This window comes from Condylura cristata, unplaced genomic scaffold (assembly GCF_000260355.1).
Source record: "Condylura cristata isolate star-nosed mole 26May11 unplaced genomic scaffold, ConCri1.0 scaffold00004, whole genome shotgun sequence".
Lineage (NCBI taxonomy): Eukaryota > Metazoa > Chordata > Mammalia > Eulipotyphla > Talpidae > Condylura > Condylura cristata.
The window spans coordinates 58,954,631-59,025,750 of NW_004567105.1; the positions used below are offsets into that span (position 1 = coordinate 58,954,631).

A 71,120-nucleotide genomic window follows, 5' to 3' on the forward strand; every position below is an offset into this window, starting at 1 on the left:
AAAGAAAGTCTTCTTACATAAGCAGCAATTCACCAGCAGGCCACTCCCCAAGACACACTTCATCACATATCAGGGTGGACCCAGGATAAGGGGAGGTTCCAGGTTCCCTGCCCCACCCAGAAGGAGGGTGGAGCTGAACAGAGTCTGAAGAAGGAAGCTGGATGGAGAGCCAGAAGGTGACCTGAGGGAGGCACAGGGAACAGAGAGACATGTGAAGAAACTGCTTCTTTCTTCTTGCTCCTGGACTGGTTGCAGCAAATGTGGGTGAGAGACCCATGGGGAGGTTGGCTATGGCAGCGTTTATCTTGATTTTGATTTTGCTCTTTTCCTCCCAGACTTGTCTGGCCATTTCTGACCCTTTTCTGTGGGTCCCAGCCAGAAGGTTCTTTACACATGTGACGGGCTTTCAGGCCTTGCTTTGGGCCAGTCCCTTTTGCGTGAACTTTACCCACGAGGGGACGGGTAACTTTGGGTGTTTGATTTAGAAACTATATTCTTTGTCTTTTCTGTATTGCACACAAATTTAATGTAGTAAATTTCCTTTCCATTAAAGGTCTTATGTTTTGTCTTGATGTGGCGGGTAGCAGAACATATTTAGAGCAGGCAGGTTTGGGGGTTCAATGGTGCCCCTCTCTCCATGATCTATAACAATCAGGGCCGCATCCCTCAATGAACAACAGAATTACCAATTTCAGAAAATACCACACCCTCCAAAAAAATTAACTGTGCCTCAGTTCACATCATAAATCAGTACACCAATTTGCACATGACCTGTTTTTATGTTCCCTTCTATGACTTCAGATGTGAATATTCAATAAAGATGTTTTTCACGTATTTTCTTGGGATTATGTGGGACAGCTGGCCAGAATTTAACAAAAACTTTCTATCCTCATGTTTATCTTACATTCAGGAAGTTTCCCTCTCCACACACAAAAGACTAGGAATACCACCACCTAATTCAGAACTGGATGAGCCTCTTTATCTGTGTGAGAGCCTATGTATGAGCAAGCCAGGACCTTTGCACATGCTGAGCCCAGCTTCCCCAGCATGAGGGGCACAGGGGCCTGACGTTTAGACCCCAACAGGAAATTCATGTTAGCTGGTCTAGGAATCCATACCTCAGCATCCAGCTCATCTCTCCACCACCCTCAGAGTCCCAAACTCCCTTTGCAGGAGGCAAAGGCCCATATGGAGAAGCCTGTGCCCACCCCTATGGGGAGAGTGGGCTCATGGACCAAAGACCCTAAACTAAAGGTGCCTTCAACTAGGAAGACAGCACCAAAACTGCAAGATGCTGGGTCAAGGGGAAAGCTTTCAGGCGGTTACCCCATGCGACTGGACAGAACTCTCAAAGGCTCCTGGGCCCATTGAATTTCACTTCCTAAATAATCCCAAATGTGCCACCTTCTGCTGTCATCCTGCTCCAGAACTCCAGTATTTGTGCCCTGACAGGGCAACAGACCTCCAGCTGCTTCTTGACCTCTACTAGTCCTGCCCCTGGCTCCTCACATAGCAGAAGAGCCCTCTATAACAGCACTCTCCTGTTCAAACACCTCTTTGCCTCTCCCATGACTCCTGGCTGAGGCCCTGAATGACATTTTTTCCTCCTTCAGCCTCACTTGACACCATTCCTCTCCAGGCCCTAGTCAGTCTCAGCTTCTCTCGGTTCCTCCATGGTCTTTCCCACTTCTTCCCCTGCTTCCTACCCTCCCCAGCCTGAGTTGATACCTGGATTGAAAACACAGGTCAGTTTAGAAATAGAAGGATAAAAGGGACCAAAGGGAAGGAAAAGAAAGTTTGGGGATAAAGGGGGAGATCAATCAGAATAGACTTCTGGGAGAGGTGGGTTCTAGGCCAAGCCTTCAGGTGTATCGATTTTCAACTTAGAGTAAACTGTGTGTGCGTGGGGGTAGGCAGGGCCTTCCAGGAGTGGGGCACCACCTATTTGGGCAACGGTAAACATCTAGTATGACAAGAAGGTCCAGAGTACAGCAGTGGTGGTGATAATGGTGGTGGAACAACCTAGCCATGATTGCTAACTTCATGAATTTAGGTTCCAAAGGTGCCTGAAAAGACTTCCAATTTTACTTTTGCAGGAAAAGAATTTTTTTAAATCCTTCTCCAACCAATATTTAATTGAATGCTTTCCACCATCCAGTTCCTGTGCTAAAAAGAAACCAAAGGTGAACCAGCCCTAATTCATGCTTTCCACACCAGTGATTTCGCAAACCTGGCTGGGAACAGAATGGGAGAAGGCCCCAAACAGCATTTTCCAGTAACTTTCCTTAGCAAAAACAGTTTAAATTATTGAAGGAAAAAAAGGGTTTACTACACCAAGAAAAAAACCCTCAGTACTTGATATATAAACCTCCCAAACTGAACTGTCTGTTCATTTCTCCCCCTACATCAAAAAATCTACACACAAGCCCAAAATACAATCATAATTTGCAAGACCACTTGCGCTTTGGAGATAATTAAATTACATAAGTAGATGGTGAATTCTATCTTCTCCCTCCATGTTGCTGCTTCACCATCTATTTCCTTGTTCCCTTTCTCCAGTTTTCAGGCACAGCTGGAGAAATGAAGAAGAAATTATAATATTTTACCCAGAAGTTGCCAACAGACAATAAGATGCAGCCTTTCTTAACTAAATGTTTCTCGGTGCTTTGGAGGGTTACCTAGGAAATGGCCTTAGCTCTCTGGTTAGGAGAAACCTCTCCCTTCCTCCTCTGTATTTTTTCACTTTCATAAGGCAATGGTCTTTACTAACTTCTATTATGGCAATTTGTTCTAGATTGTGAAATCCTTAAAACTGGGCCATTTTCTGGCATCTCTGTTTTCACCACACAGCCAGGGCCAGTGTTTATTTTCATAGAAGGTAATGTCACACAGATGTCTGTTCAACAAAATAGGTAAACTGAGAAATGAGTAGCAGATAATAATTTATTAGTCTTCATGGATCATATTCAGCTTCGTTATGGTGGCTGAGAAAGTTCCATGCATAGATGCCTTGCAGATGATTTTCTGCATTTTCAACCATGTGACCTTTGCATGTAATTTGCCTGCCTCTGTAACTGCAGATAACAGGTCACTGATGCTTTGTTACTTTATTAGTAGCCACTCATGAAGTCACTATTTCCAGGCTTCTTTGTTCTTTTGTGTAGATTGGCATTTCCTTCTGGAGTAACTTTCCTTTTGCCTGTAGGACTCTTCGACATTGTCTAGAGATTCTGGAAATGAGTCGTTTCGTCTTTGGATATCTAAAAAATTCTTTATGACACTCTCACTTTGAAAGATATGTTTATTGGTCATAGAACTCTGGGTTCACTGTCCTTTTTTTTCCTGTCAGTATTTTAAAACTTTGCCCCGTTATTTCCAAAGAGAAATTTGTTGTCATTTTTTTCCTCTGTAATTACTTTTTTCATTGGCTGATTTTAAGAAGTTCTCTTTATTACTGACTTTTAACAATTTAATTATGGTGTGAAGTCTATTGTGGTTCAGGTTCATTGAGCTTTTTGGATTCCTGAGTTTAAAAGTTTTCATTTTGGAAAATTTTCTGCCATCATGTCTTCCATTATTCTCCCTGCTCCTATAGATCCTTCTCTGTCAGAGGTTTCATTTACAGATATATTAGATTGTTTAAAATTATACCACAACTCATGGGTTTGTTGTTTTTTTCCTTTTAACTGTTTTCTCCTCTGTATTCCATTTTGGATACTTGCTGTTGCTACTAATCTTTCTATCTGCAATATCTAATCTGCTGTTAATCTCATCCAATTTATATTTCCTCTCATATATCAACATTTTTATCTCTAGGCCTTTTAAAAAATATTGTTCATGTTTCCATTTAACTTTTCTTTTTTTAAAAAAAAAAACTTCTATTTTCTAGAGTACTTTTAGATTCACAGCAAAATTGAGTAGAAGAGTTCACATTTATCCCCTCCATCACACAGGCAAAGCCTCCCCTACTAAAATGGTATAGGAATTGCAACTGATGAACTTCTTGTGATTGACTATAAACAGTTGACACAGGATTATCACCACATAGTTCATATTAGAGTTAATTCTTGGTGTTGTATATTCCATGGGTTTGTACAAATGTATAATGACATGCAGGCACCATTATGGTTCAGCTGCCCTAAAAATCCTATGCTTTGCCTAGTCTCTAGTAACTTCTTTTATGCCTTTGGAATAGTTATTTTTAATGTTCTTGTCTTCTAATTCTAATATTTGTGTTGCTTCTGGGTTAGTTACAATGGATTAGTATTTCTCATTTCTTCTCATGCTTGGTTATTAGTTTTTTTTCCCGCCCCTGCCCCCGGCCACTAGCATCTACGATCAAACACCTGTGGTCTTACAAGTGTGCCTGGTGGCCGCACCTGGAGTATAGTGTGGGTGATGAAGTGGGCACCCTTGAGCGAGAACTGAGCAAATAGGTGTGCCAGCAGAGATACCCTTCAGAAGACCTGGGGCAGAGTGCAGTGAAGAGCCATAGAGAGCATCAGAGAAGGGCTGAGAGAGAAAGAGCCTATAGGGATAGGGGGCCCAAGTTGCTGACTCTCTGCTGGCTTGTTTCCCCTGAGTACTATTTAAAACCTGTGGCGATGATGTGAAGGACTCCAAGTTTCGCTTTCAAGCTGCCTGAACCAACTGTGAACCTACCCGGCCTGGGATGATTTCGAGAACAGTACTTGACACAATGACCCCGAGTCCTGAGGCTTTCCAGCCTGGCTGCTGGAGTAGGCTCTGTTCCCAAACCTTCCTGAGCTCTGAGGAATGTTCCCTCTAATCCGTCCTGGCAGTTCTTTCCCCAGGCGTGGGTGGTCCCTCATGTGCACGCATTGATGTATTCAGCTGGAGGCAGCCCTTCTGCAGATCCCCAGGCTCAGCTCTCATCTCCAGCCGGCTGCATTGAACTCTAGCTACCCTGGCCTGCCCATTCTTTCAGCTGAATTTCCTCAACTTGGTTCCCGCTCCCTGTGCCTCAGCCTGGACACAAGCTCCAGGCAGTAAAGCCCGGCAATCACTGGGTTCTCCTTTGTTTCCCACCTCTAGTGCTGCCCTTCATTCCCTGAGGCTTACTATCTTGAGAACTGTTACACTTCATCAGTTTTACCTTGTTTTTATTTTTTTTAATGCAGAATGGCATAGACCTTTTTATACCATTCCAGCTTAAGGTAAAATTCTTCACTTATTTGGATAAATAAATCATACTAAGTTTACATGATGGAATATACAAGCATGAAGAGGAATGCTGACTAGTCACAAGACTTCCTATTGTATGATTACATTTATATAAAATATTCTAAATGACTATAGGTTCAATTTACTAAATTCCACAGAGTTGTTAACTTAGGGGGCTGAGTTGTTGGCATATGAATTATATTTCAATAAAGCTCTTACCAAAAAAGGGAATAAAATGCACTTAAGCTACAGAGCTTGGCAAAGATTGATTTCAGAAGCATGTGTTGGGTAAAAGAGTTAATCAGGCTTTTTATGCAACTAGCCTCTGTGGCTATCACCTGTGGCCCTGATCGTGTTAATGCAGAAGGTGCTTGTGAGTGTGGGCGCGGGACACCCGTGCCTGATTGTGGACACCTGGAGTATGGTAGGCACGCATGCGTAAATGTTCACACTGACGCCTAGAAGCTGGGATGAAAGCAGTGGCAGCAGAGAAGAGGACCGAGCAGAGTGACTACAAGAAAAGGCGAGACCACCAGACGACCTGAGAGAGGGAGTGAAAGTACCAGAGGAAGCCCAGAGAAAAAGCATAAAGAATCGTGGAGGGGCTTAGCAGCTGGGATGCCTGCCTCCCAGCCACACCCGGCCTCCCTGCCTGGTGAGCCTGTGTACCTGGTTCCCTGAGAGCATTAAAGCCTGAAAACTGCACTGAGGGTTCGGGACTCTCTTCTACTGTGAAATCGATAGTGAACCTGCCTGTTCATGTTGGCAATAGAACACACCAGGGGAAGCTGGCACCTCAGAGCCAGAAGGCTCAGAAGGCTTCTCAGAGCAGATACTGTTTATGAAACTTAAGTGGGAGAGGCCCTCCCTGGTGGCGCACCAGGTTAAATCACAGCCACTGTGGGAGTTCAATCTCAGCCCCTGAGCCCTGGAGCTGACCCACATGGCTCAATGCAGACCTCTCCCACCACCCACGGCTCCCCTCAGCAGTGTGTTTCAGTCAGTCTGCCTGTGTAGCTCCCCACGTTGGCTCTGGTGAAGCCTCTCACCTCTTGCACCTCTGGCCTGTACCCCAGTTCTGTATGTATAAATAAATAAATCTTAAAAAAAAAAAGTGGGAAAGAATTTTCTAGATGAGGAAGGCCTCTAGCCTATGTTGCAGAGAAACCTCTACACACCAAAAGTGAGCCCTGCAAGAAAGCAAGAGAAACAAGGGGCGCAGGGGGTGGCGGTTTTGTTTCATTTCTTAGTCTGGGGCAGAAGCTGTGTCTGTACTTTTCATGTCAGCGTTCTGAATAAGATGACTTGTCAGAAAATCCTGGGGCATATCCCTGAGGTCTGACGCCCCCTTTCCCTGTGTGGGCATGTAACAGGGTTGACCCTAGGAAAAGGGGAAGTTCCAGGTTCCTTGCCCCACCCAGTGACAGGCACAGAACCCACAAAGAAAGAGCATAGCCTTGGGTGGGCTTCCCCATGGGGAAGCAGAAAGATCAAGGAGGATTTAAGAGGCAACCTTTTCCTCTTGAAGCTTGTTTTCTACTTCCCTCAGAAAACCCGCAACTTTACCGTTACCCTTGACTAAGCTGGGTCTCCCCCACCTCTGGAAAAAGGTTACCTGGGAAAAGGGCCGCAATGCCGGCACCTGGGGGCTCAGGAAGGCAGCGCCTCCACCTCTACTTGGGGCTGCGTGATCTGCCACACGCTCCCTACTTAGCACAACACCGCCTGCCCGCCCCGCAGGAACAGTCAGGATCCCCACCTGGGTGGCCCTGCGACCCCAGTCGTGAGGGCACTCAACCCACCCTCTTTTCTCCCTCCCCCACCATCTTCCCCCACCCCTTTGCTCCCTTTCTGCTCAGCTGTCTACGGGCTGCCCACCAGGAACAGTCAGGATCCCCACCTGGGTGGCCCTGCGACCCCAGTCGTGAGGGCACTCAACCCACCCTCCCCCCTCCCCCACCATCTTCCCCCACCCCTTTGCTCCCTTTCTGCTCAGCTGTCTACAGGCTGCTGCGGACTGAAGCTGGCCCGCCACCTTCTCTTGTGCGGGATGGGCTGTGTGCGTGGGGGGTTGGGGGGGGTGGAGGTGGGGTGAGCAGGGAGCAGGGCTGGGCTGAAGGGACTGGCGTCCTAGGGCTTCGGCGCCCAGGCCCTTGCTTCTAGGGCTCTGCTGCCCGGACTGCTTCCCTGAACCCAACTTCCAGCCTACTCTGCCTTTAACTCTCATGAGCTGAGAGGAATGTTGCCTCCTTAGAAGTGGTAGCTTGGGTAACTCGCAGTCAGGGCAAGAGCCAGAGACCCTACTTTTTGGAAAGGTTTTCCACACAAAGCTAAACGCAGGGTAACTCAAGCCTCCTCAGACCCTGTGAGCCAGTGTGGCCTGCGGGCGAGGCTGACTCCTTCCCACCGAGGGCTAAGCAGCCGGGCGTTGGGAAAAGCCATGGCGGTTTCCCCCCAGTGCCTGAGTTGCTGCCTGTGAGTAGCGCCCACTCAGGCACCAGCTGGGTTTGAGTGTGAAGCCTGAGGGTGCCTCCCAGAGCTCAAATGTCAGCGGCAGGGAGGGAGGGACTGGGCAGCCTAGTCTCCACCAAGCTCTTCAGCTTTTCCTCTTTCTGTAGAGGTCACTACTGGGTACAGCTTTCTCGACAGGAGGCCAGGAACAGAGCACCCAGAGCGCAGCCTGCCCTGTCTTCTTATACCTCCTTTCAGGGTCCCGCCCACCACCCCAGTGATACCTGCTTGATTGGACTATCTTCCATTCTACGTCACTGATTGGATCATTTTAGGGCCAATCAGTCCATTTGGCGCTGAATAATTAACGAGCTGATGATCACGGAGGGGGCGGAGGCCGGTGTTCAGTTAGCTCGCACCTCATTGGTCCATTCTATTTAGGCGCCAAATGTGAAAGGCAGGGGTCCACCTGCCATCCAGCCCCACCGCACTGAGGGGCTCTGCACTCCGGGCAGCCAGTAGGAAACTAGCTCTGCACTTCTGGCAGCCAGCAGGAAAATCTTGCCGGCCAGGGCTTCAGCCCAAACCCAGCTGCGGCCTGGGGATGGCGCTGGCAGGGAAACCACCACTTTTCCAAAAGCTTTGGCTTCCCGTGATTTCACCCCCACCAAGCTTGCTGAAATGCTAATGGTTTTCCTTACAAGTTTCAGATTTTTCTCTTGATCTAACCTCCAGTTGAGGGTGTTCAGGTTGTTCCCAGCTTTGCACTATACAAACAGTGGGGCAGTGAATGTTCTCAATGTCAACACCAAGACTTTCTCTGGTCTTGAAAACCTTAGGCCTCAGCACTCCCACAGGGTGTCAAATTGCGCCTCAGGGGGTGCTCTTCTGACTATAGGGTCTACTTATTTTTTGCATCTCAGGATTAGATGTTTCCTCTTCCAGGAAGCCTTTCCCTGTCCCTGCTGCCCTCCAAAGCATGCCTTCCCATGCCTTGTGCCCCCATAGTCCTGGTGGGTGCCTTCCCATCCCAACACCTTTGTACCGTAATTGTCTGCTGCCTCCCCCACAAGTCCAGAAGACTGGTTCCTTGTTTGCACCAATATTCTACCATCCTGCAATGTCCCTAACCTGCAGACAGTACTCACTAAATGCTCAGAGTGGCCTGATGAGGTGTCATTTCAGGATCATGACCATAAATGTACTAGAACAGTCCACCACCAAAATGTTTAAGAAACCCCAATGCAACCTATACATCCACCCCCAGATGCTACCAGCAGGAGATACATCTGGAGGCCTAGGGAAGTTATCCAGCTCTGCCCATGGAACTCTGGGGTGAGGGAGAGTTCAACGTGGACTGTAAGACCAAAGGAGAGGGGCAGAAAAGGGGCCGCACATCAGGAATTGGCTGCTTTCAGTTGCTGAGAAATTCTCAGCAGAATATCGTGGCAGTGATAATTACTGCCTTTCAGATCATGTGATTTTAATCTATGCCAAGAACTGGGGCATCTGACATGCAAATTTTCTTTTCCATAATTTAAAACCACATGAGACCCACTTCCATTCATGATCAGCCACATATTTTTCCTGCTATCAGCTGGTAATAGTGCAAATCCCAGAAAAAAGTATAGGAGCCTTCTTCTGGGTCTGGAACCTACTCCTGGCTCAGCATCCAGGGATCTTCATCCCAGGAAAATGGTGGGACTGTTTCTATAGGATACCTGGATGATACTAGCCTGGGTCCAGCCCTGTTTCATATTTATGTCACTACTAAGAGGCACACTTGCATAAAGAAAGACATGCAAAATGGCCATGGCATTAAGAATAAGAATCGGGCCCTCCCTGGTGGCGCAGCGGGTTAAAGCACAGCACTGAGAATCTGAAGCCACTTCCGCATGAGTTCGATTCCCACCTGCCACCTGCCCCGGAGGAGACTACATGGCGAGCCAGACCTCTCCTGACACGCCCGCTGCTCCCCTCAGCAGTGTACTTCGTCGATCTGCCTGTTCTGCTCCCCACTCTGTCTCTGGTGAAGCCTCTCACCGCCCCTGAGCCTCTGGCCTGTACCCCAGTTCTGTATGCACAAATAAATAAATCTTTAAAAAAAAAAAAAAAAGAATAAGAATCGTAGGTGACCCAAGCAGTGTGTGCCCAGCTGCACTGAGTTTTCCATGCATCAGCCTCCTAACAACCCTATTATATACAAGCTTCAGGTGAGAAAACTGAGGCTCAGTGAGGCAAGCAGCAGCTGGGGATGAGGCCAGCAGATACAGACCCAAATTTGAAACCACACCTGTGCCCTGTGGTATGACCGCCAATAACTCCTGGTGTGCTATGCTGTCCATGAGTCTCGGGCCAACAGAAACAAGGGCATTCGGGATCAGGCGATTGCAAACCCAAGTCAGGGTTTGAAGATAAAACTTATCTTATTTCCAAACAAGGCATTCAAGAACAATTATACCAAAAAGATCCATTTTTATTTCAATGCATGCTTTTTGTTAAGTGCTTTATTTTTAACTTATTATTGATGCAAGTGTGTCTAATTGACTCAACTGTTTTTGAACTCGTGATTTAAAACCCAGGAAGTAGCTCACAGAAGCCTTGCCAATACTACTCTTGGCAGGTTTCTCACAGGCTGTGGCCTGCTGAAGCTGCTTTGTTCTGGAATGGGGTCCCAGCCCTCAGCTTTGTTCTGGAATGGGGTCCCAGCCCTCCCCTGCTCCCCAACTGGAGGACATCTACTTCTGAGGTCCATGGGCGGTGGCTACCTGCCACTGCCACATGGCAAGACTGGCAGCTTCCCCCACTCCCCAGCTTTAGCTCATATTTACCCTTGCCTCTGCCCCATGCCAGAGGGAGGAAGGGGAGATGAGAGTGAGGGGCAGCACTGTGCTGGGGGTGTAGTAAGCACTCACCCCTCCCATTGACTGTGCTCCTTCCTCAATATGTACTCACCGCCCACTGTGTGCTGAGCTCAGGGAGCCTGCAATGGGCAAAAGGAGGGAACAGGCTTCTGTCCTACAGGAGGAAGAATGTTGGAGACACTTCTGTCTGTTCCCTCTGAGGGTCTCCCTTTAACCCTACCTTCCTTTGTGACCTTGGTCCAGTTCCTTACCCTCTCTGGCCTCCATTTCTCACTGTGACTCCATGGAGGTTCCCACTGGAGATTTATGATGGCTCACCCTCCCCATGTAGGGGCCTCCGACCACCAGGAAAAGCGACCATAACTCCTGATCAAGCCCAGGAGACTTCTGGTGTCTGCTGGAAACATTACTATGGAACCAAATTAATCCATAGCGAGGGAGTCCTTAACTCAGTCATTGAGTCAACCTATCTGCAACCAGGCCAGGTAGGTTCATTATTAATTCAGGTAGATGAGAAGAGAATTTTGGAGCTCTTAATAGATATGACAGGTCTTTAATGCTGAAACAGGGAACTGGACACAGCCAAACCAGCAAGCAGGGAGGCAGCAACTGCACCCAACATCTCCCATGTAACTCCCCTTTATCCCTTGATCTCTGGCATTCTTGCTTGGTCTCCTTCTCACATAATGATCCCAGCCTCTCTTTATTCCCCACCAGGTGTCCGCATTTATCGGTATGCCTGTCCCTTGCTTTTTGGCTTCTTCTCCCAAGTATCAATAACCAAAGGCACACATGCCCCATGCTCACGCCTCTGGGCCCCAGATGTCTGTGTGTGCCCCATGCTCATGCTCCCAAGCACTTTTTGCACCAACACAATGTCACGTGGGAGTAATGCAACCTGGGAGGAAAACAAGGCCGCAGCTGGTGGCTGTAAAGGCTGGAGGCAGGAAGGTGGAAAATAGCCTGGGCCATTCCATTTTCCTTATACTCTTTAAGCACTCAGTGCATCTGCTTGCTGATTTGTAAAGTGGGGAGAACAATAGTCATTTCCTCATGGGGTTATTGTAAGGATTAATTATTGTTGATAATGCAGGGGAAACATCAAGCACAGGACTGGACCAGAGTATCACTGTCATGAGCTCTTGAGCCCCACATGGTTGAGTGCAAGGATAGCACTTGTGGGGTGGCATCAACATGATGCCCATAGAGCTCTTGCACAAGCTGGCACCTGCTCCATGAAGAAACACACAATTCCCATCACTGCTGCCCCACCCATGGCACAAGCATCTACCCCCACAGGTGAGATCTACAGACAGCTCAACACCCCTCTCAGAAGAAGAAAATGAAACCCGTCCAGGTTTGGGGCTTAGTACAAGGTATAATGTGGCTGAATAGCACACGTCAGGCCCTTCACAGCAGGGAAAGAGAAGAAGTCAGGGGTCTTCTAAGGGCACTTAAGAAGCTGAATTTGAGGCTGGGCATCACAATTCAATGGAGTATCCCCCTTCCCCCAGTGATGCACTTCCCCCGTTGCTGCTACTCAAAACGTATGGATACAAGAACCTCCCAACTCATATAGGTAATTCACACCTGAAAAAGGAGTAAATTGGAGAAATGTGACCATAACATTAGGATGGATGTCATGAATGGAGTTGAGATTTGAGGCAACCCAGAGACCTTCTTAATGCTAGGGGAGCTGTTTAGATGTTTAACTTCTGTGTCCCTAAGTCTATGAAAAATGTCCCGCCAGTGTCTCCTTACTGGAATATTTCCAGGGGATGAGTGCCACAGTGTGGGTTAAGAACCCAGCACTACACCTGGGCACAGTGTGTCCTTCCTGGAATGTGGGGGGTCACAGCTTTGGTCAGCCACCAGAGGGCGATGTAGCGAAAACACCCATATTTGGCTGTGGTGGAAACTCCTGTTCCTGTCCTTGCTGGGGTTGGGGACAGAGGGTAGAAGGTAGGGTGACCCTCCCACACACTGGGAGGTATGGTGGTATGGCTGGTGATTAAGAGTTCCAGGGTGTGGCTTGCTCTGAAATAGATCACTCACTGGTTGTCAATATTTCCGCACTTTGGACCCCACTATGGGTTTTTAAAATGAGAGGAGGCCAGGCCCTCCCTGGTGGCTCAGCGGGTTAAAGCACTGCACTAAGAAGCTTAAGCCAATTCCTCATGAGTTCGATCCCCGCCTGCCCCAGAGGAGTCCACATGGTGTGGCAGACCTCTCCTGGCCTGCCCGCTGCTCCCCTCAGCAGTGTGCTTCGATGATCTGCCTGTTCTGCTCCCCACTCTGTTCCTGGTGAATCCTCTCACCCTCCGCATCTCTGGCCTGTACCCCAGTTCTGTATGAATAAATAAATAAATCTTTAAAAAAAAAAAAAATGAGAGGAGGCCTCCCTAGTGGAACAAGGAGTTAAAGTGCAGCATGATGAAGCTATCTGCAGCCACTACAGCAGTTCAATCCCTGGCCAGGGAGGTGACCCACATGGTGCAGCAGACCTCTTCTGTCTCCCTGCTGCTCCCCTCAGCAGTATACTTCAGTCAATCTGCCTATTCTGCTCCGCACTCTATCTCTGGTGGATCCACTCACCCCCTGCACCTCTGGCCTGTACCCCAATTATTGCATGCAAAAAAGAAAATCTTAAAGAAAAAATGAGAGACAAAGACAGAAAGAAATAGGGGTGCTCCAGAGATCACCATTTAATTACACCCAGGCAGCCTGAGCATCATGCTCCAATGTAACCAGCAATGTTGATACCTGCTGGTTACAACCTAGCAGACTGGATATGTTATCAGCACTGATTTTGAGAGCCACAGCCTTAAAGGGTCTAGTGGTCTAACTCCATCCCTTCACTCATTCATTTATCCTTCATCTTGTAGCTTCACCCTGTGTCCCCTAGATCTTTGGGTACCTTATTAGCAAGCACATGGCACACAGAGATCACTCTGAACCTTTGGTTCTCTAACTTGCTCTTGGATCTCTTGGCCCTAGACCACCTTCTACATCGTTAGAGTACTTAGCCAGCTCTCTGAAGTTTGCTTGCTTTCAGCTTTTCCCCTGGGCCCATGGGCAGTTCTGCCTTCAGGGTATCCTAGGGTCTTGGGACGGGAGCATTTTAGATTTTAATGCCAACTACAATCCTGCTGTCCCGTCAGAAGGCTCCAGGATTCCAACCGACAGGCCTGCTGTCCTTAGTATATTCCATCCATCCCATTGGAGGGATGGGGTCCCAGTGGCTGCTGTTAACTAAACATCTACTGTGTCCTGAGCCATGGGTTGTGCTTACCGACACCATCCTAGCCCACAAACAACAGCACAATTCTTCCCATTTTACTATGAAGGAAACAAGCTCTAGGAGGTTGTTCCTCACTGAGGGACAAGAAGGATTTGAACCCAGTGCCATGGACAGCAGAGCTCCTCCCCCAAGGCCCTTCTGCATCCTTGCAATCCTGCCCGACACTCAGTATGAAGCTGGCATGCATTTCAGGAGCAGAACATTACTGCAGCCAGTCCTAGCATTGAGGGCCAGATCACTGCTTTTTGCACACCTACTCGGCAGGTATTTGTGTGGGGAAGAGAGCAGTCTGCCTACTTCCAGACCCCCAGATCTTAGCGAAAGTGTGGCTCTGGGCCCAGCCACAAGAGGTATTTCCTGAGGCCGCTGGGTCAAGCCTGGCGCCTACCCAGCTCTGGGAACAGGCCCCGGAGTCGCACAGCCTCCAGGCAGTTTGGCAGTGTCCCCAGCAGCTGCTTCCGGCCCAGACTGCTGGAGGTGGGCCTCCCAGGGCCTGCCTCTGTCCTTTCCCAGCATAAAAGGGTACCCAGCATTGGTCCTTAAGGGGTTCCCAGAGCCAGTAGTTTCACAAAGTAGAAGGGATTAATGATCCACTTTACAGATGAGGGCTCTGAGGCCAGATAAAGAAAGTTGTGATGCTCAGGGGCACATATACTAAAATTAGACTAGCATGGCTGACATGCAAATTTGTGGAGGCTTCCCATATTTTAACCTGCAACTTTCAAAGATGCAATGTAAAGGTCATATAAACAATTGTTTTAGTTGAAAAATGCATAGTTAAAAAAAGAGCAACTCATGTGGGTTATGCACAAGTCTACCGGTGAACTCAAAGCCCTAGCTCCCAATTCTGGATGCCTTGTTCTTCCCACCACCTGCAGCTGCCTCTGGCTGATAAACTTCCTCCCCCATCCTCCTTCACACAGGACACTAAGTGGGTGGGTGCAAGATTCTGCCTCAGAGTTGCAACAGGATGGCGAGGCTTTGGATTCCAACACCAGCCATATTTTTGTTCTAAGCCCACTTCTGGACAGGCCCAGGGGACTTCTTGGGGCCAGTGAATGCTGTGGCAGAAGGAGGAACAGGGGTCCCCAGGCACCTCCCCTGGATCTCTTCAGCTCTATCTAGAGCCCCCAAGCACAGTCTAATGTATGTCCCTCACCTGGAAGCCAGGACAAAACACCACCTCTGTGGCTTCTCCCTGCTATACTCTGAGCAGGAATTCAACTGTTTCCTGAGAGCAGAGGGAGGGAGGAAGGGGACATTTGGTCTCTCTGGGGAGTTTGGTCTCCCCATCCTTGTCTCCCTTTCCCCTGAGGCCAGCCCCAGTCCCACCTCATCACCCTCCTTCCCCCTGCTGTGGAAACTTGTGCCTCAGCCCAGAAAAAAGAGCTTGCAGGAAGCCAGCTGCTTGGCCCAAAGGACCAGGGCTAACCAATCAGCGCTGGGGGTGCCTTGGCCCACCTCTAGGGACAGAGGTGTAAGGGGGGGAAAAAGGGGAGTGGCTGAAACAGAGGGGCCTGAGAGAGGCCCCAAGCTGGAAGTCTGGGCCTGAGAGGAATGGGGATGGGGAGAGAGAAGAGATGAAGAAATGGGAAGGAAAAAGAACAGCACCGTTGAGATTCTAGAACTCAGACAGACTTCTCTGTGGCAAAGACAGGGATAAACAGTACTGAGATGTGGAATTACATCTAGCATGGCCCTACCTTGTCCCATTTCAGATGAGTAAACAGAAGGGCTAACACCTAGGGGTATACCCATACCTTCCGCTACTCTGAGATCTGAATCCAGGTCTTCCCTAACCTGAGCTGTACTTCCTTCCTCCACCTTGTGCTCTTCCCCCATCTGGACTAGCCTCTAAGCTGTCACTCATGCCTCCCACTAGGACCTGTTTTGTTCTCCCAAGAAAGGTCCTTCAGCCTCCTGTTACAGACTGATGGTCCCACCCCCTCCCATCATCCCCTGCACACATCTGGGGCTCCCTTTAGCCACCCAGAAAAGCCTTCTGGTTTAGGCCTTAGAGCCAGAGGAAACATAAACACAGACACACTGTTGTAAAAGCCCAGAGGTCTGTCTGAAGCTAACAGCTCAGAGAGCTTCCATGAAAGAAGTGCCAGAGGGGGAGCAGCAGCTACCAGTTCCCTAGGACAAATGTGTCCCAACAGCCAGGTCGGTACCATATGGTGTTTATTTAGACACACAAATAAAAGAACCTGCTGATTCAAACAGCTTATGCTCTTTTTTTTTTTTTTGGATATACATATATATATATATATATATGTTTGTGTGTGTGTGTGTGTGTGTGTGTGTGTGTGTATATATATATATATATATATATATAATTTTTTAAAAAGGTCAACACATCACCAGCACCCCCCATGTTTTTTGAGTAATATATACAGCCTATTACATATGTGTGTGTATATATATATATATATACATGCACATATATATATATATACATATATTTTTTTCAATAGATAACTACATTCAAGTAATGAAACACAGAATGTACAATTTCTCTCTGAGGGCAGAGGAAAAGCAACACAGTTCACACACAGTTCACAGAGAAGTACCATAAAAGCCCAGCCAGACAAGTTGAGAGTCCTCTGGGGGCAAAGGAAGGGGCAGCAGCAGAAATCACGACAGTCACACAAGTTGCTTATCGTTGGGGGTGAGCAGGTGTCGATGAAGGGGGAGCCCAGCCTGCTCTGCCCCAGGTAGGTGGGCAGGTCATGTCCATACTGGCTGGCCCAAGCTCTCTGGTTAGCATACCTCACTTTTCCAGGAGCCCCTCAAATTTGGGGTTCACAAAGGAGAAGCCTTTAAATGCTGCTTGGTCCATGGAGTCGATGAGGTTCTTGTCACTGTAGGAAAGGCGTGGCTTCTCATTCAGGAAGTCCTGGTCGAAGTTGCTGTAGTCTCCAGGGGACTTCTGTGGGTGGAGGGCAGGGGTAGGTGAGTGAATTCAAGGGGTGGCCTTCCTGAGAAGGCTCCTGCGTTTTCCAGGGATCTTCCCCCAGAGACAGAATGCCTGTTGGGCTGGGCAGGGTCAGAACCTTCCTTAGTAAGTAAGAGCAGAAAGTGGAGTTTCTCCCTACAGACTGAGAACAGCCCCAGCTAGAAGCACAATGCTATTTCCCCAAGGAGGTGAAGGAAGAGAGCAGGACTTGAAAGGAAAATCGGGCATCTTCCTGAGGGGTTCTGGCATCCACAGCTCATGGGCCAAAGCCTACTGGCTACCTGGTTTTTGTAGATCCCAATAGCTAAGAATGAATTTCACTTTTCTATTTCATTTTTCTGAGACTTAAAATTAAGACTTTTACATATTTAATGTTTAAGAAAAGAGAGAATATTTCATAATATTAAAAATTAAATGAAATTTTAATGTATCCCTGCATGAAGTTTTATTAGTACACAGCCTGACACATTCATTGACACATCATGTAGCAAGCACTATTTCGAGGCAGCTTGGCTTGCAAACCCCAAAATATTTACTATTGGGTTATTCAAAGAAAAAGTCTTTTAAGGATACAATGACATGGTAACAGAGAGAGGCCTCAAGCTGGTAGCCTGAGGGTCAAACTAGGCTCACAGGTATAATTATTTGGACTAGCACATGGATCTTGAGGCTGTCTTTAAAAATTAGGTAATATGACATAAAAATAAAGATTTCTGGGGCCTCCCTGGTGATGCAAGGGGTTGAGTCTCAGTAGTATCAAGCTATCTCCAGCCACTGCAGCATTAAGTTCAATCCCGGCCAGGGAGGTGACCCACATAGTGCAGCAGACTTCTCCTGACTCACCTGTTGCTCCCCTCAGCAGTGTATTTCAGTCTGCCTGTTCTATTTCCCCACTTTGTCTCTGGAGAATCCTCTCATACCACCAACCCCTACCTCCAGCCTACACCCCAAATCTTGTGTGCCTAAATAAATAAAATAACTCTGTCCCTCTTTGTGTCAAACGCCAGAGACTGGAAATATGACATACCCAGCCCAGGTTTTCGATCCCTGGTGTAGGGAAGCGCGACTGCCTCAAGGCATAAATGTGGAGCCCTGAGAACAGGGTGTGCTGACAGAGGAGGGGAAGCAAAGAACAGGAGTGGGAGTGAAGAACTGTTGTCAGAAAAGACACGCAGTCCAGCCTGCTTCTGCTCTCCTGATGGCCCCTCCGTGGTCTCTGCAATTCTGGGCCATTGTGTTATCCCTCCTCTATCTGGAGAGCCTCCCGGTTGCCCTCTGCCTGCCCTGATTTCCTTGACCACATGCCACTTCTAAGACCCACCCTCCAGGCTCCTGCAGACTGATCTTCCCAAGGCTAACGGATCATGTTGGCCTTGTGACATCTCTCACACTGCTGTCTTATAACGTATAAGTGACCATCAGAGGGCAAGCCTCTTACCTTCCCAACTATCTGAGGCTCCTCCAGCTCTGGAGCCCTGCACAGTGCTCTGCACATACAGGGATTCAGCAATTCCCACATTCACTGAAAAGTGGAGTGGGTGGATAGATGGAGCAAGGGAATGAGGCCCTAACTCTGATACCTGAAGCAACCCTTTGCGTAAAACAGGCAATGTGTATGTGAAAGAATGGCTGGGTCCATAGTCAACAATGTTTTTTGCTTGACTAAAGGAGAGAAATGGTGAGCACACAAGGCAGTCTGTGACTGAATGCGCTAATAGGTCAGGGAATCAGGTGTGCTAGGAGAAGGATGAAAGGAAAGTATATAAATGACATGGGGAGAGGCATGCCAGAGGACAGTGGGGGATAGCAGACAGTGGGTAGCCCCCAGAGGAACAGGCTCACGTACCACTTTGGGTTTGAAGGGTGGCTCCACTGCACATTTCTCCAGCAGAGTCCAGTTAATGGTCTTGAAGAAGGGGTGGGCTTTGATTCTGCCTATCACTCCCAGCCTCTTGGATGGATCCCTTTCAAGCAGCTGCAAGCCAACAGGGGCCCCAATTAGCACCCGAGGGCTGTGGGAAATCAGAGCTTCAGCAAGCCCCAAGCAGGCCCAAAGTGTCAAGGCAAGTCAAGGTCAGTCTAGTGGCACAGCTAAGGGCATCCTCGCATGCTTGCTGTGCTCCCATGTCCCCTGAGATAAAAGGTCACAGCACAGGGCTGCCTGGACTCTGCCTATGGGCCTAGGGAATAAGTTCACAGCTGGCCATTTATATAGTGTTTGCTTTCTGTTTGGCACAGACCTGAGTGTCACACTTATGTTTTCTTCCCACCAGCTCTATGAGGCAAGTTCTCACATAACCTCCATTTTGCAGACAAGGAGACAGACTCAGAATTATCCTCAGATCTGCCTGTCTCCTCATCCTTTTACCATGCCATGCTGGTGTAGGATACTGAGAGAGTACCTTGTTCTTGCTCCTGGAAATGAGGCAAGAAAGCAATGCCCCCAATATGTTAGGGCTGGAGCATCAGTGAGGCTGTTATTTCAGGGACAGGGAACTCCTGGCATTCCCGAGACCCAATGTCTGTTGTCCCTGCCCCAGCAGTCACCCCTGGGTCTCCCACCTTCTCCAGAATGTCCTTGGATTCCTTGGTGATCCAGCGGGGGTAATGTGGTGTGTCCACACGGATGGACTCGAAGAGTTCATCCTCGTCATCCCCATGGAACGGGGACTGGCCAATAAGCATCTCGTAGAGGAGGACTCCGAAGGACCACCAGTCCACAGAGAACGAGTACTTCAGACCCTGCAGGATCTAGGGTAGGAGAAGGGGTGTAGAATTGAGAGGGGCAAGCATGAGCCCTGGGCAGGCCTCCTGGTCCTCCTGGCTTTGGCTTGGACATCACTGTCCTTATAAAGCCTCCCTGGCCTCTTCTTGTCTAGACAAGGTGACCGAACCGGCTGGTAGATGGGGGATACCTGCTCACCTCAGGGGCTATGTAGTCAGGGGTGCCACAGAAGGTGCTGGCCTGATTATCCCCAATTATGTTCTCTTTGCACATCCCAAAGTCAGCGATCTTGATGTGGCCATTCCGGTCCAGCATCACATTATCCAGCTTGAGATCCCTGAGGGGAGGGGATTGGAAAAGGAGTCATCAGGGGTCAACCCCGTCATTTCCTCCACCTCCATGGCCCCATTTTCAATTCTATATGCGTAGAACTCTCCCCAAGAGGTCACAAACATGAAGAAAAGGATGGGAAAGAGGTGTTGAAACCAAGCCCAGTAAGGTACATGCTATGTGCTTCATGCTGGACACACCATCCTACTTCCTGAATCCCAAGTGATGCTCAGAGTGGTTAAATGTGTTCAGGGTGAGCCAGCTGGCCAGTGGGCCAAATGGCCCCAGGGCTCAGATTTGCTTGATTCCACAAGGGCAAGGACCATGTCGGCTTTCATGTAGTTACATATGTCTGGCTTGATAATTTAAACACTTGGAATAAATACTAAAAAGATAAATAGTGCAAAGTCCATATTTCATGATCTCAGTGGCCCTGGCGTGATTCTAGGCATGGACAAGCACATTACAATGCGCATCACATCCTGAACCTGAATGCTCATATTCAGTATGCACTGTCCCATGGATTGGTTTTTCACTCGGCAACGTCCCACCTCAGTAACAAGAGTGTGGCCCAATTTTTTAATGGATGCATAGTAATCCACTGTGGAAAGGGACGATCATTTATTGGATGAGAATTTGTGGAAACAGGGGACACCACTGCCCTAGGGGTGTGAGCAGAAGATTAGATGCTCAGATGGCTTCAAGGAAGGCAGACACTGTACCAGTCAGCGGGAACCAGTCAGTTCCTGCCAATGGCACTGAGTATGAGCAGCAAGTTCCTAGCCTTGGAGCTGTGCCAGCCTCAGCTGAGGGACTACAAGGAATTCTAGCAATGGAGTAGGAGGTTTAGGCAAGTTCCCAACTAAAGGCTGACTCCAAGGCGAGATGAGGCCACAGCTTGGCGGGCCAGGCCTCACTCAGAGCATTGTGGAGGATATACAGGGTTGGGGCTTCCCCTTCTAAATCCCCAGCTCCCAGCCCCCACACCTGTAAATTATCCCTTTGCTGTGTAGAAACTGCAGTCCACAGACTATTTCGGCCGCATAAAACCTGGATAAAAGAGAGACAAAGCATTCTGGGATTTCTGCTCACCAGTCCCTGCTTCTCCCTGGGCCCTCACCCCCACCCCAGGGGTAGGAAATACTGTAAATAACTCCACGGACAACCTGGTTCTGATCAAGCATATCTTGCGTCAGGCAAGTGGGGATCGGCAGCCAAGCCAGAGAAGGCAATCAGGAAAGAAAAGCTCCAAAGAGACATAAGTATATATGCAGACACACACATGCACATTCACACACCCAGCAGGGGTGCACACCAGGCTCCTATGTCTGTCATGCAGGATTACCACCTGGGTGTCTGCCCTGGCTGGGGCCCAAGAAGGGCACAGGACCGGGCATGTCAGTACCATGCTCCCAGTCAGAGCCCACCACCCCATTTGGTGGGGATGGCCTAGGCAACCTTGAATCTTCCCATCCCCAGGTGCAGCCCAGGGAGAGAGAAGAAAGGAAAAGGCAGACTGACAGGGCCTCACGTACGTGGCACGGTACAACTCAAAGCGGCCTTTGTCTTGGATGTGGAACATCAGGTCCCCGCCGTTGAGAAACTCCATCACAAAGAACAGATGTTCCTGGGGTGGGAGCAGAGGCAAAAGGATGACCACCAGGGACAAGCCCCAATAGGAAGCAGGGACATCTCTGTCCTGGGGATGAGGAAGGAGAATGACTCTGCCCCGTAATGACTGAGGAGGGGGACACAGCCTTGCCTTAAATGGTTTGAGGAGGGAGACCATGCACTCCCTAGGGAGCCTAAATAGGAGATGTGGCCCTGCCTGGGGAACTGAGGGCAATTACTGTGGAAGGCTGGGCACCTTGGTCTGGAAAGTGCAGAAGAGGTGGGTGAGAAAGGGATTCTCCCAGGCGAGTGCCAGCACCCGCTTCTCCACCATGGTGCATTCCACATCATCATCGATCAGAACCACATCCTTCTTGAGGGCTTTGATAGCGAAGAACTCCTTTTTGTTCTTGAGCTCTGCCAGTAGCACCTGCCAGCAGATGAGAACGCTAAGCAAAGGAGGGCCAGCCAAAGGTCAGGGTACCACAGACCCACCACCTGACTCCCAGCCTCTGCACCCAAACAGGAAGAAGCCAGGTAAGTTGGGAGGCAAAGGCCCCTGGGTTTCCTGGGCCTATCCCAGGGCCAGGCACCCCCTCACCTTTCCAAAGCTGCCTTTGCCCAGGACCTTGTGGAAAATGAAGTTGTCGATGGTACACTTGGTGCTGCCCTCCCAGATCTTGCCGTAGGTTGTGCTGTCTGCAGAGATGGTGCTTAGGGCTTAGGGCTCAGGACTCTGTCTGCCAATTCCCTTCTCTTGAGGCCCAAAGGAGTTGGGCTAGGGAGGCTGAGAGAGAAGCGGCCCCCTTCTCGAGGAGAGGTGTATTCTCTTAGGTCTCACTCAACAGCAGAGGGAGGCGAGAGCCCCACCCTGGACCTTGGTGGGGAGTAGGGACTTTCCTGGGAAAAAATGGGCCCAGCTTTACCTGGGCCATCATCTCCAGAGATTCCTGGTTTCTTCTCAAAATTCTGGTAGACTCCAACAGGCTCTGACTCTGATTCCTTTCGGAAGGATTTCTGGAGGAGGTTGGGGTAGAAGACAGTTGGTCATATCACTGTCAGAACTCCCAGACCTGGAGGATTCTCACCTCCATAATTCTACCCCAACACCCATGGGGGACAGTCTGGGACACCTCCCACTCCCAAGCAGTGTACATGCATACACACACTTCCAGGAGTACAGGACACTTGGTGATCTCGAAGGCACTGATTTGAAAGGGAAGTTTCATAAATTGAATATCAACTTCCCTACCATTTAATCAAAAGACTTTTATTTATATTACCTTCATTTGTGATTGACTCTAAGCTTAGTGGCATCCCTCAAGCCCCCCCCCCTCCCACATACTTTTAGTCCCAAGGTTCTAAGCTTGTGGTTCTCAGGTTCACCCTCAAGTAAAGAATGACTTGAATATCCCATTTCTCATGAGAGTAAGTTGCTACCTCATTCTTGAACTAGATTTTCCAGAAGAGGGGTCTTAGATCTAAATGTCCCCCACTGTGGATTCCCTGGTATGGTTTCACACCAGGAGGGGTGTGAGCCCTGACAGACACCTCCCACCCCAACCCTGCTGTCCTCCATTTGGGGCTCCCACATGCCTGCACACCTGGCTGACTTGGGTCAAAGCCTCAGCCAAGAGCTTCTGGTTGATGCCACAGAGGTTAGCCACCTTCTTCTGGCACTTGTGATGCACATTCATGCCGCAGTCTGGGGTGAAGAAGAGGCAGGCCATCAGGGCCCCATCCAGCAAGGCCAGCTGGGCAGCCAGCATGCTCCAAGGGCAGGGAGGGTTTTACAGAGCAAAAGAAAAAAAAGGCTTTGGTGGATCTACTGAGTTTCCCTTGTTTTAAGAAAAAAAAAAAAAAAAAAAAAAAAGAATCTGTGGATTCACAGACATCAAGAGCTTCTCCAAACCTTTCATTATTTAAGAAGAAAAGGAAAGTAGAACATAAGCGGCCTAATTCTAAGCCCTTTGAAGACCGCCTAGGACAACCCAGACAAGTGACTTTCCCTTGGGGCATCTCTTGTTTCTCATCTATTAGTGAAGCATGGGGCCAAGAGACAGGTCAGTGAGGGAGGCTTTGCCTGCTAGCCTGTGGCAGGCCTTGGCTACACACCTTCTGCTCCCAGGCCCCTCAGAGAGTTTGGGTCCTACTTTACTTTTTTTTTTTTTTTTTAAATTGTTGCATGGAAGAACTGGGGTGCAGACTAGAGGTGCAGGAGGTGGTAAGAGGATTCACCAGACAGAGTAGGGAGCAGAACAGGCAGATCCACTGAAATATACTGCTTAAGGGAGCAACAGGCAAGACAAGAGGGGTCTGCTGTACCATATGTGGGTCAGCTCTGTGGACAGGAATCGAACTCAGGCTGTGGTGGTGATAGCGCTTATACTTAACCCTAGGCTACCAAGGAGGCCCTGGTCCTAGTTTAACTCTTATCCCATTTTACACTGAGGACACTGTGCTCACACTGAGGTGGGACCACCTGCCCAGTGGTTACAGAGCAGGTAAATGGTAGTGCCAGTCATGCCAGTGAGGACAGCCACCCCAACTTCACCCATGTGAAAAGCCCAAGCAAGAGGGCAAAGGCAGCACTAGCTACTTGGAGCACCACTGGTGAGGGCCCTCCCACCCTCACAACTACCCCAAGCTGGGGGCACGCACCTTCACACTTTAATCCCTGCTTCACCAGCCCCCAGAGCAGGCTGCCACAGTGGTCACAGAAGGTGGGGCTCATGTAGTTGTAAACCTTGAAGCGGTGCGGCATGTCGATGTTGAAGCGTTCTTTCTGGAACTGAGGGGGTGGGAAGGAGGGTTACAAATCAAAGGTCACATGCCAGCTTTCTCAACCTCTGATTCTCTACAAGATGCCCAAGACAGCTTCACTAGAAGCTGGAAAACCCAGGGGCCTAAGGAGCCAAGCCAGAGGACAAAACTAAGAAAATCAGGAAGGGTAAGCCCTCCCAGGAAGGGGGTGAGGAGAGCCCAAATCCCCCCCACCTGACCAAGCCCCCCGACCCCCAGGGCCCAGGGCCTCACTATGGTGTCCCGGCTGTTGGTAGCTGTGCCGGTGCACCGGCCGATGATCTTGTCGATGCATTTCTTATGGATGGCAGCGTTGCATTCTTGAGGAGGCAAAGGCAGGAGGGGGATGGGAAGACAACGGGAGGGGCAGAGGCTGTGAGTTGGCGCTCGCTGGCCCAGTCCAGCCTTCTATACAAAGCCACAGTTCTCCCTGACCGCCCACAGCCTTGCCCCACAAAGGCCTTGGGCCCAGAGCTTTCATTTTCTCTCATTGGACCAGACCTAGCAGGCGGAGCCTGGAAAGGATGGGGCAGGGAAGACAGGCCAATCTGGAAGGTAGCAGAGACTAGGGAAAGCCCAAGGAGTCCTTTGGAGAGTGAGGGAGAAGTGTTGGGTATGTGACAACTAGAAGCAGGGAGGCCCTCTTTCCTTCTTCCATGCCCAGGACAGCAAATAGACCCTGAGTTCTCTGTCACACACATGCACACATGTACACAGACACAGCCCAACACTGTGACACCTAGACATACATACACAGCACATGAGATAATGACAACAGCCTTTCTAAATAGAACGCCAACCACGTGCCTACAACACATCAGCTTTGCATATTTTATACCATTTGATCTTCCCCGTGACTATTATCCTTATTTTATAGATGAGTAAACTGAAGCACAGAGGCTCCAAGGCCCTACAGCTGGGATTCAAATCCAAGTAACCTGGCTCCAGAGCTTGAGCTCACAACCACCTTCGCACACCCCCTCACACATGCACCACAGCGAGGAAAGTATGTCACATGTGTGCACCCCGATGTACCTCCTCTGAACAGAAGCACATGTGCAGTGTGGGGGAAGAGCACCGGCTGATCTCTGTGTAAAGGCCCCCTGTGGCCTATTTTAGGCTACCAAAGCGATGTCACTGAAGGTGAAGAATCGGGAAGAGATATGCAAACTGGCGTTCATGAGCCAGAGCAAGCCGCCCCAGTGCGCACTGCTCAGAGTACTGTTGACACGGGAGCACAGAGCCCTGCACCCAGACAAAAGGGGCACGGGCCTTCCTGTGAGTGAGCTCGGGCACCAGGGGCACATGCGCGCACATGTATGTGCAGGAATTGACCGGTGGGGATACTTACGCCTGCATTTGTAGCCTTGCTTGTTGAGACCCCTGAAAGGCAAATCCCAGAGAGGGTAAGCTTAGGGAGGGAGGGGTAAACCTTGCATGTGAGGGCACCACTCCCAACACTGCCCCCCAGCACCACGTCAGTGGGTACAACCAGATCTCACCAAACAAAATCTTTGCAGACAGAACAGAAGGTGGGCTGCCCGAAGAAGGTGGCAATAAACTCGTGGTTCTTGATGTAGTGGATTTTAGCCTGTTTGATAGCTCCCCGGCGGTTCATTGTTGGAAACTTGGCCTCCTCTTCACCCCGAATTGACTGCTTGCAATCTGGGGCCATGGAGTGGCGAACTCAGTCCCAACTCCAGGGTCTGGGAGGGCAGTCCCCCTGCAACCCCTCTCAGGGTGGCTCCCTAAACTCCCATCCTGGCTCCGGTCTCTAAGTGTACATCCCAATCCAGGCAGGAAGGGTCTTACCTATGTCTTCCAGGAAATACTGCACAGACATCAACACCTTGGCCTGGGGTTGCAAGTCCAGCTATAGGGGTGTGGAGGTAGGGGTCAATGAGGGCGGGCCCAGGCCAAGGCCCCCTGGGAACCCGCCCCCATGGTTGGTCCCCTAAGGCCAAGGGAGTCCTGGTAGTCTAGCCAGACAACTGTCTACCCAGAGTGAGCAGGGACCCGCCCGTGAGCCCCGCCCCCCACCCAGGGGTATTATTACATTTGGGGAAGTGAAAGGATCCAGCCCACACCCAACCTGGCCATATGGCCTGGGAACAGTGTGGGAAGGGAAACTCCCCACCCCTACCCCTGGCTGCCCCCTTAACAGATCTCTTAGAATGACGCCTCCAGCTCCCTTCACACACACAGAGACACAGCTACACAGACACTGACACATCCTGCTGACCTCTTGGCTGTGTCAGGGACTAAGCTCATCTAGTTTCCTCACATCCCCAGGACCCAGACCTGGTGACAGACATTGTCCCTTTGGAGACTGGATAGTGAGCACAGCAAGTGCTCTGCTTGACTAGCTAGGGGTCAATATCGTCCTCAGTCAGCTTCTCCCCAGGTCCAGCCCCGCAACCCTTACTGGAGGCTGACCAGAGTTTTGGCTGGCTACGGAACCTTTTCCAGGGAGAACATCTCGGCTGAAGGAGGCACAGATAACCCTGGGGTGTTCTCTGTCCTAGGGTCATACTGCCACAGGCATGTTCAGAGTCAGTATGTGAATGGGTGGGCCTCAGTCTTGACCTCCTCCTACTCCTTGCTGATGAAGATCTGTTAACTGTTGCTTCCCAATGCCAGCCTGGGCCTGGAATATTTGAAGTTTCCAGAAAGAACTGGCAACTAAGTGTGCCTCTGAGGGGGGACATGGTGCCTCATGTTGGGCTGAGACAGACCCTTATATACTCTAAAAGGCTGGGCTTTTATTCACTGTAGAGCTGGGATTCGAAGCTAGGCTGTACCAGTGCCTAGAGCAGGACTGGTGGCCCAAAGCAGTGCTCATCCCCTGTGCTGCTGCATACACAGTCACGTATGCATGCACACCCAAACAGAACTGCAGCTCGAGCACCCCTCACCCAGAATTCAGCCTTGCCGTTGTTCTTCTTGCAGCGCTCAGCCAGCACAGACACACCCACTGTGACCTCGGACACTGGCTCCTCAGCTGCCCGCATCAGCACAATCTGGATGACCCGGCCCTCGTAGATGTGGGCATCGAAGGTCGACTTCCACTCAGGATACATGGTGGGCTTCTTCTGCACCAGAGTCTTCCCACGCTCTGCAATGGGGCCAGGCAGCAAGGTTGGGTGAGGGCCTCCTGTCCCTCCCTCTCTGGGCTTCCCACATCAGCCTGAAAGAATCTGCCCATCTCTCCCCTCCTGAGGGCCCACTGTGGCTCCCCAGTGTCCTTGAGACCAAGTCTCCATTCTGCAGCCTTCCTAACTGTGCTGCTCCCCAGCTCACCTCACTCCAGAACATACAACTGCCAGAGCTCCTCTAGAGCACCTTGCTAGGTCCCAGCTCCAGGCTTAGCTCCTGCTGTTCCCTCTTCCTGTGACCCTCTTCCTCTAGCCCCACTTCCTTTTTACCACCTTCCTTTACACATTCACTCAGCAAACACAAGCTGAGAGCTCCCACGGCCAGCCACGGGATTGGAGGAGAGGAACATGGTAAAAAGAGAACTTAAGCCTGGTGCCTGTCCTCTTAGAGACAAGAACTAATTTAGCCCTTAAACAAACATTAAATCACAGCTATGAGGCCCTCCCTGGTGGCGCAGTGGGTTAAAGCACTGCACTGAGAAGCTAAAGCCACTTCCGCATGAGTTCGATTCCCGCCTGCCCCGGAGGAGACCACATGGCGTGGCAGACCTCTCCTGACCCGCCCGCTGCTCCCCTCAGCAGTGTACTTTGTCGATCTGCCTGTTCTGCTTCCCACTCTGTCTCTGGTGAAGCCTCTCCCCACCCCTGCACCTCTGGCCTGTACCCCAGTTCTGTATGCATAAATAAATAAATCTTTAAAAAAAAAAAATCACGGCTATGATGAGACTGAAGAGGCCAGTGGCTCTACACCCACCAGGGTTGGGTGGCTTGCCCCAGCCTGAGGATCAGGGAGGACTTCCTGAAGGAAAAGACAGCTCAGATGGGACCTACCCAGGTAAGCAGATAAGCTAAAAAGAATGGCATGAAATGTCTGCCTCTTCCAGGAAGATCTTTCTGACTCCGGTCTGAGACAGCTTCCTAAAGGCTTCTCTATCACATAACTCGTTGTCAGGCTCCCCCACCTCAATAGTGAACCCCATAACGATAAAAACCAAATCAGCTCAGGAGCTGGCAATGTCCTCAGTACTAACACAGGGCCTGGCATGGATGGGCACATCGAAATTACTGGGGAAAGTGGCCAGTGCAGAAGTCCTATAGGCACTTGGTAGCTTCTGCTGTCCTGTACCCACAGCTGTGCTGGGCAGAGACAAGCATGAGGAAAGATCCCTCAGGTGTTCTGGCCCCCTCCACTGCTTCCCCCTACGCCCAGATTCTCATGGTTGCTGCTGGCTCACCAGGGCCCAATCTCAGCTCTACCTGTACTGAGCGCCTCCTTCATCTTCACAGCACAGAACGGCTGGCTGGTATCATCTGCAGGTTTTAGGGAGCCCATCTCATAGGAGTTGAAGGCGATGCGCAGGAAGGGCGCCATGCTGGATTCTGTAGCGGGGCTGTTTAGACAGAGGATTGAAGCTGGTCAGTATGACAGGACTAATCATGAAAGATGCCAGAGTACCTACTTCCCCTGAGGCTCTCACAGCATTGAGTTTGGCCAATGGGGTATTTGAAATGCACTAGTTCTAGCTGTAAATGTTTGGATTTGTGTCAACCCACAAATGGCTGGCTGGCACTGGGATGGCTGCCCATTTTGTCAGGCAATCCTGACAGTCTACTCAAGGCCAGAGGCCCCCTCGCCACTCTTCAAAACCTACATGGGCCCTGAAAAGTATGAGTCTGTGACCCCCAAGTCATTCATTTGGGAAGTCATTCAACACCACCTTTAATATCCAATTTGCTGCACACTTCCTATATACTGAGCACCTATTATATGCAGGGTTCCAGCACCTCACTGCCGGCCAGATGGGCAGGATAATACCTTCTCCTGCCCTTGCAGCCCTTCTGAGTTGGTTTTCACTCTACCCAGACTGACAAGTAGGATTAAGATGAATACCCCCACTTTAAAGATGAAGGAGCTCAGATCCTAAAGCTGGGATTCCACTAATGAAGCACTATTGTGTCCAGAATCCAGGGCAGTGAAAATGCTCCCCACCCTCATTGCCAGGTCAGTGCATCTGACCTCTGAATCCAGGTCCCTTGAAATCAGATGCCTCTCATCACCTAAAAGGTTGCCTACCTTTGCACACTAGCTCTTTGTTATTACAGGCAAAAAGTGATTTTATGATTAACATCATACCGAATGTGCTTTTTTTTAAAAAAAAGATTTGTGCATCCAGAACTGGGGTACAGGCCAGAGGTCCAGGGGCAGTGAGAGGATTCACCAGACAGAATGGGGAGCAGAACAGGCAGATCAACAAAGTACACTGCTGAGGGGAGCAGCAGGTGAGAGAGGAAAGGTCTTGCCTCCGGGGCTGGGGATTGAACTCACACTAAGCTGTGGCCAGTTTGCAGTGCTGCGTTCCAACCCATTGCACCACCAAAGAGGGCCCTGCTGAACGTGCTTTTTAAACCACACGGGTCAGTCACACACTTCATCGATCTTCAAAGTTCCTCAAATCAAGGATCACTACAGATGACCATGAAGGTCTTTCAGGTTGTCTGGGAGGAGGATACTCACATGAGTGGATCCACACGAGCACATCAAACATATGCATGGAACACTGGCTCTGGCCTCCGTAGCTGAGGTTGAACGAACGTATACTGAGGGGCATACGCATATGTGTTCACTCCCTCCTGAAATAAGCCACATGGAGGTGGACGCAGACATGCACCCCCTCTCCCACCCACATATGCACTCATTCAATATGTGCCTTGTCCCCAGAATGGCTCCCAGGCTCCTCCACAAGGCAGCTGGAGAAGCAACCAGGTCTGCCGGGAGCTCCCTGTCCAGATGAGCTCACAGGAAACACTGACCTCAGCCTACAGCCCAACCCAGTGGCCCGGCCAGTCATCTGAGGCCAACAGCCAGAGTACAAGGGAGGGGCCAAGTGGGGCAGACCCCCGTGTCCCCTGCCAGGGCCTGGCTACAACTCAAAGGGAGGGAGTCCAGTTGCAAGCTCACGTCTGAGTATGACTCCCAAAGCCTTTACCCAAACTAAGGTCAGCTCCCACCCCAACTCTGACCTCTGGGTAGGCAGGAAGCTGTTGCTAGCTCCCCCCTGAGCAAGAGCACACAAGAGGGTGCATGTAGGTGTGTGTGATGATGCACATGGGTGAATGTGCCCTGGGGGTCCAGAGCGATCAGGAGGGCCCAATGCACATTTACCACTGGTCAGCGTGCCTACAGCCCAACCCCAACAGACATAGTGCACCCTCGTACTTCCAGCAGGACTGCCTTGAAGCGCAGCTGGGGTACTGGTGGCCTTTCTCAGGATTGGGCGGGTGAGAGGAAAGGTTGGCAGGGACAAAGAAACATGCTACAGGGGCCAGGCTCATGGGAGAGAGTGGGCAGGGCAGCTCTGCATGGCAAGTGGTGGCCAAACTTCCTTGACACCAATCATAGCTGTGGGATTCTGCTGGTCCCTGGGGAAGAGTTGTCAGAGTGATGAAAATATGTATTAAGATGAGCACCCATGTCACACCACAGGCCGCAGGACGGGGTCCTCTTACCACTGTCAACCTTGTTTTCAGCTCTCACCGCACACCTGTGCATCTCCCTTCCTAGTGCACAGAATACACTCATATCCCATACTGCATCTGTCCCACCCCTCCAAGAGCTGGGGAAGACAGTCCTGGTAACTGGCCCCCCTTCTCAGGGAAAGAAATCAATTCTCCAAGAACACCAAGCTGCCCGTCTTGAGCAGCGGCTGTGCCACACACTTGCTGGCAGCTCCTCCTCTCCACTGTGTCCCTCTGAAGCCAGCCTAGATGGCCCATAGGCTCCATGACCCAGATCACCCAGAAGGAGCTGTACTTGGAGATCACCCCAGTGCTGCATGGAGGAGACAGGGTCAAGAGAAGTCCCAGGAGGGTAAGGAAAGGCAGCCTTGAGGGGCAGAGACTGCTCATCAGACCTACCCTCCAACTCTATGTCACACCAGAGCAGCCAATACTCACAGTTAGAAGCCACTAGAAGAAAAACCACAACCACAGCAAACCCTGGCCCCAGCCCCAAACTGCAGAGCCAGGCCACAGCACCATGAAGAGGGGGGACAATGGGATGTAAGGGCTGCTCTGAGGCAATTTAGCATAACCCTAGGATCAGGTCATCCAGCCCCAGCTTTCCTAACACTAAAACTACACCACAGTTCCTGGCCAGGTTCTACCACCACCCCTTCCACCCCCCAGTTACACTGGACCCCAGGAGTGAGACAAACACCACAAGTTGGCAACTTCCATCCCTCCATTTCTTCCCTTGACCCTGAGGGAGGTATGAACTCCTTTACACAAATCCTCCCTGCACAAAGGAGCCATACTCACCCACTCACAGTGTCTGAACACCTGTGAGAAGGCCCGGGGGTGAAGAAACAGCACAAAAGCAAGGTGTGCTGACTATTTATAGCCCCCCCATGCAAATAGGCCCCACAGGCCCCAAAGGAAGGCCACTGGCTCAGCCTGACATGGCTGCTATAGAGGGCCACGGAGATAGCAGAGGTTAGACCCACATCTCTGTGAGGGCCAGTTACTTGATGCCAGCTGCCTATGGTTCCTGGTGTCTATTCTCCTGCCTCTCCAGTCCACTGCTCCAGCCTCTAGCAGGAGCAGCCCTATGAACAGAGCGCACTGGTTTCAGAGTCAAACGTCTGGGTGTGATCTCAGCACCCCCACTTAATAAGAAGGATGGTCTTTTTTCTGAGGCCAACAACATACCAGATTAACCTTATAATGGCATTACTTTACTTTATCCCCCACGTTAACAAGGAAAGGCTATGTGTCTTACCCAAAGTGACAGCCAGTAAGTTGTAGAAGAGGATTTGAGCCTAGGCCTGCCTGATGTTGCAGCTCACATTCACCCTGGCATACCATGTCAGGAAAAAGAGATGAGGGGAATGGGTAGAAGTGCACACATAAATGTGAACAGTACACACAGAACAGTGCACATAAACAAACTCAAGAGGACAGAGGAAATGACAGAGAGGTAGGGCACTGGAGACAGGCACCCTGAACGTGACCACAGCCGACCCATCCACCCCCTTCCAGGCTGCTCACACTGTGAAATTGAGGACTCCCCTCTTTTCTGTACAGCAAGGTGGCAGAGACCCCTGAACTGCTATAGCACACACCTCCCCCCCCCCCCACCCCCAAAGTCCCAGCCTCTTGGGCTAGCCTCCAGTTCTAAAACTCTGGGAAAGATTTGATGACACTGGGTACCAGCCCTAGGAGATGTGGGGTGCTTTGCATTCTGCCCAGCACCAGCAGCCAAGGGTAAGGAAAGACCGTGCTGGCCAGTTCACGGCCGACAATGGAAACCTGCTCCCAGCCAGTCCAAGGCAGTAGGTGGGGCCTTACCTCCAAGTGACCATAGTGACCTTGCTGGTCACAGCTCCCAGGGCAGGGGGCGGGTTTGCATGTTGCCCATCTATACTTGGGCATGTGAGCACTTTCCAGCAAAGTGGGTGGGGGTGGAGAGTGGGGACATGGTCTAAGGGGTGCCAGCAGGAAAAGGAAATGTATTTTCTAATTTTTCCCCAACTATCACGCGTAACTTGTTTAATGACTAACTTTGTTGAAGGTGAAAAATACACTCAACATGCCAAAATATCTTCCGATGCCCATCACCATTCTGAATAGAGGGGAAATCAAGGGCAAGGTCCTGCACTTAGGGTCCCCTGGCCCCTAGATCCAGCCTGGTCCCCGCCACCCCAGGTGATTCTGGAATTTGATTCTGCCTCACAGGCCTCAGAGTGATGCTCCCTGGGCAGAGAACTACAGTGGGGTGAGAAACACCTCAGTCAGGCTCCTGGGGAGCTTGTGCAAAGATGAAAGGAGGCTCCCTCAGAAACAAAAGGGGGTGGATTGAGGTAAAGCAGAGGAAGCAGAGATCTACTAGGGCCTTTAACAGTCTCTGAGGAAGTGGGGATGAACTCTTCCAGGCAACTCTCTCCTACACATACCTGCCTGGTATGGGGGCTGGCTCCTGCCACCTCCCCAAGGAAGGTAGGGCCAGCTGCCAGTCAAGATTCGGTGGCAGTGGCAGCAAAGTAATGTGGGAGAGGTGTGAGCCAAAGCCGTCCTAAGGTTGCAGATCTTGCCTAGGGAGGATCTTGGGGCCTAGCCTGCACTGGACTTGAGGGATGAATGAAGGAGCAGGCAGGGGGAGGGAAGCAGTGTGATCTGCAGGAGGGAGCTGGACCAGCCCTGACAGAGTTGCAACAGAGCAAGGGTGCAGGGTGTGGCAGAAGCTGATGGGCTGGGCAGGCAGGCGGTGTGCCTTGGCTGGGAAGCTAGTCTCCCCAGACAGCCTTCCCAGAAGGAAGCAAGTCAAGGAGGCAACAGGGGTTTCATAACCCAGGAAATGGACTCAGCAAGAAGGTGTGCAGTAGGGGAGGGGAGTGCTAAGGAGACCCTTCCAAGACCCCTCAGAGTCAGTCTAAGCCCTCCCTGGGAGGCTCAGCTGCCCTGGGAGGAGGAAAGCAGTGACCGCAGGTCAGAGTCAGGTTCCAGAGCAGGGCCTACTCTTCACACCTGCTCTTCCCTAGGAGAGCAGCTCATCTCCCAGCTAGAGTTCCTCCTTGCCTCCTCCTGAAACAATGTAGCCCCACAACTATGGACTCTCCTCCCCTTCTCCAGTGATCCTGCCCACCTGTGATCACTCCTGGCTCCTCCCCCACCATTCTCCCCACAGCTTGGAACCACCTGGGCTCCAGCTTGAAGAAAGTCCACACCTCAGTTGGACCCTCAAGTCTCACTTCTGGCCACTCTGTGAACACAGGCCTCCCTTCAAGCCTGTCTTTGCATATGCTGCTCCTTCAGTCAGAATACCTTCCTTAGGAAGTTCCCACTTACCTTTCCGGACAGCTCTAAGGGCCAGCCCTGGGAGAGCCTTCCCCACTCCCCATGAAGCCAGCTGCTCTCCACTTGTCTCCACAGGTACACGATGCTGGTGTTTGGCACCTGGGTCTGTTATAGGTGGAGGAGGGAGTCTCTGCTCTAATTCAGTCTTCTCAGTCCCAGCTGTACATCTAACAGTCCTGAGCACTTTCACCAACCCCACTGCCAGACCCAGCCCACCAGATCCAATGGGAATCAGAGATAGAGTTGTGGCAGCATGAGTGAAACTTTTGCAGTGGCAAAAGGGATGGCAGTACCCTAAGAATCAGTGAATCATGTAAGGCTTCCTCTCAGGGAAAAAACCACCATGTGGTGACATAATTCTGCACATAACAAAGTGGGAGCTAGATCCCAAAGGCTCAGATGGGTCACAACCCTCCTCAGTTCCAGTCAGCAGCCACAGTGACAAGACATGCCAGGCCCATGAAATGCACAGGCTGCCTAGGCACAGACACATAAGTAGAACTACAGGGGAGGGTAAAACACATACCACTTGGGCAGTGAATGGGAAGAAGTGAGAGGGGCTGGGGTAGAATGGGGGCTGAAGGGCCTGTGAGCCACAGTGAACTGAAGGATGAGCAGGGGTGCCACGGGCCTGTGCTGTCAGAGCACCTGGCAAGGTCTGAGAGGCCTTGGACTCTGGCTGTCATGGGCGCATACCCACCCTTGCCAGCATGTGTAGGGTGGGCCCTCCTTGGGGGCAAAGCCCACACCAGACACAAGTCTGGAGCCCAGTCCTACAATGAGGACACCTTAGGCATAGCCAGAGGGAGGGCTCCAGATACCTGAGGAAGGAACAAAGGCTCCTTCATGGCAGAACTGAGGACAAGGGGGCCTCTATGCAGAGTGGGGATAGGGGTACGTCAGGGCTTCTCCCAGAATAACCACACACGTGTGCACATTAAGGCACCCCCACCAACCCAAACACACAGTTACATACGGGGCGCACTGCTTGCAGCTGGAGACATGCCACAGATACACACATATTTCCATGATGACTCAGTGACACACTGAGAAACACTTCCATTCACTGGCTCTCACGTGTCAGTCCTCTGAGGCCCACACACAACATTAGAACCTATTTGCATTCACCAGCAAAGAGAACACATGCAACAGGGTACCATGAACACATGGGCACAGAGACACTCCAGGGCCACTCAGAGATAAACACGCAAGTCTAGAAGGACCCATACGTGCTAGGCTAGGGCCTGGCACAAGCAAAATTCAAATGATACTTGGGGCACAATGGTGGGAGGGAGGTGGGGGTAGGGCAGCTGGTGTCAGGCAGGCTGGACATCTGCACTGAGGGAGGGGGAGAAAGTTCCTCAGGCCCAGAGCAAAGTACAAAGTTTGCCTCCCTGCCCACCTGCCTGGGAGGAAGTCAGTGGAGGCTGAGGATGAGGATGGGGTCACAGGTGGCAGCCACAGGCCTGGCGGCCTGGCGTGTTGAAAAGGGTTTGCATCTGTGTGGGTAGGGCTGGCCCTGGGAAGATCTCACATACGGCCTCCACTGAGCTCTAGATACACTGTTCAGAAACTGACAAAGGTAAAGCAGTTTACCAGAAGCCACAGAGTAATGGGGCAGCCCCTAGGAGTGGGAACGGCTCTTCCATCAGCCACTGCAGAGAGGCCCTGAGTCCACACCTCACCCCTCTCTCTGCACCCACAGAGGTTCCTTCCTAGAGTCTCCAGATTGTTAACAACAATCTTTGTGTTTGGGAGAAAGTGAGATGGCTACCTAAGGCTTTTGCCATTCATTCCAGAAAGCAGGGAGGTGATAAGTCAGGCCATAAGAGGCAGCAAACAGAGGAACTGGAAAACAGGAGTCTGGGAGTGGGTCCCCAGAGTGCTGAGTGCCCTGCAAGCTGGATCAAGGTGCCCTGGCATCCTCTTCTCCAAAAGGGCAGGATTCTGCCCTGCCTAAGAGGAAGTGCTGAGTCTAGAACCTGGTACTGAAGCAGCCACCACTGTCACCCCCACACCTGGTCCTCTCCCCACTGGCCCCATCATCCATCTCTAGTTGTCTCTAAGCCATCAGGACTTTCAAACTTCTTTGTACCAGTGGCAAAGGGGCTGTCTCCAGCCAGTCAGCAGCCCTTCTCTGGTCTCCTGCTCTGGTAAGAAGATGAACTGCAAGGTAGCCTGAGTCCCCGGCCATCCCTCTCAAGGCTGCGTCTTCCTGCCTTGACAATGGAGATTTCTAAGCTTTCTCTAGCCTTGATAATGGAAGACCTGGCTATCCTCCTTTCTTCACCTACCCCTGCTGGTAGCCCAGCCCCCAGCGCCACAGCCCACACCATGCAGACATCTGATCCAGTCTTGGACCTTGGTGACTGGCTGCTCCACTCAGCCTGTTTACCCAACACAGCCATAGACATGATCCAAAGCTTCCGGAGTTGTTGTGAAAACAGTGGCTCAGCTACCACAAGCCTGCCCTCCTGGGCCCTTTGGCAGGGATCTTCCAGGGACAGCCAGCCTGGCCCAGTACGCAGGGCCTCTGTGACTTCCCCAGCATGACCTGACAAACCCTCCCCTTCTGGTTCAGCTTTACATGCTGGATCTTGACACTCAGGTGTCCACGCTCTGTCCAGAGTGTCCTAGACTCCAGGTTCATGGACCCACCTGCCTCCTCAACCTTATCACTTCTCTAGAAGTGCTCAAAAATGTGCAAACCGGGCCTACTTATGTTCCCCCTCATCTCTTTGCAGCACCAGCTCACCCAGTTGCTCAGGTCAGAGGCCTGGGGGCCAAGGGGAGGGTATGTTTCCACCTACCCCTTCTGCCCTAGCCAGCAATGCTAGCATTCCTGCCTCTGCAGTCTACCCTAAAGCCCTCTCTTCTCTCTTCCCACTGCCCCATCGGACTCCATTGCTTCACCAACCTCCACACCTGCCTGTTCTGTCCCACACAGTCCTTGCCCCGTGACTTTATGGCCTTTTAAGATAGTAAAGCAGATTTCAGCAGTCACCTCCTCCTTTCTTCCATACCCCAAGTTTTCAGTATTTCCCCCTCCCTCTTGATTCTCCCCCAGACTTCTCTCTCTGGCCTACCTAACCTGCCCCATGGTCTCCCCTCCCCACTCTGTTGCAGCCACAGGGGTACCTCTCAGTTCCCTGAACATACAAGTTCCTTCCCACTCAAGACCTCTGCACTTGTTGTTCCATCATACCCCTCTCCCAAAATATACACTGGCTCCTCCTCAGATGGCCACTTGCCCATTCACAGATAGAGATTAAAAGCAGCCTAGTCCCTGGCTCAAGAATATAGAACCAGTTAATAACATCACGCAAGGATTCGAGGCCAGATGTCTGATGTTTGTGGAAGTTTTGTTCTAATCCTTCAGGATGCCCTTACATTCCTAACCCTGGCCTCTGTCAGCCCCCCTGCCCCAGTCAGCGACACCACCATCATTACCACTCTTCAACACCTAAGACCCCCAGCGTATACACGGGTGTGAGGACTTTCAGCTCCCCCCACAACCCCTGCCCCCCAGCTTCCATCAACTCCAGATGTCCGCCCCCTTCCCCAGTCCAAAGGCTGACTCCAGGGGTTTAAAGTGTAGGCAAGCTGGCAGGAGGGAGCACCATCCACCCCCTCATCACCAGCTTCAGCTTCTCCAAGCCCAGTGTCCTGCAGGGAGCCAGGGTAGGGGAAGGGGCCCAGGGGAGGCCTGAGGGGGCAGCAGCCAGCTGCAACTGCCTTTCCTTCCCTGCATCCATTTGTCATGAGATCTATTTTCTCCCTCTGAAAGGGAGTGAGGGGGAGAAGAGCAGGAGGGGACTGGGCCAATGTGTGGGTACAGCTGCTCTACCCTGGAGCTCCTCTTCTCAGAAGACATGGAGCCTTTTGAACTTCCAGAACCTCTCCACCTGCAGCACTGCTGCTAGAGGCAGAATGAGGGGAGGGGAAGGAGATGACTTCTCAGCGGTCTCTGCAGCCACCTGGCCCTGTAACACTGGCCAGTGCCAGGCCAACAGACAATAACAACCCACATCCCTCAGTAACACTTGCTGTTTTTCAACAGTTACCATGCACTGTGTGTTAAGCGCCATACATAACTACAGTTTAGGTACTAACAATGTGCCAGACACCGTACTAACTACTTTGCATACAAGATCAGTTTCTGCCACAAACACCATCAAGGTGTCTCCTTTGAGGGAGAAACTGAGGCACTGGGCATCAAAACCACTTTCCCAGGTTTATTCACACAGCTGCGTGGAGCTGCTTAATCAGTGATGTAGCCCAATTTCTTCCAATCATACTCAGGGCCACGACAGCCAGAGTTAACACTCTGAGCCTGGCTTACAGGTTTGAAGGAAGGGAGGAAATGGGGTGGTGGGAACTTCATGGCCTCAGCCCTGTTACTGCACTCCTTGAGCTTCTGTCAAGACCTGACAGCCCTTGCAGTGGAGAGCCTGGTCAGCCAGCCTAATCCACTGGCCAGATGCGCTCCCCTCACAGGGAAGGCCAGGGCGGGGCAAGCCACAGACGGAGGACTGGTCAGTCCTACTCTAAAACCACTTCCTGGGCAGCACAGAGGAAGTGAGCCTCCGGAAACGCCTCAGATGGACAGGCCTCTCCCATGGGTCCAGGCTTTAGAAAGTACACAGAGGGCCTTAAGAGAAGTATCCTGGCCAGCTTGTCAGTTCCCAAAGTCCAGCAGCTCCACTTCCAGGCACAGATAGGACCCCTAGTGCCTGGAAGCCTCTTGGTCTATGATCACAGACAACAGCTACAAACAGTACTGTCACTTTCCCATGCCCTCTATCTCCAATGCCAAGAACTGGTCAGGCTGTGGCCTAGACCAGGCAGGCCGGCTAATTGGTGAATGCCTGGGCATAGCCCACCTCCCAAGTGAGGTCCAGCCTCCTGGAATGCCTGTGGTCATGGCCACACCTCAAACCTTATCCTTTGTGCCAGATGCAGGCTGGCTGTGACTCTGACTAAGGACCCCCCTTCCTGATCTAGAATGAGCATAATGTGGTGAGTAAGGACAGGAACCTGGGTGTATAGATGACTGTCTGTGTGTGTGTTTGAGCGTGCCTGTGGATACCTGTGTATGTGTGTACACATGGTTGGTGTATGTGTGGACACTCATGAGTCTGCAGGCATGGGGGCTTAGTGCAGCCTCAGTTTCTGTATCCTTCATGAGAATATGTGTCTGTGCTGGCCAGGTAGGAGATGTCTGAGAGTTGAAAGTGGGATGGCTCCAAGGCTAATTAATTGAATTTCAGAGTTGAAACTGCGCTCAGAGGGTAGAATCTCCTGAATTCATCAGCTCTCAGCCAGCCTCCTCCCCGCTAGACTTGGGGTTAAGTTAAATAAACAGAAGACCCAATGAAAACCCTGCCTTTGTTTGGCCCTCACTCTCAGTCCCAGAATGAGGGATCTGACCTCTTAGCCACTTCTTTCCCTAGAATTAGGTTTAGGGAGCCCAACCCCTACCAAGACTCATCCCCCAGATCTGTAGGTATCTGACAGCCAGTAAGGATGGGAGTGCGGTTGATCAGTCAGAACTTCTGGAGGAAAGACAACCTTTGCCACCCTTCCCTACTGTTACTCCCTAGGTTCCAGGTGCCCTAAGCAACCTCTCCCATTACCCCCCATAAACCCACTCATTGGGTCCTAGACACATAATGGGCTGTTTTCATTGCAATAGGGATTGAAGGAGACAAGGATTGCCCCAAAGGAAGGAAAGTCTAGCTTTATGAGGGGCCTTCCTTTAGAGACTACCCAGCTCACTCTAAATCTGGGGCTGGAGAGGAGGATGTAGAGTCCCTCCTCTGCCTCAGAGACGCTAAGGAGATGAGGGGAATTGAAGAAAGTTTAGTTGTGTTAGGAGCTGGGAGACTTCATCCCATTGCCAGCTCTAAGTCCAACCCATGGGGGACACAGGGTTGACCTGCTTCCCTGTGTAAAACAAGGAGAGGATAAGGGGCCATGAAAAAGCTGACACCCACATTCAAAGCTTGGCTCACACACCACTTTTCTCTAACAGTGAAATGTCACCACTCCTTGCCCCAAACCACAAGAGGCCCAGGCTTTTCAGCTCCAAGGTCAAAGTCTTCTGAGCACAGGTAGCCAGTTTCAGGCAGAGAAGCCTCATAGGACGTACCCTCAAACACAGGGCAAACTGCTGCGTCCTCTGGGAGCCCACATTCCATAATTAGAGCAAGGAGGAAGATTACCCTTGTACAGAGTCCATCTATGTAAGAGGACCCTTCTTACTGGGGCTCCCAGTTCCGCCTTCCTTTAGTCTTGGCTCCTGCAGCTGCCACCACCACACACGACAGAAGTAGGTTCACCACCCTCACCTAGACCAATTTCTAGTAAACCTGCAGGAATGAGAGAAAAGAGCTGAGCTGGGCGCCACCAAACAAGCTCTCCCCATCGATCAGGAGTCTTGGCATGGCTCTCAGGGCTGGCCCAGCCTCATCTGGCTCTGAGATCTCAGTCTTTTTGGCTTTAGCTATTGTTCTATGAAATGAGGTAATGGGTCCAACTTTCCTGGACATCTGCTGTGTCCAGTCTGTGTTCTCTCTCTCTAGGTATCTCAGCACTCAGGGCATTTTGAGGCTGGTGGGGCGGCCTAGAGATATAGCAAGAAAGCTGTTTCTAATTCCCCAGTCAGTGGAAGGTTTCCCTATGGGCTTGGGAAACCTAAGATGCCATCAGTATCACCACTATGTGATCTGGGGCAACTCCTATGAATCTCAGTTTGTCTTATCTTTAAAATGGGGAGGCTATATCTCCTAAGGCTTCATTGACTGACATGATGTGCCAGCTCTTGCACCTAAACTCACAGGCAAATTGAGCTCAAGTGAACTGGCGATGCCAAGGAAGTAGTGACATTTTTTGTTCCTTGTTTTGTACCTCCTTGTCCAGGTGATTCTCACATGATCGCTGTGCCCATTACACAAGTGAAAAAGCTGAGGCCCAAGGGACCCCAGAAGGAATAGTAAAGGGAGCAAGGGGCCCTGGGGCTCCTGGCTTAAAGGAGAAAGATCCGCCTCCCCAGACAAGAGCTTTCCCCCAGCTGAAGATCCCTATCACCACTCCCTGGGGGCTGAGGCACCCTCAGGATTTATCTTTTTGTCTGTGCTTTAAATTATTTCTAATTTTAATTTAAACTCCAATTAGCTGCACCAGTTAAATGGTGTCAGTGCCCTGCAGTGACAACTCCGCATCACCCCCGACATTACTGCTGAGATTGTGGGGGTGGAGGGTGCATCCTGTGGGCTACAGAGCTGAATACTAGTGGGGTCTCTGTCAGCTGTCGTCTCCCCAATAAATAGTCTGTTCAAAGGGATGGAGGAACAGTAGACACACAGCAAGTAGGAAATTGGGTTGCAGACCATCTGGGTTTTGTCAGCCCCAGCTCCTAGAAGAATGAAGAGTGTATACAAATAAGACTTAGAATGTGCTAAGCTCTCACTGGGAACCAAAGCTGTGCTAATGGACTGCTGACACAGGACCTCTAGTCTCCACAGTAACCTTCATTCTGCAGATAGGGGAACTCTGTGTGAGAAAGCTAGCTTGTCTCTTGTTCTTAATAGGTACAGAGAGTTTTGGAGCCCAAGTTTTCCCTGAGTCCAGTAGTCACAATACTACAAACCCAAGATTTTCTCACTGGTTGTCTGTCAATTTTAGGGAATAAAGAAGGTAAGAAATGAAGACCTCCTCTTCTCTTCCCAGAATCCAGGGCTAGGCTCAAGTGTGCAGATGCCCCCCCACATCCTCACAGCCTCCCATATGCTGCTCTCACCTTCTCTCCCAGCACCTTTACCTCAGGGCACAGGCGACAAGTACCGTTGCATCCCCTTATGCTATTCACACCCACACCCAAGCTCTCTCAGTTCCCCACAATCCCAGTTACTCCCCAGCATACATACTCGGGAGCCCCAAGCCCAGCTACTCCCCAGCACACATACTAGCAGTTTCATACAGTCAGACTGTGAGTGTCCCACCAGTCATACAGCTCACACCCCAGTCTCACCCCAGTCACAGTTCTGTCACACACAGATCCCACATACCACCCTATGCCAGGTACAGCTCTCCAAACACCTCCGCACATGCCTCTCTTTCTCTCTGTCATTCACACACACAGCACCGCCATCACCACCACCACCACCACAGCTGCCCTCTACTGGCCTCTCCACCACTGCCCAGTTCAGTCCACAGCAAGAAGGAGGAAACCCAGAGGACCAGTCCCCTCCCTCAGTAACCAGCTCAGCCTGGACACAGCAGCTCAGTGGTACAGCGGGGAGGAAAAACATGAGTGCGCACTTGTACAGGCTGGCACTCACACATGAGCCTGGTGGGCAGGCTCTAACAGCATGGACCCCACAATAAACAACTTGAATGTGTTCACGACCATGGGGCCACCACCACACACTTAGTATGCAACACCCCATCCTCCAAATACACACACACAGGCACACATACCTATAGAGGGAAGTCCAGTGACAAAGCACACACCAAGGCAAAGTACACATCTAGTCGCAAAGGGCACACAGAGCCTCAGGGCAACCAAAGAGACACACACAAACACACACGAGCAAGCCATACGTTTGAAAAATGACACACAGGGCAAGTTCCAGACACAATGACAAAGAACACACAAGTAGACACAGACACACAACATACCTATATAGCCAGGTGACGCAGCAGAAGAAGGGGTTCATACAAACAGGGTGGGTGACAGAGAAGGGAAATCCCCCCACTAGAGCCAAATCCTCAGACCAGGTTTGAGGACTGGGATCAGTGGAAGGTCGGGGTGGGAAGGGGGATGGTGGAGACTGGGGCCACGCCCAGCCTGGAGACAGATGGAGGGACAGTGGAGAAAGACAGCCGGGACTGAAAGAAGAGATCGAGCAAAGAGGAGGCGCGGCGCCGCGCCGGCCGGACGAGACAGGGACCCAGAGGTTGGAATCGAGGCCCGGCCCGCGCGACGGGTGGAAAAGAAGAGGCGTAGGACGGGCAGGGGGCGGCGGGCGTGCGCCCAGAGCTCGGCTTCTGGAGGGCAGGATCTAGGGGATGGCGGAAGGTGGGGTGGAAGTGAGGCGATGGGCGCCAGAGGAGCGTGGAAGGACAGATCGCGAACGAGGGAGGCGGACCAGAGGGGGTGGGGACAGATGGACCGACCAGAGGTTCCAGGGATAAGCGGGCGCTTGGAGGATCTGGGGACACACAGGCGGGCAGAGGGGCCGAGAGGAGACGAAAAAGATCCCCAGCCACTACCGTAGAACAGAGGGACAGACGGACTGTTGTGGAGACCGAGGCACCGGCGGGTCCCGGCGCGGGGCTGGACTTGGGCTGGCAGCCGCTCAGTTTCTCAGTTTCGGAAACGGGAACCGAAGCGGGGAGGGGGAGGGGCGGCGCGCCCTCCGGGTAGCCCGGGTCCCACGTCGTCGGGGCCCGGCCCTCACTCACCTCCGGGGGAAGGGCCCGGCGCAAGGGTCGCGGCCGCTGGGGTCCCGGGGCCGGCACGGCTCCCGCCGCGCGCGGTCGGGGGTCGGTGCTCGCCCGACTGGGACGGGCCCGGCGGCGGAGAGGCACCGCTCGGCCTGGGCACGACGGGTGGACGCCGGGGGTCGCTCGGGGGATCCGGGTGCCGCCGCCTCCCGCTCCCGCGCCGCTGCACACGGAAGTGCGAGGGGGCGGGGCGGCGCGACCTCACCCAGGTGCCGGCCCCGGCCCCGCCCCCGCCCGGAGCCCGTCCCCCTACAGGGCCCGCCCCTAGTAAGCTCCGCCTCCGCCCCCGGGCTCTGGGGTTCGATCTTGGTCTCTTGCGCGGGTCGAACCGTGTCTGGGCTTCTCAATCCTCTTTGGCGCGCCTCGCCCTCCGCGCGACAACTCTCGTAAGGGGCCTCACTTTACAGCGCAAGACGCAGAGGTCCCCCACCACCCCATTCCATTCGGATCACTCCTCACTCACACGCAGGCCGGGGAGGCGCCGACGGGGGTTCCCCAGGTCTTGGCGCCCACGCCCTGGGACTCCCCACCAGCCAACTGGACTGCCTCGCCTGGCCTGGCTCTTTCTCTTCCTGTTGGCTGGACTGTAGACACGCCGGCTTTGGTACCCGCTGCCAGGCCGGCTGGTCCTAGCCCTGCCCGGGAGACAGAGCTGTAAAAACTCCAGGGCCTGCCTCTGGTCAGGCATCCTACCCCAACTTCCCCAGTCCTCTGCTCTCCTGCCCTAGTTTCCATATCTCCTCATTGCCCCTGGCAGGCCCTGGGGTACTTTTCAGACTTGGTTGTCAGGTATAACTCATTCATTTACTGAGAAAAGTCCTGTGCCTAAAGTCCCACAGGAGAGATGGACCCCAGAAGTTTATTCACTGAGAAACCCCTGTGCCTAAAGTCTCACAGGGGAAGTAAGCCCCAGAAATTTATTCCCCCAAACCTACAGCTCAGAAAAACAAGCCATTGGCTCCATAAGCCAAAGAAATGTAACTTTTCAGAGGCAAAGAGAGTTCCAGAAGGACCAACTTAAGGGGATGGGAGAGTCAGACCAGATCTTCCCAACTGAGGTTTGGGGGAATGGAAATAGGGAGCAATCTCTCAGGTGGCCTAAGCTGATCAAAAGATGCACAGCAGAGACAGGCCATGGCTAGGACTTTGATCTTCTCATAGAACAGGTGGCTCCAGGGGTCCATGAGGGCAGAGGGGTAGTCACATTGTTCAGATGGAAGGACCTTGGGCTGTGTTCAGATGGGAGGACCTTGGGCTGGGGAAGATGGGTGGGAGAAGGGTCCCTGCTCAGGTGGGGAGTGGAGCGGGGAGAGCGAGAGAACCCTGACAGAGATATAGATCCCAAAATGTTATTCTCATTATGAAATCAGGTTGGGGGGAAAGAGAGCAATCAACTTTTCTAACACAGGGGGGTGGAGGGCAGTAGGTATGCTGGTATCTTACAGCCAAGAAGGAGGACCTAATTTGAAAACCAGTTAATGTCCAGTTTCCCAGTCCTGATGTTGTTCCCCACCCCAATGAAGCAGGCTTCTCCCACCATACTGAACCCCTCTGGTCACACTGGACTATCACTCTGGAAACAGACCTTATGATTATCTCCTTACAACAAGACTTCTGAAAATGCTATTCCCTGAGCCTAAATACATTTCCCACCCACCCCCTTATCTCCAATTATCTTGGTTGTGTCCACTCAAATGCCACCCCTCTCTGATACCTTGCTGTGAATTCATGGCACTTCCCTGAACTAAGGAACCATATTCATTAGTACATTTTGTGTCATGGTTGCCCCCTTCACCCCTACTCCATGTCTTCCCTGGGGTGGGGCTAGAGAGAAGGGTGAGTAAGGTGAGTTTCATGTGACCTTTGTCCACCAGGGATCTAACTTCCTTTCTAACTCCTCCCTACAGATCCATAGTGGCCAACCTAGCCTCTCCCTCAACATCAACACCAGGCCCGTCCTGTGCCTGGGACTTCTGGAGGGAGGGCAGATGAGGGCTGTCCCTTGGAGTACTCAGGTCCAGCCACACTCTGAAATTCATCTTGGAAATGTGGAATAATAATGGCTATCATTGATGCAGTACCAGGCCCTGTGCAATTCAACCAGTCCTCAAAGACCCCTTAAAATGAGGGCCATTATGAGAGCTCAAAGAAAGGTGAAGCTACTTCCCCAAGGATACCATAAATGGCAGGATTCAAACTAAGGTCAGCCTGACTCCAAGGCCCATGTTCTATACCGGGAGTTCTCAATCTCAGTACTGCTCATCTTTGGGCCAGATAATTCTTTGTTGTAGTACTGTAGTATATTAAAGCGTATCCCTCACTTTAACCCACTAAATACAATTAACCCTTTCCCTCAACTTAGGACAGATAAAAATACATTCAGATACTGCTAAATGTCCCCTGGGGATCAAAATCACCCACCCCTTGTTGAAAAATGCGTCAGAGGACAGCCAGTACCAAAGTAGGAAGGATTTAAGTTAGACACCAGGAGGCACCTTCCCAGCCCAAAGTCCTTGACGTAAGAACACAGAGACTGCAAACACACTTTGGCCTCAATTAATATTCCTTCCCTGGAGACTCTAAGGGAAGCATGCTATACTCAGAGAGGGGTAGAGGGGTTGAGGCTGTGCAGTCCACACTCTGACAAGAGCAGAGCAGGGATGCAGGTAACTTCCCTCCAGAGATAGACTCTGGGACTCCAGGGAACAGGATTGTGTAAGATCCAGAGAGTCTGGGACAAGTTTGACTGGAGCTGCTCTGCATGATGGAACTTCTCCTGGATGCTATCTCACTGGCTGAGGACAGGGTCCAGAGGTCCAGATGAGCTTGCCTCTGTGCCCTGGTAACTTGCCTAACACTGACCTAAGAAGGACCTGCTGAGGCCTGGGAGCAAGATATGTTAGATGTATGACCTTGTGCAGGTGACCACATCTCTTGATCCTGTGAAAGGGGGCTGAGTAAGGGTTAGGTGAGATGGTATGTGTCCTCTCAGCCAGTATGGACACTTGGTGAGAGTTTACTCACATGCGTTAGGATTACAAGTGTGGTCACTTCACTAAGTCACAGGCTGTCAGCCTTCAAAGAGCCCTCAATGGACCTACATGACATGGGACATAAATCACCAAACAGGGATGGAACCACAGCAGCCACCCAGAAGTGGTACTTTCCTTTTCTCCTCCTCCAGTTCTGCAGCCAAACTGTCCCATCAGTGGTAGCACTGGACACTGTCCAGACTGCTACCCCCAGTATCCACCCAGGGTTTTTCCTCTGCTGGAGGAAGCTTTGTTCAAGAAAGGCTAGCCTGACCCTGCAGCTCCTATCACATGCAGGAGCCATGAACCCTGAGGCCCCTAGGCCCTCCTACAGGAAATCCAAGACTCAGTTAAGCAATTTGGAAAAGGCCTGAACCACTCTCTGTCCCTGGCGCAAGATAGGACCCCTCACTTAATTCTTGCTAACTGGTCCTTGTCATGACCTTTGTCTCTCATCCCCTCTCTGACTCTGCTTCTCTGTGCCATCATCCTTGGACCTGAAGCTTTAACTGCCAGCACCATCTTTATCACACCCAGAGCACTGTCCTGGCCATGGGAGAATAGGCTCATGTTTCCAGAGCAAGAGACCCAGACCAGCTTGGATGGTATGTCCGAGCAACTGCTGGGGATGGTAGAGCCTAGCAGGGTCCTGTTTGGGCTAGTGCAGGAAGGACACTTAGGACGTGGTCCAAGCCCCAGACCATCAAGACAGGCTTGAGCAGGGATTTTAGCCTTGGGCACTGGATAAGGGACAAAAAGGGGTAGTGTCTTTTGTCACAGTCAGGCCAGAGTAGGAAAAACAAGCACACAGCCAGAGGAAGGGGACTGGAGGAGCCAGGTTCATCTCCTGGCTTGGGCCTAATGGATTCAGCTTCCTCATCTGTGGAATGGAGTCCATGATAATGATATTGGCCTGGTGGTTTGAGAGGATAGAAGAGATCAAACTGGTGAGGTAAAGAGCAAAGCTCAGTCTATATTACCAAAGAGTTGGTGAAGCAGGCGAATAACTCCTAAGTTCTGTCCTCAACACATTTGTTTGGGTGAAACTTGAAAAACACTTAGAGCAAACAGCGCAAAAGTGTTTTTGAATTCAGGGCATAGGGTATGCAGCTCCTGGACTGCACTGACCACAGCACAGCTCCTGTTCATCTCTAGCTTCTCACAATTCCCTTGTCTCCTGCCCCCACCCCCCGGTCCCCTAAAGAGGTCTGGAGGGGGGCAGGATGGGCATTGATGTCAGGGGCTGCCACAGAGTGATACCCATCCCCTGGCAAAGATCCAGGGGAGCACCCCCTATGCTCCCATCTGCTAGGTTTACTCTAGGCTCTGATACCTGGGGAGTGCCCAGAGCTCAATCACCCACAAGGCAAGGTGGAGGCACCTGTTGGCCTCAGTCTCTCTCTGCAGCAGGTGGCACCTCTCCCAGCCCAGCTTGGCTGTGGAAAACCGAATATGAATGAGTGTGTGTGAGAGGGTTTGTGCGTGTGGAGGGGGTGATGGTGGTGGCTGGCATTGATCTCCATCTCCTGGGTGCTGCTTAGAGCTGGAGAGGGAGAGGAAGACGCAGGCACGTCAACGTCCACCCTGCCTCACACACATCCCAACCTCCCCTCCTCCCCCAGCCGCGCCTCCACTCGTCGGGATGCACACGCCCAGGCGACAAGACTCGCCCACGGGAGCAGCCCCGCCCGCTGCGTGCCCCGCCCCGCCGCCCGGCCCCAGGGGAGCCTTTCCGAACTTGGGGGGTGGAGAGGAGGCGCCCGCCCGCCACGTGACGCAGGCCGGCTATAAAAGACCCGGCTCTATTCCCGGGTCCGGCAGCCACCTGGAGGCTGTGCTGGCGCCGACACCTGGGCTTGGCGCCGGTAGGTGCCCTCTGCCTGCCCTTTCCCGCTGCAGGCTCCCTCCGCCTGCAGCATCCATTTCACGGATGGCCCCGGGCCACGGAGGTCCTGGGTTTGAAGGTAACCAAGGCCTCTGAGAAGATAGTGAGGACTTAGGTGTGGGATAAGAAATGGGGAAGAAAAGTGACAGAAACATAAAAAATAATGACATTGCCGTTTGATGAAAAAGTAATACATTCCCACTAGCGCAAGTCAGGAAAATAAAGACAAGTTTACAGAGGAAAGTTGAAATCTCCCATACCGTCAGGGATATTTTCATCTCCTCAGGGCAGTTTTTCTGAAAGAGGACTCAGAACCCCTCAATGTGATCCCTTAGGGGGATCCTAGGCGCCTGACCCAGACTTTACCACTTTGCCAACAGCTGGCAGGGTTGTGAGCAGAGGCAGTGGGCAGTGCCCAGAGAGAAGTGGTTGGGCCAGTTCTACTAGCAAAGCCTGAGCAAGGTACCTGCTGAGCCAGCGCCCTCCATCCCTGCTCCTCCAGGGCTGTGAGAAGTCTTGGGGCACCAAAACACCCCTGCCAACCCACCCATCATCTCCCCCCTCACACACACACATAACACAGCAAGATCCCCGCCTCTGCTCAGCCTGTGCTTTGCTGCTAGAATGCCTTGGCATCAGCACATAGCTATCTAACAAGACCCCATGCAAATGGTCCCCCCTCCAAAGAGCCTCCCAGACACCTGGCCCTGAACTGCCTCCCATGCGGCTGTTTTTAATGAGTCCTCCCCCACTCTCACCTCGGAGCACCACATGGTGCAGGCAGAGGTCCCTGAGTGGGAACAACTAGCATACAGTTTCCATTCTGATTGGCTGTGTGACTATGAGCAAGTGCCAGCCTTCTCTGAGCCTGTTTCTTCATCTGCAAAATCCTCCCCTTCTCCTACATTTGAAGCTGCTCTGAGAATGGATTGAAATATTGAGTGCAAAGAACCCTACCCTGTGCCCAGCATTTGAACCTTACAGCTGGGCTGCTTGTGCTCAACTCCCCCAGAATATGAGTTTTCTTGGCAGGGATGTGTCACATTCCCCAATACCCAAAAGCCTGTGGTGAGCAGAGGCTGAAGGTGGCAGGGGATGAGTCTCCCCAAGGAACTAAGTCTCACCCTCAGGCTACCGCCCACTCTACCACCTTCACAAAGCCTGGATCCTGCCACTGCCCACAGAAGTCTGTGGGCACAGGCTGTGGCTATCTTGACCACAATGGCTAGGCAGGAGGCCAGTCTGCTAGGCAGGCCTGGGCAGCAGGAATGGCGAGCCCTTGAAAAGAAAAATAGCCAGTGCTGAGGCCAGCCCCTCAGGGCTTCTGGACACTGTGCAGTCATCCCAGGGAAATGGGGGGAGAAAGGAAGAGGCTGGAGTTTCTGGATAGGAGGTGGCATTTGGCTAAAGCGCTGGAGCACACACTCTATGCCCTCAGATGGGCTCCAAGGGGGACCTTTTGCAACCCAACTTTAGAAAGGAGTGGGTAAGGAGCCAGGCCAAGTGAATACAGCTATACCAGGTTTTCCATGGTCAGTGCTGGAACCAAGGCTTCAGCTTCAAGTTCCAGCCCCAGGATCTAGGACCCTGTTTGGGCACCTTGCAAAGGAGATAAACTAGACTTTCGAGCTGGCCTCCAGTTTCACAACCTGGAAGCCTGGGAAGTTCATGCTGATATCTGCTCTAGTTCCATCATGTTGCAGAGCAAGTCTGCTGTTCTGTCCTTTGGAAGGAGGTTTTCTCCTTATGTGGAGACTAATCCTAAAGTTGGGGACACCTCTCTAGAGGGAAAACCAGAAGCTTCCACAGGGAATGTGGGGAAAATGTAAGTGGGTTTGAGCGCTGGGTCATAGGGGTTACAGTGGGAATGTTCTGTGGACTTTGATTTTGTCTCATATGTGTACACCTGGGTGTCACCTGGTGTGCTTGCGTGGGGTGAGGGAGGGGGAGAAGTTGGTGGAAAGGGAGTGGGGAAAACACCAAGCTCTTCACTCTTGTTCCCCTACTCCTTTCCTTCCATAACATCCTCATGAAGGCACCAATGCCCACAGATGAGAAGGGGCATAGCCATTCTTGGAAGAGTCATGTGGGTATACATGCCATAACCATGGTGCAAAGAAAAAAAAAAAAAAACATTTTTTTCCCTCTTTGCTCTAAGATAGAGAGAAGGGAGAAAGGATTCCCTGGCCAGGACTGGGTGCAATTGGACTTGCACTGGGCAGGCTTCTGTCCTGTCTCCCAAGTTCAAACTCTGTATGCTCAATAGTTCTCACCCCAGCTAGGCCCCAGCTCATTATGGAAGCTTTTACAGGTTTCCCTATGCCTCACTCTCCCCATTTTGACTTCATTCATTTGTCTCTGCTGTCACCACCCTGACCTGACTAGTATTCCTGCCATCTGCAGTCTCCTCTACTTGGGATCCCACCTTACCACCCACCAACAATTCTTTCTTCTCATAGCAGACATGCAATCTTATGAAAGGTTCAAGGACTACTTGTTTCCTTACCCTGTAGCTGACCATGGATCTCATGGTAAAGGACAAAGTCTGGACATGGCCATCAGGTCCAGTATGGTTTAGCTCCTGCATCTCTTCCCCTCCCTCCCCTTCCCAGTCCCCCAGCTCCAGTGAGAGGAGCTTCTTAAATTTCCTACCAATTTCTCACCCCTGGGCCTTTGCCCATGAAGTTCCCTTCACTTGGTACACCATGCTAGCTAACTTTTCAGTCTTCAGGTAGGATCTCAGTTACCATTTCCTCCAAGAAGCCTTTCCTGGCCCCACACACCAGGTTAGATAGAGCTCAGACAGCAGGGCAGAGTGAGCCCGGGAAACAAAACTGGCTGGCACTTAGGGGATGATCCTTACACTTCCCCATCCACCCCTGTCCAGCTGCCAAGTCCCAGCCCAAAGTTCCACTTCAGGTCTTTGAGGAAGAGAAAACTGGCTCACTGGGAGCAACTGTGTGCAGGGAACAGCCAGAGGGCCTCCAGGGCTTGGGTGGTCTGAATGATCCAGGTCTCTTAGCTGGACCTTAGTTCAGAGGACACTTAGCAACTGAGGATAGACCTGGTGTTCTATCCTGGGTGGACCTGAATATATTCAAGTGAGGGGGTGGGGGTTTTGGCAGAACCAAGGTGACACACATCTCAATCAACATGCCTGAAGAGAGGCCTGGGTGAGTACCACAGGGCTGGGATCTCATCCTGCGATGACTTTCATTCGCTGCAGCATCCTGGCAGGTCCCTGCCCCTTCAACCTATTAAGTGACAGGTGGGACATACTAAGTTATCACCAGGATACTACGGGCTCCCCCAGGGACAGACTGAGCTGTTACTAAGAGCTTTTCATTTAATGTTTGTACAGTAAAGGCAGCCCCAACTTACAGGTACAGAAACCAAAACTCAGAGAGGAAAACTCACTGCCCAAGGCAACTTGGCCAGTTAAGTGGCAGAGCCAGGCCGCCAGATCTGTGTGAGTTTGCAGACTCCAGGCTTTCAGGAAGAAGACCTGGTAGCCTCAGAGGCAGGAGCACCTGAACCCCAGGCTGCCAGGCTCCTCTCCCAGATCAGCCTTCCTTGGCTGCATGACCTCAGACAAGTAGCTCAGCCTCTCTGTCACATTATGGAAGGATGATAAGAGACCCAGCTCCCTGTCTCTCTCTTCTGTGGTCACAAGGGCTAGCTAATGATTATGGGTAAAGAGAAGGAGGGGATCGGTGTCTTCCCACCTAGCCTATCTTTCCCTCTTTCCCAGGTACACATGAGGATCCTATGGGTTTATGGATAGGAGTGGTTCACAAAGGATGAAAAAGTAAGGATGCTATAGTAGCATAGCATCTGCTACCTACCAGTCAGTTCTGACAGGTCATGGGCAAGATGACTTCTCAAGAACCCAGAACAGGGGCAGATATTTTAAATGACCTGCTCGGACCAGGCCTAGGAAGCAGCCTAGGCTTTGACCCCTGTTCCTGCCATGGAGAGGATGGAGTCCAGCCTAATTTGAAAACACCTGCTTTTCCTTTGTCTGGCAGGGACACTGGGCTGGAGCCTCTCTGCTGCCACATGCCAGGTGATTGTCCTTCAGGGTCTCTTCTTCCCTTCTACATATCTGTGGGGTTCCCAGGCCACAGGGCAGCTCAAGATTCCTAGCATCCTCAGAGTTAGACATAGCATTAGTGAAAGAGCCTATCTTGATAGGTTGGTTGGTGGCCTATCTCTGGAGGCCAGGCCTGAGTTCAGGAGTCCTCTGGAGCCTTTGGGGATAGACTTTTTTTTTTTTTTTTTTTTTTTAAAGATTTATTTATTTATTTGTGCATACAGAACTGGGGTACAGGCCAGAGACTCAGGGGCGGTGAGAGGCTTCACCAGAGACAGAGTGGGGAGCAGAACAGGCAGATCTACGAAGTACACTGCTGAGGGAAGCAGCGGGCAGGCCAGGAGAGGTCTGGCTCGCCATGTGGTCTCCTCCGGGGCAGGAGGCAGGCGGGAATCGAACTCATGCGGAAGTGGCTTCAGATTCTCAGTGCTGTGCTTTAACCCGCTGCGCCACCAGGGAGGGCCGGGGATAGACTTTTTGAGGGAGCTTAGCAACTCAGTTGCATAACCTTGGGTATATCACTTTCCCTGTCTGGCTTCAACTCCCTTACCTGCAAATGGGGCTGTCAGAGACTATGATGTGTGGACAAGAAGAGGGTCTAGGCTGGATCAGAGTGTGCTTGCAATAGGTTTTTGCTATTTCTGTTATGTGATTTAATTTTGTTATTATCAGGGTGCATTTTAGGATGAGACAGGAATTCTGCGTGGCCTGAAAACCTCTGGCTAAACTAACAGTCTTAGAAGCTTAATGCAAACCATCAAACTCCTCATTAGTCAGAAGCCTAAAACCCCAAAAGGCAGAGACTTGCTCAGGTTGCCAACAACAGACTCAACTGAACCAAGAACTTCTTCCCTTCCTAGAATCATTATACAAACACCTACTATGTGCCAGACCCTATACTAGGTCTGAAAAAGCAGGGAGGCTACACAGCAGGGCTGCCCCAGCTGAACCAGGAAAAATTCCTCTTTAGGTCCTGGGCTGAAAGTGCTCCAGGCGGAACAACAGCAACAACGCACACTGATAAGCTTGCTACATCCAAGGTCAATTCTAGGCAGCAGCCAGAGATCCTGGGGCTCACGGGGAGTCACATTCTCCATGGCCCTGGATGCCATACCAATGTCTGGCCCTGCCTTTGGGCCTGTGCTAAAGTTAACGGGAAATGAAGGTTTGGAAAAGGTGTTTTCCAAGTGAACACTGTAGGGACGATGAGGAGGACAGCTGTAGGGGAAAGAGTGAGCGCAATGACCAGAAAACAGAAATGAGTGCAACACTTTTAAATGAGCAGCAAAATAAAGCTGTGGCTCTTATTGTCATGAATGCTTCCTGGGTCCAGTAGGGCCAGTAGACAGGAACCATAGTACCCTGTCCCCATCCTGGGAATGATTCAGACATGCAGGGGTAGAGGATGCAGATTCTTCCGCCTGCCCAAATGCTCAGCTCCTCTCCCCCAAGGCAGTACCTGAGGCTGATGACTGCTTGCTCCACTGCTCACTAAGAAGGCACACATGAGTAAGAGTCCAGGGAGACTTCACCAGTCTTTGCCCTCTGACCTTTGCTCTGTGAGCTCCCAACTTAAGGATGGGCTGCTGGGACTCTGACCAGAAGACTCATAGAAAGGTATATAGGTGTTTCTATGGCTACCTAAACGAGGTAAATAGGAGTTTCTTTGGCTCCATCCTTTCCTTCACGGTGGGTCTCTGAGCTTCCTGGTGCCATGGTTGTGGCACGTGCCCATCAGCCTGTGATGATGAGACTTTGGGCCCTGTATGTCTTTGCTTCTTCCCCTGATTCCCTTTGCTTCTTTCCTGTGGGAATCACCCCCCCCCCCCCGTGAGATCCATGGCCTTCCTTCTGATTGCTCCCTGTGATGCTGCCTCTGCTCTACGAACATTAGGTACTGAGTACAATAGATACTCAGTGAAGTGGTATCACCCCTGTGCCCACAGGCAGTGCTCAGCAGCATTTATCAACTGTATGTCTGTCGGCTTCCCCAGCACCCTGAGTCTCTACGTGGCAAAGATCTGGGAGCGTTGACTGCTTGAAGTCACTCTAGCTGTGTTTGTCTTGGGATTCACAGAGCCCCCTGCTCTGCACTGCACTGCAAGTGCCTGCACTTCCAGGCCTACCCTGGAAGCCCTCCTGTGAATACAGAGACACCTAACTCTGCCAGGGTAAGTACAGTGTTAATAGGTGGGGATGGGCCCCAGAGAATCAGGAGCAGCTTCACATGACTAGGCAGATCCACCTGTTTAATGCCCAATAGTAACACAAACACACCGCATTCTTTCCTCCAGTTGGAGCCCGAATCCTAGAATAACACCCAGCCCTGCTTCACGATGGGAGAGTTTGCAGTAGAAAGTCACTATTACTTCCTTCTTTATCAGCCTGGCAGTCATGGACATGATTGAGTGTGCAAGGAAGCACATGTGCACGCATCTTCGTATGTGAGGCCCTGTGTTAGGGCAGCAGGGTGGGAGAGTGCACGGGAGATCAGGTTTAAGCAAGCAAGGTTTGAGGTTTAAACCTGAGGATGCCTCAGGTTTAAGGGTGTGTGGCCTCCAAAGATGGTTCGGGCTCAGGGATTGCCCTTGAGGCACTCTCATCCTGGTCCAGTGCACGCCCTATACCTGTATTAGAACAAGGCCTTGGCTGAGGGGAGAGGAAAGATGGACAGAGGCCATGAGGACCAGGAGAGCCCACTGTGAGTCCCTTGGCTCCTCCTGTCTGTTCCAAGTTCCATGCTGTGTCCAAAATGCCCAGGGATAATCCTTGCCAGCTTTTCCAGCTATCCCAGGCTCCCCAGAGCAGCCTCCTCCCCCCAAATCTGGACAGAGGTAGGTCTATAGAGACTGAGGGACTCTAGGGGGTCCTGCACTTAGAGGTTGACCATTTTGGAAGGAACTTCTCCCCAAAGAAGTCAATTTTGATCTGTGTCTGGCAGGAGCATAAGGCATGGGACTGCCCAAGGGCACTGTCTGACCATCAAAATAAACCTAACAATTGCTGCCTCGCCTAGTGGTGCAGAGTCCTGCTAGAAGGTAATTATAGGTGGCCAGGGATGGCCAACTCTGCCCACAGCCTAGAACTCAGGAAGCACAGGGGCCACAGGGCTGCAGGGAGTCCCTTCCCTCCCCATCTTATTCCACCACAGGCTTTTAGTTCGGAGACTCCCAAGTCTCCAACTCCAGGGCTGTCCACCAGCCTACACACATACCAATCTTAGAGAGGGTCCCCTGGGAGTCTGGGTGGAATTTGGACACTGCAGCGGATGTGGAAAGTGTGAACTTGGTCTCAGATTAGAATCACAGTAAGAACGGTAATTTCAGCCTCCACATATCAAGTGCTTACTATCTAATAAGCCCTGAGCTAACACTTGACCTTCATTAACTCATAGGTTTCCCATCAAGTCCTTACAATGTGGTACCATCATTAACCCTACTTAACAGGAGAGAAGCCTGAAGCCCAGGGAATCTAACTGACACAGGTATGGCCACGTGTTTGGGAAAGCCAATCTGAGCCTCAAACTGCTCTGAATTCCAGAGTTCACAGCCACTAGCCTGCCCCAAAAGCCATAGGAACACAGGTAGGACAGTTGCTAACTGGCCTGGGTAGAGTCAGACAAGTGATGGATGTAGAGTCACAGGCAGCTGGTGGGAGAGAGCTTCCTTTCTGGAGGCTCATTCCCCAACTGCAGACCAGTGTATGTGGCCTTGGTGGGTGTCTAGGAGACAGTGAGAAGTTGGGGAAACAAGTCACATAGTAGGCATAAACAGTCTGGCTGCCCTCTTCCCTGGGAACTGCCCAGATTTCCTCAGCCTAAAGGGAACATCTCCCCTGCCCCTGCCTGCTCTGGCCCCTATGAGATTCTCCTCCCTCCAGCTTGGGAAGCTGTGTGAAGACAAGAGATCTACACATAAACTCCACCCAGGACCCCTCTGTGGCCCTCACACTGTCCGGGGTCAGTGGGATGCCTGAATCTGCTGGAAGGCTTGGGTCCGGCTTCCTGCACACAAAGCCCAAGAGCCTAAGGCTTTGCCAAGATTTATCTCAGGAATTTGCCTTGGACAACTAGTTCCTGCCTGCCCTTGTCCATGGGCTCAGGGTTTCAGTCCACACTGCCAGTAAGTTCTTAGGGGCATCTAGCTTCTCACTTGGTATCTGTCATTCTGTGCCAGTCTCTTCTCCCTATTTCCCTCTGGCTCTTGCAGATAGCATATTAAAGGGGCCACATGTACATATTTCTTATCTCCACAAGCAGTAACTCCAAATGACTTCTGCACTGACCTAGTTATTAATCAACAGTGAACCTATACCCTTTGCTTAGTCCCTATTCTGCTCTGAGGGCTGAGGGCTGAGGAGAGGTAAAAAGAGGGGGTAGCATCTTCTGAGGTGGGTACTGCACTCAATTCTGGGCTTTGGCAGCTATTGCTAATTGATCACAGTTTTTTCTCGCTGAGCTGGAGGGATACAGCTCAGAATTCTTCTCAATATAAGTCCAGGAAGCTACTGGCACTGGATGTAACTGACACATTAGTGGAAACCCAGTTAGCCTCTCTTTTGTAGCCTACCTCCTGCTGAGGATGGAGGCCAGAGCTGTGTGCAAAGCGTCCTTGTCCTGTGCAACATCGCACTGCCCCTGTCCTGATTTCTTTGTCCTCTTTCTCAGCACCTGACACAGGATGGGGAGAAGGCAGACAGGATCATCTGTCTTCACATCTCAGGTTCCTACAAGGCTGCAATGGCCTGGTTAGGGACTTGGCCCCAAAGTGTCAAGGTGACTTTGGATGGAAGGAATCTGGGCTGCTGCATGTTAACCTCTTCCAGGGTCTCAGGACGGTCCCGAGACCCCAGAGTCAGGTCTTCTCAGAGCTGACTGCAGGCCTCTCTCCTGGCACTTGTTCCCAAAGGCCTGTGTATTCCTTCCTCAGTCAAAGCTAAGATCCTGAGTGCTTCCTTGCTTTTGGCAGCCACAAACATGTGAATGAGCACTGCTTGCCAGAGCCTATGTCAAGGGTTATATAGGTCTCCTTGAGCAGAAACAAAGAATTCCTGACTCAAGGGGCATGAGGCCTCAGCTAATCAGGTGTATTCCCAGGTGTATTACTGAGAAAGCATGAATTAGACTTGGGATCAGACAGGCAGATGGTCAATCAGAGCACTGCCACCGGGGCTCAGTTTTCTTGCCTATAATAACATTAGAACACCTGCATCACAGACCTATTTAAGACTTTAATGAGATAATTTATTTTATCCATCAACAACATTCACTGAACACCTACTATATCTCAACTTGTACATTCCGCTCCAGGGATTGTCTTGTTGACAATCAGAGAGAGAGCAGACCAGTCACCAGGAAATGGTCACACAAAGTCCAGATGGGTGAAGTCTGAGCACTGTGAAAACCAGAAGAACCCCTGGCCCCACCCAGAAAATCAAAGAGTGCTTCCTGGAGGAGGTGACACTTGAAGGAGAATGAATTCGTCAGGCTTAGGGAAAAAAGCATTCCTGGAAGAGGGAGCAACTTGAGGAAAGGCAAAGCAGTGAAGAGGGTGTATATGAAAATGTCCCACACTGGGCCTCAGTGTTTGTTTAAAAAATACAAGGCAGGAGAGGGGCCTAGACAGACTAACAGAGGTGCTGAATGTGGGACAGATGAACTGGGTCCCGTGTGTCCAGGGAGCTGCATTATTTACTGTCCCAGCTATAAAATATTTACTCAGGCTTCCTAATGATTTATGGTGTTTGCTTTCCTACCTCCAGGCTCCTGGCAAGTAAATTGTGTGCCCTGCAGCTCACCCTGGAAGAAGACCTGGGGCACCGCTTCCACATACTTACCTAGATCAGGAGGAAGGCTCTGGTTCAACAGGCTAGGTCACTGGGAATCTCTGAGCTCTTCTCATGAGATGTGAAATCCCTACTCTTGTTCCCAGGGCAAAGCTAGGACTCCAGGGTGACAAATGTCCAGACTGGGGAGAACCAGACTCAGACAGGAACCCAGTGCTTACTAGTCTATGGTTAAGACAAGGGGCCTCTCTTAGCCTGTTTTCTCCCCTATAAAAATAACAGTAGAGTGTTTTAAAAAGTGAAGAAAGATCACATGGCACAGGGTGTAAGCTCAGTGACATTAAATGTCTGCAAAGTGTTAATATTAGGAAAACCTGTCAAATGTCGCACACCTCAATTCTTATGAAGTGATTCAACAGTGTTTTACGTGGGAAGTGGGTATATTTTAATCTGCTCAGGTTGAGAGCGGAGGGCCTGCAGAAACCTTAGAAGGGTCTGGTCTTGGCCACACTGGGAGGGAGATCAGTTGTCCCCTCTCTGGAGTCTTTCTAGAAACTTTTTTTGTGATATTTCAAGAAAAAGGCCTATTGTCTGTTCATTTTTGGAAAGGAAAAAATAAGGATGATCCCTGAAAGTGAAAGGGAGGTGGGGTAAGGGGCTCAAGTGGACCTCTTACCAGGCCAGGTGGAGGCTCCCCCTCCTCTGAGATGAGATGATCCTTAGCCAGGCAGAAGTTAAAGGCCCTGTCAGCTGGAATAACTCCTGACCTTGTGGGTGGGAGTTCTGGGCTGTGGCTGATGGGCTCTCAGACTCATAAAGATTGGCCTGTAGGGAAAAGTGGGCACAGGACTGGATGACTTCAGCCTGGGACAATAGAAAGACTAGAACATCAGATGTGCAGGGATGATGAGGCCAACAGATTCTTGAGAGGCACTTCATGAGAATGTGGCCTGTATATGGACAAAAAACCAGCCTAAAACCTAGGATTTTCTTTCATAGCCCTTTACCAGCCTTGTTGACCCTTCCTTTGCATACATGTGCACACTAAGGCAGAGAGGAGGAAGATCAGAAGGCCATACCGGATCTAAACTGTCTTTTCTCTTCTAGTCTTAGATCCAATGGTTTTCACATAGCAAGGGCCCTCAGCATCCCCCTACCATGGTGTACAGAAGGGTAATGTCCCCAACTCACCCAACTACTTGCCTGGAATCATTTCTGGCCCTTCCTCTACTCTGATCTTTTTCTATGGAAGAGGGGCCAACTTCTTTGAATTGCATTCCCCATGCTTCTGTTACTTGGGAATACTAGGGGAGAGGTGGTGGGAGATAGGCAGAGAGACACCTCAGGCAGTGTTTCCACCAGTGGCCTCATCTCCTCTGTGAACTCAGATTCTCCTGGACTGGTCCAATGAGGTTCTAGTTTCTTTGGGCTGACCCAAGTATTGGTCAGTATACTTTGGTAAGAATTAACAAATGAGATCCTCTAGTACTGCCTTCCCAGACAGCTCTCCACAAAGCATAGGGAAACTGGCACAGAGGTAGGTGAAGAAGGCAGATCTCCAAAGGGACAGGGAGTTAGGAAGCACAGGGTGGAGTGCCACAGGCAAGCCCTTTGACTCTGGACAAATGGTCTCACTTGTAGGACTTCAGGCTCTAATACGAACAGAGGAGCCATACTAGGTATTTCAAATAGAGGGAACTTAAGATAAGGGCCCTTTACACAGGTGATGGGGAAGTAGAGAAGCTATTCAAGGAGTGAAAAGCAGCCTGGAGAGTAGCACCAGCAGGAAGCAACCCTTCTTGGCCAGGCAGGGACACTAAAAGGACAAAGAAGGAAGGGGAGAAGGCCCCTGGAGGGCCTCTCCCCCTCCCCCAGGACCCAGCAGCCTGGTGGATTTTCCCCACCATTTCTCAACCGGTGTTTGTGGCAGCAACTTCCCCATTGAGCACAAACTTCCCTCGTGTCTGCAGCTCTGGTGCACAGCTCTCTAGAGAAGCTGCTGCTTCCTCCAGTTGGTTTATCTGTGGACTAGAGACGCTGGAATGTGCATCACCCCTCTGGTGATGGAGTGAGAGGAAACTGGGGCCTGTGGGGCTTTGGAGAGAGAGCTGGCTGATACACTCCAAGCAAGGCTTTAGAAACCCAGGAAGCTGAAATCTCCAAAGATATCTAGATCGAAATAGCACCAGCCTCTCCTGAGGAGTGATGCTTTGGAGGCCAACACTCAACCAACCAGTGGACCCACAAACCCTTACTGAGCACCTTGGTTTTACCTGACTTCAAACCTGTTAGGTGGGAACTATCACAAAACACCATTTTACAGATGGGAAAGTTGAAGCCCTAAGGGGTAAGTCACTTGCTTGGGCAGTTTTACATTTATTTCCTCACATAAATATGGTCCACACCATGTGGTGTGGACATGGAAAATCCTCGATGGTTCCCATTTCTGCATTAGGGGTTTATGTATTGGTGAGTGATCTCAAAGGCTGGGGATATTCTGTTAGTTGTAGCTGAGACATGAATTTGAACCTGCATAGGTTCAAGCTGGTGGTGGGAGGAGTCACTGACTGGAGGCTTAAATGAAGTGAAGAAGACTGGCTCTTACCACCACCTGTGAGAAGGCGTGGGGGCTGTCAGGCTCTGGGGTCAGGTTACCCACCCCCCTTGACTGTTGTCTGACCTTGAGCCAGTACCTTCCCTCCATAGCTGTAAGATGAGATAGATCACCCTGACCTTGAAGTCTCCTGTGAAGACTGCAATCATGCAGGTCAAGATCCTAATTCTCTTGGCGCTCAGTAGACACTGTTAGGACAGTGATGTCAATCATGTCCCTTGCAAATGGTGACATAATTCAGGGTATGCAGTAGGTCATGAGACCTGCCAGAGGCAGGCAGGGTAATCCAGGGCAGCCAGGAGGGTCCACCTCTTCAGATGGACATTCTGACACTCAGGGAAGTCTCTGCCAAGCTGCAGCTGTAGGAAGCGGACTCAGCCACCCAGAGCAGGCAGAAGGGTCTGGGATAATGCTCAGGGACTCTGAACCTTTGGGGATCACAAACGCCTTGGTACAAATGTCAGCCCTGATCCTACCCAGAGGTGTGACTTTGTGCAAGTTACTTCAGTAGGACCTCACTTCCCTCATCTATAAAACAGGGGAGACATCCACGCCCATCCCTTAAGGTATGTTGAGGAGGTTAACTCTAATAATACACCTGAAAACTACCTGGTATGTGCCTACACCTGCCAAGCACTTAACTAATGGAGGTAGTTACTATTATTTAACATCATTTAACAGCAGTTACTATTATTTTACTGAAGGTTGGGCCAGAGCTGCAGGGCATGAGTGAAGGGAGGTGGCTCCTTCACAGCCTGGGCCCCAGTCACCTTCAAGCTCATTTGCTTCCCATCTTGCCCTCTCTGAGGCAGGATTCCTCTAGTTTTCACAGGGACAAGGTTTTTCTTTTCATCAGAATGGATTGGGGAATCTGTGGCATTTTTGCCAGCTCCACATCCCCCTGCAAGGTCGCACAGGAAATGGGTCTGGATATCCAGTTCTGAGGAGCTGACTCCCCTGGTGCGGCCTCAACTCCGATGTCATTCTGCAGATTCTCCCGGACCACAACACGAAAGTAGGCCTTGGGATCATATCACCCTGCCTTCTTGACTTTAAGGCACTTATCAGGATCTGGGGTTATCTTATCGACTTGGTTATTGGTTTACAGCCTACTTTCTCCACACTAGGAGGGGAGGGCTTTGAGGCAGGGTCCTTGTCTGTATCCTAGAGCGCAGTTTTGTGCAGAGCACTTCATATGTACTCATAAGTATTTGCAGAATGAATATATGCTGAACAGAAGGGCAGAAGGTGTACCTTCGCTGAAGGCACAAAAGAGCACTGACTGATGCAGAGATCTGCATTCCATGCCCAGCTCTGTATCCAACGGCTATGTGACCCTGGGCTCTGGTCTCCCCACATGTGCCATGAAGTCTTTAGATGATGAGCTCCAAGACCCTTATGGCTCCCCAGGGGAAGGTTCTGACACACTGCAATTCTAGGAAGATTACTCAGTTACTGCATAGCAGGAAGTCCCTACAATGAATGCAATCAGGTCTGTTTTGAAATATGTTCTCAGTCTGGCTGCATCTGAGCCACGAGGGTCTAAGCCTAGAGAGCTTCCCCCTCCCTTGGAGCTGTATTCCTTCGGATGTGATTTGGGGGCCCAGCACAGGAGCACATGCAAACATGCACACTCGTGTACACATTCAGTTTGCGCGGACACCTTGCACACATGCACTCTATACACTTGCTCACAGGTGCTCACCACACAACACAGGTGAACACTCAGAGATACTCGTGTACAGTCTCACACTCACATTCACAGACACACTCACATTTACAAACACACTCTCAAATACACAGCTGCTTACCACACATACACTTGCATGTACACATGCAGTCACATTCATTTGCACACTGTCATGTATTCACTTGTACCCACACATGCTTAGTCACACACATACTCATGCACTTTCACCTTATACACAAAAGTACCCACAGATGTTCATACACACATTCATATGCGCAACCTGCCCATACACACTCAATGATGTCCATTCTCCCAGTACACTCACACATTCGCTTGCCCACTCACATACTCACACATATACACCCCTACACATCCTCACATTTACTGTCACAGATGCTCATGCATGAAGTCTTGCACAGTCATTCTGTCACATACACTCACACACCCTTCTGGTGTACAAGCCCAGGTCCCACCCAACAGCAGCTTGCCCCTCCTAGGCCTCATCTAACGGCTGCTGTCTGCTCTTTTGCCTCTTGGTTCTATTTATTTTCTTAGCCTCAATGAACATATTTGGAGGAGAATCTATTTTTGCCCTATCTGGAAACAGATTTCCCCTCAGCTGTGAGACTGGCACATCAGTGGGAAGGCTGCTGGCTGCCCTGGGGTGGGGTGGGGTGGAGGGTGAAAGATGGAAACCAGAGAGCCAGAGCTCTGTGGGCTTTGGGGGTCACTAAGGTCTATGTGCAAATGTCAGTTCTGCACATTTCTGGAGGTGTGATCTTATGTAAGTTACTTCAACAAGATTCACCACCCTCATCTACAAGGTGGGAGTGGCATTCAAGCCTATTTCCTAAGGTATGTCAAGGAGGCTAAGTGTAATAACACACCTGAAAAGTATTTGGTATGCGCTCATATGTGCTAATGGCTTCCTGGGATTTTTTGGCCACCAAAGAAGGGACTGCTGCCTCTGAAATCCCTTTTCAGTACCCCTGAACTCAGAGTGGTTACTCCCCACCAGAGCTAGGGATGGCTGGGAGAGTCTAAACCTCTCTTTGAACTAGGGGGTATCCCTGGCTCCTTTTCACCTCTCATTTCTGCAAGGACCTTTATAGATCATCTCATCCCTCTCAGTTTTCAAATGACAAAAAAAATAAAAGTAACATAAGTTATATTTAGTGAACATTTCCTCTGTACCAGCCTATGTAAAGCCTTCTGCACGCATCACTTCATTTCAAACTCATAACCACCTTGAGAGATTGTGCTGTTATCCTCCCATTTCACAGAAAAGAAAACTGAGGCTCAGAGAAGTCAAGGGATCTTCATATTGTACACATCACTGGGGTAAGAGCATGGCCCTCTGTGTTCTGATTATCCAGATCCCTCATCCTCACCGTCTCCAGCACTCACTTGCAGAACTGCCTGAAGATGACGGAGATCTGGCTGTGATGATGTGTTTAAATTGAGATTTCCTGAGGGTACATACTTAGTGGGTACCTGCACTCTTGGTGCCCTGGGTGGCTGCCACACCCAGTTTCTGGCCGCCAGACTTTGATCTCACATTGATGTCAGCTATGATACGGAAGCCAGTAGGCTGGGCAGACCCCTGAAAGGCTGCATTGCACAGACAACCTCGGAAACCTGAGGCCCTTGAACAGTTTGTGCCTCCACCCTTTTTGGATCAGTGTCCCTTCCTTCAGACACACACTCCAGTGTGACACCTCTGAGGGCAGAACAAGGCACATTTTCATGACCCAAGTGGAGCCCACGTGTCTACTCACCCTTTACCAAACTTCAGTATGTTAGCACACAGTAGGTGCTGGGTAAATGTGGGCTAAAAGTAAAAGTGAAAGGATCAAAAACAGGCAAAGGATCTGAACAGATGTGCCTCCAAAAGAAATGGCCAACAGCACATGAAACGATGCTCAACATCATTAGTCATTAGGGAGATACAAATCAAAACTATAGTGAGATACCACTTCACACCCACTGGGATGGCTATCATCAGAAAGGTGGACAATAGGGCCCTCCCTGGTGGTGCAACAGGTTAAAGCACAGCACTATGAAGCTACCACAGTCGCCGCAGCATGAGTTTGATCCCCATCCAGAGAGCTGACCCATATGATGCGGCGGACCCCTCCTGTCTCACCCACTGCTCCCTCAGCAGTATATTTCAGTACATCTCCCTGTTCTGCTCCTCACTCTGTCTCTGGCCTGTACGCATAAATAAATAAATCTTAAAAGAAATGATGGACAACAATAAGTAGCAGTGAGGATGCAAAGAAATTAGAACTTCCTGCATTGTTGGTGGGAATGTAAATTGGTACTGCCACTGTGGAAACAGTCTGGTTGACAGTTCCTCAATTTTTTTTTTTAGATTTATTTTATTTATTCATACAGAACTGGGGTACAGACCGGAGATGCAGAGGGTGAGAGGATTCACCAGGGACAGAGTGGGGAGCAGAACAAGTTGACTAAGTACACTGCTGAGGGGAGCAGCGGGAGGGTCAGGAGAGGTCTGACATGCCATGTGGTCACCTCCGGGGCAGGCGGGGATCGAACTCATGCGGAAGTGGCTTAAGCTTCTTAGTGCAGTGCTTTAACTCTCTGAGCCATCAAGGAGGGCCCCCTCACATGTTTTAACAAAGAGTTGCCACAAACCCCAGCAATTCCGCTTTTATACATACCTAAGAGAACTGAAAACATATCCACACAAAAATCTGTTCATAACAACATTATTTATAATTGCCAAAAATAGTAAAAACAGGAACCTCCCTGGTGGCGCAGCGGGTTAAAGCACTGCACTAAAGAAACTTGAGCCACTTCCGCATGAGTTCGATTCCTGCCTGCCCCAGAGGAGATCCACCTGGCATGGCAGACCTCTCCTGACCCGCCCGCTGCTCCCCTCAGCAGTGTACTTCACCTATCTGCCTGTTCTGCTCCCCACTCTGTCCCTGGTGATTCCTCTCATCCTCCGCATCTCTGGCCTGTACCCCAGTTCTGTATGAATAACTAAAATAAATCTTAAAAAAAAAAAAAGAAAATAGTAAAAACAACCCAAGTATTCATTAGCTCCTGAATGGATAAACAAAATAGGACATAGCCATACTATCTATACCATGGAACATACTCAGCAACAAGGAGGGATGGAGTATTGACATAGACCACATCATGGATTATTCCAAAATATTATTCAAAGTGAAAGAACCCACATGCAAAAGGCTAATTCCATTATGATTCCATTTATATGAAATATTCAGAATAGGCAATCCAAAGAGACACAAATATTAGTGGTTGCCAGGAGCTAGGGAGGGGGTTGGGCAGTGCCTATAATAAATATGGGGTGTATTTTGGGAATGATGAAAATGCTCTGGAATTAGATGGTGGTAGTGGTTGAATTCTGTGAATGTACCAACACCCCCCTAAGTGGTACACTTTAAAAGTGCTGAATTTTATGTCACAGAATTACTTTTACAAAAAAGATTTATTTATGCATGTAGAACTGGGGTACAAGCCAGAGGTGCAAGGGCAGTGAGAGGATTCACCAAAGGCAGAGTGGGGAGCAGAACAGACAGATCAACAAAGTACACTGCTGAGGGGAGCAGCATGTGGACAGGAGAGGTCCACCAAGCCATGTGGGTCACCTCCAGGGTAGGGATCCAACTCGCACTGAAGCAGCTGTAGCTTGCTTACAGTGCTGCACTTTAACCCGTTGCACCACCAGGGAGGGCCCTCACAGAATTACTTTTTAAAATTATATTTTAGTATGATTAAATGAGTCTAACAAAAAAGGTAAAAAGAATGGGGATGAAAGGTAGAGGTCCAGAAATATTAAATGTTTTTCCATGGTCACAGGGAGAAATGATGTCAACTGTAGCAAAGGAAGTATAATGAAAATGACATGTAGCTTCTATTTGTACTGGGAGGAGTGAATGCATTATCTCACTTACTTTTGCATAGTCCATTGGCAGGTATTAGTATTATCTTCAGCTGTAAAATGGGAATCCTAACTCACAAGATTATGATATAATTATAGGCCCACCTTATAAGACTGATGAGAGAATTAATTAAGGCAGTACATGGACAGTGGAGGCTTGACTCCAAGAAAAGACTCTTATTATAGTAGTGGGGCCAGAGAGCCTGAAAGCCAGTCTCCAGCACAGCACTCATATTTGTGATGAGGCATTTCCCCAGCTGGGTGTCAGCAGCACCCATGTTTGTCTGTCTGCATGCATATTCCCACCCAAGGCCTGCACCACGTGCCATCTCACAACCATGCTTTCATTCCCACATTCACATATAAACTCACAAACATACATCAGCTCATGTGCATGGACATGTATACACACATAGACTTTACACATCAGATAGCAGATCCTTGCAAGCAGGCCTGTTCACGCATGGAAGTGAATACACATGTGAACACATGTGCCTGAATCTGTACTCATTCACACATGCCTGTCCACACTTGTGAACTCATTCTTCTCTTCAGGTCCACCAGTATAGCACTGGCCACAGTCCAGAGGATGGCAGAGCTTCTGCACTTCCGCACAAGCAGAGCCAATGCCTGGGTTCTCCTATGGATTCAGCAAGTCCCTTGATTTGAACCTGTGGCCCATTCATGCTCATGTCCCCTCCCAGTGTCTAGCACAGAGAGGTGGCTCTGGAATCGAGGCTGCAATGAAATGAACCAGGCTGACGTGTGCACATCAAAGGTCACTCTCCTATTTCTTCACAAATTAATGTTTATCACAACTCATCCCCAAACCATGGGTAGGCCCTGGGACACCAAGGGCTGTGCTGCACACCTTTGCTGACACAGAATAGAATTTCCTCAAGACCCTCACACAGGCACCACTCCCAGCCCCAGCTGCCCTGACCGCTGATGAAGGCCCTATCCCAAAAGTAAGACCCCTTGAGGGTTCGACAAGTCTAACAGCAGATCTCAGAACTTGTTTTGCTTGCTCTAAGCAGACAGATGCTCCCAGTTCACAGAAGGAGGCAGTTTCTCCAAGGTGCATGAAGGTCTGAGCTTAGGCAGTGCTTCTCAGAGGCTGGTTCACTGTATCAGACCATTCAGCATGCTGGTTAATGCAGATTACTAGGTCCCTTCCTGAATCATAACTGCTGAGGTGGAGCCTGGGCATCAGCATTAACAATAAACATTGTGGTTTAGGCCTGGCTCAGAGTCAGAGAGTCACACTGCTGGGTGCAAATTCTGGTACCATTTGCTAGCCCTATGCAGATCTTCTAACCTTGCTGAGACTCAGTTTTCTCATCTGTAAAATGGAGATAAAAATGGTGCCTGAATGGTGGGGCTGCTGTAGGAGTAAGATGAAATCATGAAAGCAACACAGTGCTTACGTGGGCTCCACAAAAGTGTACCACCAGTGGACAGTAGCATTCTCACACCCAAGGGACTTCTGGTGAGGGGCAGCAAAGACTTTGCATGGCAGGGCCTCAGCCCAAGATGCCCTGCCACCTTGTGGCTAGTACATGGGACCATGCCCAGTGCTGGCACCTTTACCCAGCTGAGAGTAGCTGGGTAGCTTCCACCCTACTTCTCCACCCTCTGGCAGCCTCCCCTCCCTGCCTTGCTGCCCTGAGAGCCTAACTGGGTTGGTGTCAACCCTGGCACTCCCTCCAGCTTTGTAATAAAATAGCTGGCTCAGGTGAGTTTTCCCTGGCAGGGAGGCCAGTTGGCCCAGAGGGCAGGAGGGAGGGGAAAGCCTGGGGAAACAGCTTCTTTAGTGACCACCAATTATAGTCTGATGTTCTCCAGGGATCGCTTGCTCCTGAAACCAGGTGAGCTTCAGGAAAGAACTCTTTATTTGTCTTCCTTCCCTTCCTAGTCTTTTGTCCATGGAGTCAGTGGAGATGAGGTAGTAAATATTTCCACCTTGCAGTAGCTGTGGAATATGCAAACAAATGGATGGATGTGGCTGTGGTTTGATAAAACTTTATGGACAATGGAATTTTCATTTCTTTTTTTTTAAAGATTTATTTATTTATTCGTATAGAACTGGGGTACAAGCCAGATGTGCAGAGGTGGTGAGAAGCTTCACCAGAGACAGAGTGGAGAGCAGAACAGGCAGATTGACAAAGTCCACTGCTGAAAGGAGCAGTGGGTGCCGCGCCATGTGGATCACCTCTGGCGCCGGGAATCAAACTCGCATTGAAGCGGTTGTGGTGGCTGGCTTGCAGTGCTATGTCCTAACCCATTGCACTATCAGGGAGGGCTAGAATTTGCATTTCATATAATTTTCATGTGCCATGAAATAGACTTCTCTTGATTTTTTTCTCCAATCATTTAAAAATGTAAAAACTATTCTTATTTGTAGGCCATATAACAATCAATAGCTAAAGGACTAAATGCAGCTACACACAAGACCACAGAATGTGCTATGCCCAGTTCATGCCAATATCTCTTACGGAGGCGAGGTCTTTGGGGAGGCCCAGCATGGAGGTAGGGGAAGCTCAAGCCCTGCAGTCCTCCTAAAGTCCACCCCCTCTATGCCACATAAATTTTCTGGGATTCAGATATGGGTATTAGGTTTCCTGAGCCAGAAAGATTTTGGGGGCAGGAACATTAATCTTCAACCATCTGGAGTCAGAAAAAGCCTGGATTCAAATACCAGCTTGACAATTCCCTAGCTGAATGGCCTTGAGTAAGCTATTTAATGTCAATATCTCTGAGCCTCAATTTCTTCATTTATACTATCAACTTCCAGGGCCACTGAGAGGGTTAATACCTCCCTGGACAGTTGGACAGTGCTCCTCGACTTTCACCACAGTTCCTTCTCCCATACCCACCCCAGCACCCAGCATGACTATGGGCACAAACACCTGTTGAGTCTCTTCTTGCTAAACTCTAGCTTCCAGAATGACAGAAAAAGGCCCCTGATGTATTTCCCAGAGACCCCTCAGGAAGCATACCCTGAACTTCTGAGAGACCTTGCCCTATGGACTTAGGTTGGAGTAATTGCCTTTCGGTTTCTTTGCCCCCAGAGAAATCAATCCCTTGTCCCTCCCAGACCAGCCTACCTGGATGGCCATGAATATGTGGCCACCTGGATAGCCAAGAATGTGTGGACATGAAAAGCCCTTGGCTGGTTCTCCTACAGGGAAGGTCAGAGGAGGCGGCTGCTTGGCTGGGGATAAAGGGTGCAGGACCCTACCTTGCCTGGCAGCACAAGATCCAGGGAGTTGGGCAGGCTGTCCAGGTGAAGGCCTTGGGCATCCCATCATTCAGCTGAATACCTTGACTCTCTAGCACTTTGCTCTCCTTTTCAGGTACACTCATCTCCCAGGTGGGTGCTCAGTTTGTACCACCTTCCAGAATAGCATGCCTCTTTCCCTTCCAAGAGCCTCTATTACCTTATTTGGCTTAATTCTTTCAAAGCACTTATTGCTAGGTGAAAAAATATTAAGTTTTTTTCTTTTGCTCTCCTTCAACTAGAATTTGAGCTCCTTAATGGTCAACCTTTTGTCTGCCTTGATCCTATGTTTGCTCTCACAGGGCAGATGGATGGATATTATCTTCTATCTAATAGTTGAGCATACTGAGATCACCTGGTTGGTAAGCAAGCAGCAGCATGAGGATTTAGGACCAGGTATGTCTGACAGAAAGTTCACATTCTACCCTCTGCTGGAAGATAGAGCTTGGTTAATCTGGCAAGATGGGGGATGTGAGGGGCAGCAGTACATAGGCCTTGAGCTCCCTAGTCTGATTCCAGCAGCAGTAGCATCTGTAACCAGTAAGGAGGCATTTATGAGAGTCTTAGGAACATTCTCAGTCATTATTGTAGAAGCAAAACAAGGTGGGTTGCACTCCTGCGTTCTTGGAGTTCATTGGCTGCTCAGGCAGAGACATTTATTCCAGTGATTTCAGAGCAAAGCAGACTCTGTTAAGATCTATAGAGGGTTACAAAGTGCTTTAAACACCAGTCTTAGCCTGGGCTACTGTAACAGAATACCACTAACAGGGTGGCTAAGACAACAAATTTTACTTCTCACAGTTCTGGAAGCTGTAAAGTCCAGGATTAAGTGGGGACTGATATTGTTCCTGTTGAGATCCTTCTTCATTCTTTGCAGATAGCTGCCTTCTTACTGTATCATCACATGGTAGAGTTCCTCTCTCCTTTCTTACTACATGGGTGGAAACCCCACTCATAAAGCTTCCACTTTCATGATCTAATCTCTTCCCAAATTCCCTACTTCCAAGTACCATCACGTTGGAGATTGGGGTTTCATCATCTGAATTTGGGAAGGACACATTTAG

The 71,120-nt window shown here is 50.6% G+C and overlaps 1 protein-coding gene across 2 annotated transcripts; it reads right to left on the reverse strand.

Moving 5' to 3' along the window:
• Positions 1-16,117: 16,117 nt before the first annotated feature.
• PRKCD (protein kinase C, delta) lies at positions 16,118-43,911 on the reverse strand. Of its 2 annotated transcripts, none has more exons than XM_012720459.1 (18): positions 43,703-43,911; positions 28,640-28,773; positions 27,143-27,342; positions 26,040-26,100; positions 25,730-25,892; positions 25,579-25,610; positions 24,462-24,547; positions 24,087-24,216; positions 23,030-23,130; positions 22,352-22,442; positions 22,027-22,124; positions 21,682-21,855; positions 21,350-21,441; positions 20,802-20,864; positions 19,683-19,821; positions 19,322-19,510; positions 18,606-18,734; positions 16,118-16,732 (listed from the first exon to the last, which is right to left on the reverse strand). In XM_012720459.1, the coding sequence occupies exons 2-18, from the start codon at positions 28,752-28,754 to the stop codon at positions 16,574-16,576; spliced, it is 2,022 nt and encodes a 673-aa protein (XP_012575913.1). In that variant the 5' UTR covers positions 28,755-28,773; positions 43,703-43,911; the 3' UTR covers positions 16,118-16,573. The 2 variants fall into 2 exon arrangements, with proteins under 2 accessions (XP_012575913.1, XP_012575914.1); XM_012720460.1 differs by lacking the exon at positions 43,703-43,911 and adding an exon at positions 42,917-43,262.
• Positions 43,912-71,120: the final 27,209 nt, after the last annotated feature.

What these genes read in the sequence shown, in the direction of transcription:
- PRKCD (XM_012720460.1), bottom strand. Translation starts at nt 42,954, where the DNA reads ATGAACCCCTTCTTCTGCTGCGTCACCTGGCTATATAG. An exon ending in ACGGCAAGGCTGAATTCTGG is followed by an intron (nt 26,101 to 27,142) that starts GTGAGGGGTGCT and finishes ACACCCCTATAG; the next exon opens with CTGGACTTGCAACCCCAGGC. An exon ending in CCAACAGCCGGGACACCATA is followed by an intron (nt 24,217 to 24,461) that starts GTGAGGCCCTGG and finishes CCACCCCCTCAG; the next exon opens with TTCCAGAAAGAACGCTTCAA.